Below are 72,089 nucleotides of genomic sequence, written 5' to 3' on the forward strand. Positions count from 1 at the left end.
TAGAGCAATTTGACACGTTTCTGACTCGTGTGCGTGAGCAGGCAAACCGATGCTCATTCAGTGTGCTAAATGATTCAATGGTGAAAGACAGAATAATTTCCGGAACTGTGCATACGAAACTGATTCCTAAGCTGCTGAACGATGATTAAGATCTCCAGAAAACAATCGACATTTGCAGAAATCATGAGCAGTCAGTGAAACAATCACAAGTGATGTTGGAAAAATCTAGTGCTGAAGTGGATCTGCTCGAGAACCGGGATGCTCTAAGTGAAGATGCGTTTCAATGCAACCGGTGTGGATACGAACACAAGAGGAAAGCATGCCCGGCATTCAATAAAGTGTGCGCAAAATGCAAGCGGAAGGGCCATTTCGCAGGCCGGTGTTTCGGTACGGCCGGTAACGAAAAGCGAGCCAATAAATATGTGCGAACGGTATCATGCGAAGAGGATAATGGCAAATCCGAAGAACTGTCAGTGGAAGAGCTTTACATTGGAGCGGTGTATGATGATGATGAAAACAGTGATGATGTATGGTTCGAAACAGTGCAAATCAATGGAATGAACGTTTGTCTGAAACTAGACACCGGTGCGGCGTGTAATGTGTTGCCGTATAATATTTTCTGTAAGCTTGGTGAACCGCTGATGCCATCGACCACGAAGCGGCTAGTGTCGTATAGTAATCACATAATGATGGTGAAAGGGGAAGCAGCTCTTCGAGTGATCATCAAAGGCCACCCGGAAAATGCTGTGTTCAAAGTGGTTGACGGTGATGTTACGCCAATTCTTGGTCGCAAAATGTGCGTGCGCTTCAGATTGGTTGCAAAAGTGGAGGAGTTGTCGATGGAAAAATCGTTGTTCACTGGTCTTGGTTGTGTTAACGGGTTCGAGTACGACATCGATCTAGCTGAAAGTCCAACTTTTCAGTACAACCCGCCAAGGAGGATCCCACATTCACTCCGGGATCAAGTGAAAGCAGAACTGGACGGTATGGAGAAGATGGTTGTGATCGAGAAAATCAGCGAGCCCACACCCGTGCTGAACTCAATGGTAATAGTCCGACAGAAAGGTAAGCTTCGCATTTGCATTGACCCGTCGCAGGTGAACAAGAATATCCTTCGCCGGGTTCATCCACTATCTACCATCGAGGAAATTTCAAGCCGGATATGTAATTCGAAGTGGTTTACCGTACTGGATCTCAAAAAGGGCTTCTGGCAAATACCAGTTTCAGAGCGAACCAAAAAGTACTTGGCTTTTGGTACGCCTTGGGGTCGGTACACATGTAAACGGCTACCATTTGGACTAGCTTCCGCACCGGAAGTTTTCCAGAAATTGATGAACTCAGTCTTGGAAGGTTTGCAAGGGGTTGAAAGTTCTATGGATGATATTTTGATTCACGCTCCAACGAAGGAAAAGTTAGGAGAAATCACGAAACAGGTTCTCCAAAGATTAGAATTAGCGGGATTAAAGCTCAATAAAGAGAAATGTGCGTTTGCCAAGCCATCTCTGAAATTCCTAGGCCATATAGTGTCACAAGAAGGGCTTAAGGCAGACCCTGATAAATTAGCAGCAATTCAGCGTCTTAAACGCCCTGAGAATAAAGTTCAGCTCCAACGCGTCCTCGGAATGATCACCTATCGAGGAAAATTCATTGAAAACCTTTCTGCAATAACAGAGCCCCTCAGAATGTTGCTCATTAAGAATGTACAATGGGAATGGAGTAACGAATAAGAAGAATCGTTCCAAAAGATCAAGCAATTAATGCAGAGTCCTCCGGATTTGGCATATTACGACGTTAATGCCAACGTTACCTTATTAGTGGATGCAAGCTCAAAGGCTTTGGGAGCTGTATTGCTACAGAATGGCAAACCAGTGGCATACGCTTCAAAATCTCTTACGCCCGCTCAGGAAAATTACCCTCAAATTGAGAAACAGGCTGCGGCAATTCGATTTGCTTGTAACAAATTTCATGAATATGTTTACGGCAAAAATTTGATTGTGGAAACGGGCAACAAACCTTTGGAGTCCATTGGCAAGAAAACATTGGATCGTGCACCTCCTCGCTTGAAAAGAATCTTGCTAGACGTGTCACAGTATGCTCCCACTATTGTGTATAAAAAAGGTTCCGATATTCCAATCCCAGACATTTTAAGTAGAGATGTGGACAACCAACACGAAGCGGAATCATTTGACGAGCTGGAAGTACACATCGTTTTGCAAATGTCAAAAACAGCCAAGGCTGAGATCATCGAAGAAACTAGCAAGGAATCTGAGCTAAGTCAGTTGATGTCTACAATCATGTAAGGTTGGCCAGATAATAGATTAGGAATCCCTGCAATAATTAGGAAGTATTGGAATTTTCGGGACGAAATGTCAGTATATGAAGGGATTGTGTTCCGATCACACCAAATTTTGGTCCCGACATCTCTAAAGTCGAAAATGTTGCGTATGATTCATGTGCGACATGCAGGCGTTCAAGGATGCATTAGCCGTGCGAAACAGATGCTCTTTTTAATAGGTATGACCAACGATATCTCGAGGATGGTTGAAGGTTGTCCAGTCTGCGAAAAACATCAACGTGCTATGACAACCCACAACATTTTGAAATCCGAAATTCCAACATTACCATTCGAAATTGTGGGATCAGACTTAGTCCACTTTCAAGGTAACGATTTTATTCTGATTGCTGACAATTATTCTGAGTATTTTGACTTCGTGAAACTCAGAGAACCATCATCCAAATCAGTGATAACGGAGTTAAAGAGATGGTTTTCAACATTTGGAATCCCCAGAATACTGTTTACGGACAATGGCCCACAATATTCATCCTTGGAATTTGCCAACTTCAGCAAGTAATGGACCTTTGATCATGTGACTTCAAGCCCGCACTTTCCGAGGAGTAATGGCTTATCGGAACGATTTGTACAAACAGCTAAAAACTTATTGAAGCGCTGCACAGAAGATAGCTCTGATATTCAGTTAGCTCTTCTGATGCACAGAAATACACCTCGTGATCAGCAATTATTATCTTCCAACCAAAGATTGATGGGTCGAGTTTTGCGAACAACACTACCAGCAACGAAAGAAGTGTTGCAACCAAGATTGGTTGGAAACGTGTCAAACAACTTAAGACATCTTCGAGATAAACAGAAGGTCTATGCGGATCGTGGAACATGCAACGCACCTGAATTCGTTGAAGGTCAACATGTAGTGGTGCAAAATACGAAGTCTCACCTGTGGGAGAAGGGAATTGTAGAACGCAAACTAGAACAGCCGCGTTCGTACATTGTCAAGCTATCTAACGGTCGTCACCTACGCAGGAATGTTCGAGACATGAGGCACTCCAGAACGAAGTCATGTGTACTTGAAGACGACGATCCTGACTCGGTACTTCTACCGACTAAGCGTGAAGAAGCACAACCATCTTCAACACCCGAGGAAGGAGAAAACAGAAACATTCTAGAGCAAGTTCAACCATCAACGGAGGAACCAGTTAGAACGAGAAGTGGTAGAGAAGTTCGAATAAGAAGAGATAATGATTTTGAGTATTATTAAGTTGTTGATGAAAGGGGAGATGTAACATAAAAAGATAGTTATTACATTTGACTTTATTAGTTCTCACTGTTCAGTATCCCCCCGACATTCGTACACACCCACATTTTTTTTTTTTTTTACTTCATCATTTATTTACAAGGCTCATGCGCCTTCAGGCATTACGGAGCCGTATTCTTTGAAATTTATTTTGACAATTTCATGTTTTGTTCTTAATTATAGTGTTAGCTTTGGGGAACCGTAAAACTCGCGGTTTGGTCGAGGTTAGGGGTAACAATAATATACAGGAAGGGATAGGATAACGGGGCGTGACGTTAACAGTCAGCAGCGTGTAGTTTTTGCGTATTTGCTGCCGGACTAACGTAGAGAGGACTGAACAACCTGTAACGATACAAAAAACAGATTTCGAGGGGACACGAGGTGGACGAGTGGAACAACAAGACGGGGGAATCAAACGGCAATTGCGGCTTGTTTAATGAAATCATACACAAGCTTCATGTATTCCAAGTCAAGTTTACCCAACACATCTCTAATGTCCACCTTTTCTGGTTTCCCTTGGGCCCTGAGGGATACATATAAATCAGATCTGGCAACACCGTATTCGGGGCAATCCCAAACCACATGATTGGCGTCTTGATAGCCTTCACCACAGCTGCAGCGATTGCTGTCTGAGAGCCCTATTCTATAGAAATACGAGCCTAAAGAATAGTGGTTGGACATGAGGCGACACATTACTTTAATAAAGTCTCGACTTATGTCCAAACCCTTAAACCAAGGTTTCTTCGATACCTGCGGGAGAATGGAATGTAACCACCTGCCCATGTCTCCTGCATCCCATTTTTGTTGCCAACTGATCAAGGCGTGCTGACGAGCAATTGTAAAAAATTCGTTGAAGGCGATTTGTCGGTCGTAAATATTGCCTTCCATAGCGCCCACCTTGGCGAGCGAGTCCGCTTTCTCATTGCCCGGAATTGAACAATGGGAAGGGACCCATACCAAGGTGATAGTATATGATTGATTCGATAAAGCACTCAGAGTAGATCGTATTTCACTAAGGAAATACGGAGAGTGCTTTACCGGCCTCATTGAACGAATAGCCTCTATAGAACTGAGGCTATCTGTAAAAATGAAGTATTGATCAGAGGGAAGAGAGGCAATTCGCTCTAATGCGTAATGTATAGCCGCCAATTCTGCGACATATACGGAGCAAGGGCTTTGAAGTTTATGGGCGACGCTATGAACCTCATTAAATACACCAAAACCAGTGGAATCATTTATTTTTGACCCGTCGGTGTAAAACTTTTTGTCGCAACTGACATGGCCGAATTTGCTTGCAAACATTTTTGGTATGTGCTCCGAGCGAAGCAGATCTGGAATTCCACGGATATCTTGCCTCATGGACAGATCAAAAACTACAGTGTTATTGGAGAAGACTGGGAAGCAACTACGATTGGGAACATTCGAAGAAGGGTTAACCTCCAGAGTCATGTACGTGTAGTACAGAGTCATGAATCTTGTTTGAGGATTACGTTCGATTAGCTTTTCAAAATTCTCAATCACCAATGAATTCGACACTTCACAGCGTATGAGAAGCCTCAACGACAATTCCGCGAAACGATCTGATAAAGGCAGTACTCCTGCTAATACCTCTAAACTCATAGTATGAGTCGAACTCATGCAGCCTAGCGCGATCCGAATACAGCGATATTGGATACGCTGGAGTTTGATGATGTGTGTTCTCGCGGCGGATTGAAAACAAAAACTACCATATTCGAGGACCGAGAGAATTGTTGTGCGATATAGCTTTATCAGATCTTCCGGATGGGCTCCCCACCACGTTCCTGTGAGCGTACGCATGAAGTTGATTCGTTGCTGGCACTTCTGGTACAGATACTTAATATGCTTTCCCCAGGTGCATTTAGAGTCGAACCAGACCCCTAAGTACATATGTGAAAGGCCTTGAGTGATTTCCTTACCCAAAATTTGAAGCTCAATCTCTGCTGGATTACGCTTCCTAGAAAAGACAACCAACTCAGTTTTCTCCGGAGAGAATTCGATACCCAGCTTCGCAGCCCAAGTGGATAAATTGTCCAGAGTATCTTGCAATGGTCCTTGCAGATCGTCCGCCTCTGGTCCTGTAACAGAAACAACGGCGTCATCCGCAAGCTGTCTTAGCACGCAATTTTCCATGAGACAATCGTCAATATCTCTTACGTAAAAGTTGTAAAGAAGAGGGCTTAAGCACGAGCCCTGGGGGAGACCCATGAAGCTAATTCTTGAAGTTGTTGAGGATCCATGAGCGAAATTCATTTGCTTCTCAGACAACAAATTATACAAGTAGTTATTTAGGATAGGAGAAAATCCACATTGGTGGAGTTTGTCTGAAAGGACATCTATGCAAACTGCATCAAAAGCCCCCTTAATGTCCAAGAAAACTGAACCCATTTGTTCCTTTTGAGCATAGGCCAGTTGAATTTCTGTAGAAAGCAGCGCAAGACAGTCGCTCGTTCCCTTGCCTCTGCGGAAACCAAATTGAGTATCTGAGAGGAGGCCTTTCGATTCAACCCATTTTTCCAGTCGAAAGAGAATCATCTTCTCTAACAACTTTCGAAGACATGACAACATCGCAATAGGACGGTACGAGTTGTGGTCCGATGCAGGCTTTCCTGGCTTTTGGATAGCAATAACTCTCACTTGTCTCCAATCATCCGGAACAATGTTGTTCTCCAAGAAGGCATTGAATAAGTTCAGCAAGCGCCTCTTCGCGACGTCTGGGAGGTTTTTGAGCAAGTTGAACTTAATCCTGTCCATTCCTGGGGCAGAATTATTACATGAAAGAAGAGCAAGTGAGAATTCCACCATCGAAAAGGGTAGGTCCATTTCGTTTCGTTCGAGTGGATGGTCACGACTTATCGTTTGCACTTGGACGGAGTCCGGGCAAACTTTCTTCGCGAAATCGAGAATCCATCGAGAAGAGCTTTCTCGATCCTCATTTACCGATACCGCGTTGCGCATTCTTCTACCGACCGTCCAGAGAGTTCGCATCGACGTTTCTCGTGTTAGCCCGTTGACGAAATTTCTCCAGTAACCGCGTTTCTTCGCTTTCACGAGGTTCTTGAATTTGTGATCAAGAGAAGAATACCGATCGAAATTATCCCGAGTGCCTCGTTTTCTGTATTCTTTAAACGCGACGGATCGTTCACGATAGACTCTGGTGCATTCGTCATCCCACCATGGAGTGGGAGATCGTCTTCGTACCGAAGACCCCGGGACCGGTTTACGCTGAGCTTGTAAAGCACTGTTGATGATCAACGCGGACCAAAACTGGTATTCTTCTCGCGGAGGAAGTGTACATACCGATTGCTCACCTACGGAGATCTTCTCAGCGTATAGTTTCCAGTCGATATGTTTCGTAAGGTCATACGCGACATCGATCTGATGTGTCTGACGCGAGTTATTGGTAACTGAGATTTTGATAGGCAGGTGATCACTACCATGGGGATCTTGGATTACTTTCCACGTGCAATCCAATGATAGTGAATTCGAACAGATTGAGAGGTCTAACATGCTCGGAGGATCTGGAGGTTTAATTCGCGTTGCTTCCCCAGTGTTTAAAATTGCCAAATTGAAGTAGTCACAGAGGTCATAAATAAGGGTTGCGCGGTTGTCGTCTCTCGGTGACCCCCAGGCTGTACCGTGAGAATTGAAATCTCCTAGGATCAACCATGGCGCAGGCATAGCTTCGCATATCACTGCAAGGTCTCTTCGTGACATTCTGGCATTTGGCGGAATGTATATGCTAGCTACACTGAAGCCTTTACCTCGGGCAGTAATATGACATGCAACTACTTCAATACCTGTCATCGGGGGAAGGTCGATTCTATAAAAGGAGTGGAGTTTGTTGATTCCCAAGAGCACCCCTCCATAACCATCCCCTCGATCCAGACGAATAGTATTAAAGTCATGGAAAGTAACATCTTTATCCGAAGTAAGCCATGTTTCACAAAGTGCAAATACATCACAGCGTGTGCTATGAATTAAAAATTTAAACGCATCAATATTTTTAAGAATGCTTCTACAATTCCACTGTAGCACTTCGATCATATCTCCGACCTCATTGGCTAAATTATCCATCGAAAGATATGAAAGATTCAAGAATCGGCCATTTGGAAGCCAGTTGCTTCAAAAAAGGTTTCACCAAAGAAAGTGCCATGGTAATCAGCTGTCTTGTAGCGGGTGAGATTTCCAACGTTTCGAAGATGATATCCACTATCCCAGAAAGAGTCAGTTTTCCGGAAACATTATTTTGTTCCTGCTGACGAGTTTGATGATTTTCTGGGCGAGAAATTGGAACAACTGGGGTTTTAGATGTTCCTGGAAGTGCCGGAAAGTCTCCAGCTGAGAATTTAAAGCCTGGAGGAGCTTTTTTGCTTTTTCCGTCACTTCTTAATTTTACCAGAGGGGATTGAAGAGTTTGTTGACCAGGAACGTTATGTAAAGCGTGCTTTTGCGAGTGCCGTTTTGCAACCGCTCGCTTCCTCTTCGTTCCTGTCTCAATTACGGTATATTCTTCTCCACCCTCAGAGTCAGATCCTTGATCATTATCCGGCAGGGACGTGAAGATATTATTACTAGTATTAGAATGGGCCGATGGAGCAACAGTCGGAGCAATCTTTTTCAGCATATCTGCATAAGATCGCCTAGACCGTTGTTTTAGCGAGTTAATTGTATGTTTCTCCCGCTCTATGTACTTCGGGCAAGCGGTAAGCTCGTGAAAAGCTTGACCACAAGTTGTACATTTTGGTTCCGTCTTGCAGGAACCCTCGGCGTGTTGATCACCGCACTTGCTACAGCGAGGTTTATTGCTGCAGTAGAGTGCAGTGTGGCCCAACTGCCGGCATTTTTCGCAGTGCATTACCGTTGGTACATAGAGACGAACAGGTAACCGAAGACGACCAATCACCAGTGCACTTGGTAGAGCGGATCCAGAGAAGGTCACTCGAAAAGAATTTGACGGCTTTTTGGAGCCATCTGGATAGGCTTTGTTCATTTGGCTGGCGTCAAGCACTGGAACTAGTGGAACGGCACGATTTTTGAATCCACCAGCTCCAGACATGATATCAGCTCGAGATAAGTTATGTTCGGTGACCACTCCGTAGCACTCGACCTCGTGACTAGGAATATAGACTTTGTACTCCATAGAAAAGAGTTCAAAGGCAGCAATCTTGTTCGCCTGGTCGCGATCACTAACAGTGACACGCAACTTGTCCCGGCTAGGTGAGTCTACCTCGAGGATGCCTCGAAACGACTTTGACAGATCTTTTTCGATTTGTAACTTGTTTAGCGGTTTTCCATTAGCTTTGGGCCGAAAGAAAACCAGAAAGGGGCCCTTAGATCCGGGTGGATAAGCTTTTGCACGGGGGGTCGCCGGGTTAGAAGAAAACCTAGAGGATGAGGAACAAGCAGGAGATTGATTCAGACTGGCTTGTGAACCAAAATTGGTATCCATTGGCTTTTGGGATAGGTGCAGTGTATTTTGAACGATTGGGTGAATTGGATTATCTTCGAGTGGAACAGAACTCGTTTGCGCCTCGATTCCAACTCCGGTAAGCAAGGGAGGAGCTTTGTCGTTTTCGGTAATCTCCATTACCTCCATATCATGGGTTTGGTCTGTTAGGACAGTTGTCTGAACCGGAATTGATTCATCATCCGAAGAAAAAATGTATTCCGGCGAACCCCCGCCAGTATCATTCGGTTCCATTGCTGACGGACTATGTTTGTTTTGCCGCAAAAATAAATAAGAAGCAAAAAAATAAAAACGGTAGCAAAGGCAATAGAAAAGTTATCAAAAACAAAACCTTAAGAATTATAACTATAAAGAGAAATAATCTTCACCAATAACAGAACGGTGAGCAGAATTTTTGTTTTTGAGAAAAAAAAATACAAGAAGAAAAAAAAATAAATGCTTACAAAAAAAAAAATATTTACAAAAATATTTCAAAAAAAAAAAATATTTACAAAGTATTTAATAAAAACCAAAAACTAATGAGCTATGAGCCACTGTGATTTGGTTGTAGTGTAGCGACAAAGAGAGAGAGAAGGGGGTAAGCGAAGAGAATAGAAACGACGTTTGTTTACCCACAGCAACGATGCGATGATGTTTGGTGATCTTTGCCGAGATTATCACACCATGTGCTTTTGGTCCACAGCACAGCAGAACAATGCATCGACCGAGTGCCTTGCCTAGGCAACGTGTTTTTCGCACTCCGACGAGATGTGTGGTCGTAGTCAACGTTGATGACGATGATGATGACGATGTTGTTTATGCCGGTTGGCTTCCTATAAAGGCACCAGCAAACGGCGATCAGGATCGATGGTGGCCTTGATTTGTAATCTTCTCCGTTGGCGTTTGGAAAAGAACGTCCCAATTTGATGAATAGTTAACACGTCAGACTAGGCTGGCGGTCAACTACTTCCCGTGGTACACTGCGGGACACACGCGACGACTGGAAAAAAACCAACTTTGTGGTGAAAAAATCCAAAAATTTCGCGATGAACGGAGCAACAAAATAGTGCTGTTGCCGTTAAGAGTGCACGACTAGGAATGGACACCCACATTGTTATGTATACCATGTAGATAGAGAGAACGGAAAATAAACGAGTCAGTTATTGTTAGCCACCCGACCGGACAAGTTGTTTCTTTTACAGAGGAAAGTGCAGTCAAAAATTGTGGAGAATAATTTGATGACAGCCTTGTAAATAACGTTTTGCCCGTTACTTTCTGGTTACATCAGTCCACACTGAAATGAATTTTATTGTAGAAACTACTGAATCCATGGTAAAATTAAGAACTGCACCAACGATTTTCAACCGACTACATTAATCTGTTAACTTTACCAAAACATAGTCAACATCACTACGCAAGAAAATTTCTTCTGTTGATTTAACCAGAGTTGTAGTATTTTTGACTTGAAACATTCTTGATTTGTGAAGTTTAGCATTATACTTTTGACCACACTGTGTTGTACGGTGGGTGTCACGGATTGAAATACAATGCTTTGTAGTGGATGCTACTATGGACATAGTCAAATTTACTGCACTGCTCAGTGATTTTCACCAGATTATAGTAAACTTAACAGATTTTTGTAGTCGGTTGAAAATCGTTGGTGCAGTTCTTAATTCTACCATGGTTTCGGTAGATTATACAACAAAATTTGTTTGCGTGCACTAAATGGTGGAAATATCGAGGGGTGATAAATAAAAACCCCTTACTGATATAATGGGGCGTCCAATATTTCGTTTTGATGTTATAAACATAACGTATATTTTTATGAATAGGAAACATCATTATATGGAACATTAAAAATAAAATAACAAAGCAGAAGCATAGTCTAATACTAAAACGATGTGAGGATGTACGAAAAAAAAGAAAAATAAAATGATAGATAGCAATTTACTGTAAATGAAATTAAAAGGAAAAACTTGAAATGATCGACGTGTCAACATCGTTAGAATATTGAAGGTCATTGGGACATGGTAGGAGATGATGTTTATTATGACATCAAAGATGTTCTGAAGGAACCCATCGGAAACATAACAAATACATGCATTTATGCAGTGAAGTGATGACGTTGATAACAAAAGTAAAAACATGTTTATTTGACAATAAATTCGAAATTGTAAAATAATTTATTAAAATTTGAATTTATATATGTGGCATATAAGATTGTTGCTCTCTGTTCATCGGTGAAACGGTTATCTCTAAAATTACAATATGTGGTCGAACATTTGTGACATCTATTCGAAGAGAGGGAGAGACGACAATTTGCTACCGAGAATGAAAAACGAAAACCGTTTAGTTACACAGGGAGAGTGAAAGTTATAAAAGAATACATCTGAAGTTTTTCGAAAATGTGCACTGCGCTGTGTTAACTTATTCCATAGCACTCAAATCAGTTTCCTATTCAAATGCCTTGCTTTTGAAACTTGTATATGAAATAATAGAAATGTTATTGCCATAACCAAGCCTTTTCGAAAATTGCCGAAGTCAAACGAACATGTAAAATTCTTGACAGACTTATCAAATTATCGGCAATGCAGACTACACTGAGGCAAAAATACTTAGGTTTTCCATAAATCAAGACTTATGAACCAGCCAAATTATGGTTTCATTGCACGCTTAAACATTTCGAAAATGGGATCATAAGTTTCATAAGTGAGAGCTTTGAATTCTTTAACAACAATTACTTGAAATATTTATCATAGCAATCGCTAGAAGAACTACAGTGGGATTCCGTTTTTGGCAACATAGTAGTTTTGAAAGCATCATTACAATGTTAATACATCATTTTTATGGAATCATAAGGCGTTGAGACTTCGAAAAGGTTCACTTCGAAGCATTTTCCCGAAGGGTTATACTATGCTATGAATATAGCTCCGTAATATTAAATCTGGCAAACGATTTTCTGGTCGCGTTTTTACGCCTCAACGTCAACAATTTTTTTTAGAAGTTTTATGCATAATTTTTGTATAAAAGGGCCTTGTAAAACCAATAATCGCATAAGTGACTTTTATTGAAGAACTGGACATTTTCTTGAAACTATGAGAGAAAACGAAAAAAATGTTTTCTTTTAAAGACGTATTTGTGAATCAAAAGCGCTGGGTATTGCAAAACGGCATGACCTTTTTTCTAATTAAATGAACATTTAAAATCAGTTTAACTTTTGGACTTTAGCGTAAAATATGAAAAATTCGGTAAGTTTGGAATTGCTCCTTCAATTTATGTTTCTGTTAAAGTAAAGCATTTTATAATGATTGGTTAACTGTATCAAAAGGGCAAACATGAGCATGAGAAGATGCATAAATGTCTTGTAATTGTGTAGAATTTAATTTTTACTTGAAATTATTTTTAATTCAGCTTGATATATGTTTTACACCTGCCTTATGAAATCAACTGAAATTTGCAGGATCCTGTTATGAAACCTCAAGAACCTTATAGGAATCTTCAGGTTCTCATAAGAAATCTACAGAAAAAACGCTTGAGCTCTGAAGCATCTTGCCAAGCATCTGTAGAATTTCGCATAGAGTTCTCAGGATTTTGCTATGAGTTAACATCTTGGAATTCCGCTGCGATGTTGCCGAAAATTCTCAAGTCTCCGATGAAAAAATTTAAAAGTTTAATATTATTAGGCTACCACTAGCATACCTCAAATTCCTCAAGCTTTCGTCGTAAATATTAAAAATACTACTAGAAATTCACATTATCCCGCTTAAAATTTACAGGACGCCCTAGAGTTTATTAGGAAACACCAGCTTTTGGACATAATACTCCATAACCAGTTATACACTCTAAAGATCCCTCAAGAAGCTCTCAGTGTCCACTTGGAATCTGCATATATCCTCATGAATTCGTTAAAATTTCTGAAAAGTTCCACAAGAACGAAGAATCCCTTAAGGGTTCTCCAGGTTACAGTTCGGAAACTCATAGACTCAGATCGTAAGGAACATTTTGATGATGTTGAGACCCGTATCCTTGATTAACAATCTTGTACAGAATTCTGGATCGTCTCTTAACAAATCTAACGCCTTATAGAGTCTAAAAAAAATGAGAGAACGTAGCTCTAAATAGTTGACGCAGAAAGATCAATATACACACCAATACCACAGACAAAAAGTAAAAACACTCTCAGTCGTATTTATCGCAGCTTCAATGGTATTATTGAAAATAAATTGTAATTTGTATTCGCATTTGTCATGTTATTAAATGAAATTTAAAAAAAAGTTATGATACACGACATTTTGCTGTACATATTTGTATCTATTATTGCGGTGTGTTTTTACTTACGCAATGTATACAAATCCATAATAATAAAGACAGCGAGACAAAATTTATGATTGTAACTCTGTGTAAGTCATAGATTTTTCGTTGCTCTTATGTCGGTGTTGGTGCTTTGTTTGAACAAGCTGTTCAAAATTTGAAGATCAGTGTTTTTTTATTGTATCACCTACTGGCAGACTCAAGTGGGCTGGTGACTCAATATGAATGCCTATGAAAAGAGATTGGTCTTCAGTTGAGATACTGGTGGAAATTATTGGTGTCATGAAACGTTGCCTATATATGACCAATGACCATTCTGAAGTAAATAGGCGCGTACGCGAGTCCTTAGTAGTTGGTGAGATTTGGGGAAACATCGACGAAAAAGGAGATCTGGAATGTAATCGGTGTGGAGTTGACATGCTATTCAAGTGACTAAAGCAACAGACACGATAATATTTACAAAAATTTACAAATTTTAATGGAATTGAAAAATGTTGCCAAAAACGGATCCATTTTGTTGCCAAAATCGGGGGATGCCAAAATCGGAGCATGCCAAAAACGGAGCATGCCAAAAACGGAATCCCACTGTACTCCGCTTTCGATGTTGGCTACAAGTTAATCGAAAACAGATCACATGTTAAGGGGCTGTCCATTAATTACGTAAGGGTTTATGGGGGGAGGGGGGGTCTAAGATTTCTTACGCGCCATACAATTTATTTTTGATTTTCATACAATAAATCTTACCATGGGGGGAGGGGGGTTGAAAAACTCCGAAATTTGTCTTACGTAATTAATGGACCGCCCCTAACAAAACATGTCAATTTTTGAGCACGCCTGAAATAAAAGGCGAACAACATTATCGATTGATAATACGATTTGAGTTAATACCATTGCGTTTATTACCGAATTTCATTGATTGACTTATGAAATTCATTACTGAAATTCTTTACCAAAATCATAAGTAAAACTTACAAATTTCAACAATAATCGTTGTAGTGCCAAATCATAATTATTCCTTAAGAAATTATTAAGTTTTTTTGCCTCAGTGTATAGAGATCTATGAGAAAAAACGAGATGTGCACGGTGGTTTGCGAATACCCTTTAATGGGTAAAAATTCACCCATTTCCGCTAGAAGTGCCTCTCCCCATTTAATGAGTAAACACGGTTTACTCATTAACGGGTAAAGGCAGTTTATGTCAAAGGATGGGTATTTTTTGCCCATTTTGTAAATCACGCTCGCGGCAGAAAAAGGGTGAAAATTTACCCATTTTGTAAATGATGAAAGTAAACAATATTATAACCTCACCTCAAATCAGAATCTTTGAAATGAAACGATCGAAAACAACATTTTTACTATAATAGTCTTTATTTAACATACTCAACCAATTTAATACCTGATGTATTTTGTTTCTGCATAAACGAATTGCTCCTTCACACCGATATTTGCTGAAACCAGATATCAGCGGCAGCCTGCTGAAACAATAGGAAAATCTGAAATATCAGAATGTTTTGCGATCAATAGAAAATCATGTCGACAGTGCTGCAGAACTTACCACTTCTTTGGATGTTGTATACACAAAAAATACAAAAAGTTAAACTAAAACAATTTAATCAAAATATATTCCCTTCGAACAACATCTGCTCTATGCTATTGAATGATTGCCAACTATTTTTTCACCCATAAATGGGTTTAAAAACACCCATTTTTATTCTGCGGTGGCCTTATAATAATGGGTGTTTATTTACCCGTTTTGCAATTCTGAATTTACCCCTTTTATGACAGATCCCTATCCTATTTGAAAAAGAGTAGAGGATACTCGCAAACCACCGTGTGCTGCCCTGCATTATTAACGTAACTCAATTGATATGTTACGCTAGAAAACATGTACAGTGATACCTCCATGAGTCGATGTTCCATGACTCGATATCGACTCATGGAACCATACTAAAAACATAATTTCATGGTTACTATGATGGTCCCTAGAAGCAGCTTTCCAAAGAAATGCTGTTCCATGACTCGATATTTCCATGAGTCGATGGTCCCTTCAATATCGACTCATGGAGGTTTCACTGTATAAACCTTGTCATTGAAATATTACACACCTTGACACTGAGGTTGGAATTAACTCTAAAATGATTAGTTACAGATAAGAGTATTGTATTTGAGTGTGTAACGGATCCAAGTGATGTGTGGACGATGACATCCGAGTGTCCGGAAATTCCGGGATCTCGGTGTTCAGATGAGTGAGCGTGGACCGTAATTGGGAGTACTTGATAATGGGTAAAATTCACTCGTTGATTTGACGTACAGGCCTTTTACTCTTTAATAAGTACAGGCCCCTTACTCTTTTTATGAGTTAAACTAGTTTCTCTCAAAAAGGGTACTTTTTTACCCTTTAAAGAGTACTTTTATCTTACAGTGTAAAGAGAGAGTAGTCAATGCCGTAACGCTTGGAATCCCAGTCCAGTAGATTGCTCGGTGCATGATTGCCTTTAAGTCCAATAAGAATTTTTTGGACAGATGGAATCGAAGCGCTACATTGCGCCCGACAGCTATGCAATACTGTAACTTACAATTATGCATGCACTTTATTTTGTTTCCACTCGATAGTAACACACGCTTATTATTTTTCATTTGTATCATGTATCATGTATCGCGAGCCAAAAATATACTGTAGATGAATTTCTTCAAATAAGGTACCGTGGGGCAAGTGGGTAATGGAATTCGCATAGTTGAGATTCTTCAAATTCTAGAGACTTTAAATTGAAACAAATGAGGTGGTATATATTTTTTAGCTTGACTCCCACCAAATATAAGCAGCATGCTGAAATTGATTTTTATGAAAAATTGTAGAAAAAAATACAGAAAAAGTTTTTGAAAAATGTCTCCTTACTTTTCACTTCACCAAAAGTGGGGCAAGTGAAAAGTTTACCGTTTTGAATAATAAATTCAAAAACAAACAGTTACATTCACGATTTCTATTAGCTTTAACATTTGTTAAGGCTTCCCAATGAACAATAACATAAGTAACATGTAAACAAAGAAAATGTTATTCTTTTCACTTGAATTTTCTTCTGTTCAGTTATGTTAGTTGAAATGATTCGACAAAATTATTATAACTGCAACATTTCCAATGTTAGTTCTTACATCATAGGACAGCAATTGCATTTCTACTTTGTAGAATTTCCACCGCTCGTTATTTGTTTTTGAGAAAGTCGGATATGGCGTTGGATAACTCTTCGGGAGAAATCAAACGGAATCCTTCAATATCGTATTTAGAATCTTTTTTATGTGGATAGACCTATACCCCATTTTTATGTTTTGAACTAGCTTTACATAGACATTCCACGAGATTTCCGTGTGTTCTCTAATATTGTAACTTTTCAGTCAAAGTCTTCCTTTTAATTGGCTGCCCGAAGTAGACATATTAATATTGTAATGTTTGGCAACATATTTTAGAGAAGTTCCATGATTTCTAAAAGCTGTTAACGCTTGAGTAGTGTTTCTTGAATTATCAGCACGTTTTGTTTTTCTATGATAATTGCGAACCATGTTTACTTATGGCTACTTAAAGAGAAAACACAAATTCAATCTCTAATGATAAACTTTTCACTTGCCCCACCTGATAAGAAAATTGACGGTGTTTAAATTTAGTTATTTTTAGGTCTACGTCGAATTAATTCTAAAACTTTTTTTATTGCAGTTTGAAACTGTCACATAGGACAACTAAGAAGTGGTACAGGAAATTATTTTCCGCTACTTTTTTCCACTGAAAATATTAAAATAAGATTGTACGCCGCCAACTTGTTACGGAGTAACAGTTGACAGGTTAACAATTTTTCGCTCTATTATGCAATAATGGCTGAAAAATCTCAAAAATTTCTTTCCTATCGTAATGTTCTCAATTGCCTCGAAGGTTTACGCATGAGTTTAAAACGTTATTTCACATATTCAGTAAAATATATCAATTGTTTTCACTTACCCCATTTACCCACTTGCCCCGCGGTACCTTATCTTAAGTTTCTATGAATGATGCCACAAATCTCCATTGGGAATTTAATCAAATCATTTTTCAGGAGCTAACTAAGAATTACTTCCAGAAATTCCTCTGGCAGTTCTGAATCAGCCAACAACTTCTAGCTAGAGAGTGTGCTGTGGGAGATTTTTAAAAATTGCTCTGGAAATCGTCAAGAAATTCCGCAATCAGTTCATCAATAAATTCCTACCACGTAAGCAACTGTTTTCTCTCCAAAAAAGAGGTCAATCACGTATTTCACCATTTTCCTATGTTCATGCCTTCGACCTGGCTTTCAACAATTTCGATAATTATTAAAATTGGTAATTTTCTAAAACCGGATTTAACTCACATTATTTAAACTATTTCACCTTTAATCAGTTAACCTCAGATCGGAAATATAATTATAAACTGTGCCCTGTGGTTCTGCCGTAGAACAAGTGGTGTGCATAACCGTTAAGTATATATGTAGAATCTATCTATCTCTGCTCTGATAATGGGCATAACGTCGTTAATTAGACTGAAAACGGTTGATTGATGTCCCCCACATGCGGCTTTCGGGTTGGAAAAAGCTTTTCAATTTGAATTCACTCACGGATATCAGCCTCAGCACACAAGGCCATAACAATTTTAATAAACGATGTCGCTAATGAGAATTTAATACGCGGTAACTATTAAGGGATGTTTTTGGAAGTGGTGTCCCAGGAAGCACACGCACCGGACGTGACAGGGAGCTTTTAGGTTACTCCACATGGGGGGTTATGATCATCACGAAGCAACCTGCGCTTCGGATCCAATGGAGGTTTTTCCGGTTGTTGAATCGTCTGTAAATTGAAAAGTTTTAAAATCTCAACCGTTCATTCTATGCATTGATTACTTACACTGGCAACTGTATGAACGACTAAATTTTTGATTGATGTAATATTTGTAGCTTAGAACAGCAACTGATGCCACAACGGAGACGGCCACTACGCAACAAATTAGAATCCAATAGGATGTCGAAGAAGCGCTAGAGAACTTTTCTGATTGTTGGCACTGGCAAACTTCCGGAGCGATGCAACAACCTTCGGTGCAATTGCTGCATATAGGATCACAGTTCATTGTAACGTTCGAGAGCTCATAGCCATCGAAGCACTCACAATCCTCCGGCGCAACGCAATTCCCGTTTTTGCAACCCGCACATATTGGTTGACAAAAGTATGGACTTTCTAGATTACCATAGCCCCCATTGCACACACAATGCAAATCACTACAGGTTCCTTGTTCCACGGTGCAGTTGTTTTCACAGATTGAGACGCACCATGGATCATCAAATACTGCATACCCCGGATGACAAAGGCACTCGTTAGGTGCAACGCAGACTCCTTCGCCACAATCATGCTCACAAACGGGACCACAGGAACCATCATCTCTGGGTTCGTGACCATCAAGACAACGGACTTCTCCGGGAGCTACACAAATAGTGTTTTCCGGAAGTTTTTCGCAAACTGGATTGCACTGTAGTAATTCACCGTTTTGACTAGTTAGCTCATAACCTTCCGAGCACGAACAATTGTTAGGGCCGACACAAGATCCCAGAGTGCAATTCATAAAATTCGGATCACAGAACGGTTCACAATCATATTCGTTAATTTTCGTGTATCCTTCATTACAACTACACTTATTGGGATTGCTGCAGACTCCATTGGAACAAGGTTGGTCACAGCGTGGTTCACAGTACGAGGAGTTGACTTGGTTGAACCCGATCAGACAGACGCACTCATTCGTATCAACGCAGTGTCCATTTGTACAAGGAGGACTGCACAGTGGGGTACACCTTAGAATGGTGTCTTCGCCTTCCGTTAACTCATAGCCATCCGGGCAATCACAAGTGTCCACGTCTGTACAAGTTCCAAGCATACAGTCAACAACTTCTGGATTGCAGTAGAAGGAACAAACATTGGAACTAGCTTCAGTTTTTCGATAGCCATCCTCACAAGAACAAGAATTCGGAGCAACACAATGACCATTCTCACACGGTGGATTGCAAATCGGTTCACATTCGTATGAGCTTCCTGCGACCTGTTGATACTCATCCCAGCATTGACAGGAACCGTCGTCTAAACAACTGGCGTTGATACATCTAGGGCTGCATTTCAGTTCACATACTAGCTTAGATTCATCATTTAGTTGCAATGTGAAGCCCGCATCGCAACGTAGAACATTCGGAGCAATACAGCTTCCGTTGGCCGCATTCGTGAAGCGTGAGTCACACGCCGGTTCACAGTGACTGCCGTTGACTTGCTGATATCCGTTGAGACAGCTGCATTGATGAACGCCCACACAAGTGCCGTTCTCGCACGGAGGATCACACAGGGGAATGCATTTATGCGATTCGTTCGCTTTTTGATAGTCATCCCAACAATTGCATTCCCCTGGACGGATACAATTTCCATTTTCACACTCTGGATCACACTCCGGAACACATTGATTTCCTGCCAGCTTAAAACCGACGTGACAATCGCATTTATTCGGTGCAACGCATTGTCCATTGGAACAGTCAATCCAAGAGCGATCGCAAACTGGACTACAGACGAACTGATTAGTCTCGGACAACTCATATCCGAAAAGGCACTCACACGTATTGCGCCCTGTGCACACTCCATTCTCACAGGGTTCGTCACATTTGGCGGTGCACACCGTATTATTGCGTATTCCGAAATCCAAAAGCTTTTCGTTGAAGAAATACCCTTCACGGCAGACACATTGGTTCAACTCGTTGCAAATTCCATTCACGCACTCATCCTTGCACTTGGGAACGCACAGACCAGCATTGTTCTTGACGAACCCATCTGAGCAAACACATTGATTGGGCGCCACACAGTTTCCATTGTTGCAATTCGCACACTGCGCAATGCATCTATTGTTCACCATCAGATATCCCTGGTTGCACGAGCATACTTCCGGAGCCGTACACCGGCCATTGTCGCAGCCATTTTTGCACACCGGAATGCATTGTTCACCAACCATATGGTATCCGTCGCAGCATACCTGCTTGGTTGTCACTTCGTAGTCCAGCTGAAAATAGTAATTGAACATATGATAAGCTGTTACAAAAAATCGAAGAAATCAATTACATAGCACTCATTTTGGTAACAGGTAGCAGACACCTCTTTGCTGTTCGTGTAACGCGAATTCCAATTGCAATTGTAATAACATACAGCACGTTGATTGTAGCTTGTCGAACGATACTTTGATACAGCGGTTCTACATCAAGAAAATTCGTGTAAATCAGTTCATATTTGTAATAAATCTTAGAGCTTAATGATCAATCATTGAAAGCTTACTTCACATTCTCCGTGCAATATTGAGTGTTTGCGAAGATTCGAAGTCCACATAGGAGTGTTACTAGAATGATAATGAAATTCATCTTAATTGCTCAGCGATTCAAATGGAACTGAGCCTAAGTCTTTGTCATTCATCGTACCCCATTCTATCCTGACGATAAACTGAGTGGTATTGGAGGTTATCCAAAAACCACGAAGTTCAAATTTTGATCATCTAAGACTCCACCCCTTCTTTTCAGAGACTATCAATTTTCCCACGAAATTGCGATATTTTGTAGAAATCAAAGTTGTTAGACCCTCCTGCCCAAAACGAAAAGTTCACGTAATTCACGAACGGACCCACGACAGATGACGAAATGTCCAGCAGCATATGAGTAAGCTCTCCCATATGTGAGATTGTATGTTTCGCAGAGTTAAGAAGCATGATTTCTTATCAGTGGCACTGATGATTGGTTTACAATGTCATGGATCTTGGTTGTGGTGGAATTCAAAGATTTTTGGAATCTCTGATGGCAACTGAGCATGCAAATTCGATCTTTACAACAACAAAAAGGGTATTTTCGGCAACTCTAACTTATCGTCCTTGTTAAAATTTATCTACGGAACAAGGGTTACCTTCAATGTACTCAATATATTCCTTGAACTATAATTTTCCATGTAAATCACATCTTTCACAAAAATATTGAATAACATGGGTTTTATCATTAAATGAAATAAATGCTTATGAAGTTATCGTCATTCGTGAGCTGCCGAATAAAACCACACAAGAACAGCTTAAGAAAACTCACCGCTTTGAAAGGTCCAATTATCCGCTCCAATGCCATTTTTTCACAAAAGCTACGCACCGATCACTTATGCAGTATTGAACTTTTGATTTGTATATAAAGCACTCGAAAATACTTAATTGTTATGCTTCAAATCACAAATAAAAATTAATGCACTTTGATTTCCTCGGCAATCACTTTTTATTACTGGACCAGTAGGCGAATTCCGGCGCGTATTTTCTTCGAAGAAAAGAAAATTTTCTTGCTGGTGGGTTATGGAAGAAAATTTCTTCTCTTCGAAGAAAATGTGCGCCGGAATTCACCTACAGGTTGCCAGAAAACCATATTCAATTGCGGTGTATTTATTATTCACGATTTAAATTCACAGAAAAATCAAACACAACTAATTCATTTATTGGAATTAGGCAGCAAAGAATGCATTGGTAACAATGCAGCCTTTCAATACTTTCCTATTTGAAGATTGTAGTGCATAATCTTCAATATACTGGGAAACATATAATATATACGTCTTTTAATAGGTAAACCATTTTGGCAATACTCCTGCTGCGCATTTGGCAATACACACAGCGCAACTAAAATGCTTGTCTCAAGAATCAAATTATGTGTCTCTAGTAGATTTAGGGTTGCTGAATCTGATGCCGTTCTCAGATATTTCCCAGCACGTCACAATTTTTAGCTACAGGTCGCTAAAGTTGTATAAAACAATGGTTTTATTGATGTTTACCTAAAATTTGAAGTATATTTTATCAAACTTTTTTGTGATCTTATCCACCAAGCATGCAAAGGAGGACTTAAACTTTTGTTTTAGATATATTTTGGTTGAAATTACACGAATTAATTTAGATTAAACCGATTTTTTCAACATGCTTGCAGTCTCCATACCAAATTCTTCGTTTCTCTTATATGGCAAAATACGATACTTTTCTAAACCATCAAAAAATAACTTTTTCGCATCGAAAGTATTATAAACTTCGATGATAAGTATTGTTATAGACGTAAAGTTTGAATGCTGTAGCAAATTAAGCAAATTAATTGCCTTACAAGCTGGCAAACTTGCATGCAAGTTGGCTGAAATAGTCAATTTTTGCATTTTCAACCACCAATATCTCAAAAACTAGACGTGCTACGATATTTCTGTAAATGGCTATGGATTCAGCAACCCTTAATTAAGTAAATAGAGGTATTTTGATGCTGGAGACAAAAACGTGTTCCGCAGTGTAATCAAAGGATGGTGCATTTGTGTCAAGTCGTGAATTGTTTTGCAAAGGGTCTATTCTCATTTTCTCATACACTGATAATAATATGAACGAAAATAAATTTTACTGGCAGAGCTGGGATTTTTATCCGGATGAGCCGATCGAACCATATTTGGAGGATGCTATTCATAAACAAAAAAAAATTGGGGTGGGTAATGTCTATTACATTACCGCGGGGTTGACGTAGAACTACGATGATTAATAATTTGATTTGTTATGTGTATGAGTTTGTAAGTGTACTAGTTTTGTGTTGTTATTGATCGGATGAAGTTTTCAGAAGTTAACTCTTTTTGGACTCATTTTGGTGGTCCTGTGGTTCCGAGAACCAGTGTTTGGTGTTCCAGGAATAATGCCAGATGATTGAATTTGTTTGTTTGGTCGTTGCTTCCTTGTGTTGCTTGGTTGGGTGATCGGTTTCTGGCTCCAGCTGTAGTTCGCCAAACTCCTCCAGTAGATTAGATGTTTGATAGCTCGGGTGCTTCGATTGTTAGAATCGATAGAATCGGTCCAGTGCTTTGGTCTGTAGCAATATCCATTGCATGAGCATTTAGTATTTCACGCAGTTTGTCTCAAAGCGTCACTAATCGATGATTGCCTAAGCGCTGCAGCTCATTCCTTAAGTCAACCCTCTTGGGAGAATTGCTGCCTTTGGCGTGATGGAACTTGAAAAAATTGGTAGAGTTTGTCAAAAATAGTCCTTGCAGTGAAGTAACCCGCGACAAACCAACATACACCAATTGCTGATCCTGGCTTTTGTCATAGTCGTACACGACCTCGGGGAAAGTTCCACCTTGCGACTTATGAACAGTAAAAGCACAGGCACTAGCCATCGGGAACTGAATGCGTTTGCATTTGATTATGCCGCACAGTTTGAAAGTTAAATAAAAATTCTCTATACAGGAGTGAATTTGGAATTTCAAAACCAAGAGCCTTACGTTGGCTTGAAATATTTTGAACTCTTATAACTGTTTGCTGGTTTAACGAAATTCCTTGAATGGCACCTCAATTGAAAGACAAGACATCAAAGGGTCATGTCGTTTACTTACTGAATCCCACATACCTGTCCAAATAGTTTAATTACTGTTTTAAAAGAGAACGTTGATTCAAGCAAATTTATAAATAGGGGTGCTAGAGAAAATTTGACGTCATTTGCTTTCCATTCTCCGCTTGGATCGCATCTCAGCAGGCAAAAGATCGTCTGGCTCTGACCGGGCGTGCTTCTCAGGCACAGACATCGATAGCGAAGGACCTCCCCGTTTGTCTTGCTTCGCTCAAATCAAACTGTCGAGCGAGCGAGAGAAGATGCCGTCCGAAGCCAAAGCCATCAGCGCTGCCACTGCCAAGAAAAAGAAGAAGAAGAGGAAGCAGTCCACAGGAAAATTTGCGGTCGAACTGTGAACACGGTTGGGCAAGTCATTGTGGCTTTGTGCTTCACCGCTTGTTTGCGTTCACCCAGCCAAATTTAAGAGAGAAATATTTCCGACTTTATATATGACTTCTAATATTCCTAAATCAATTTCACAGCTTCATACAAAATTTCATTTGTCATGAATAATTTATGACTAAACATTTCGAGACTGTAATCGTGGACGCTGCTGCAGTGCCGTCGGGGTGAGTGCTCAACATTCCACAACAATCGTAGAATACAGTGGCTTTTCCAACAGCGTCTTTGATTTTCCATGTTTTATGGGAACACTTTGATTAGCAAAATTATCACATGTAACAAAATTGCGACATATTAAGAATGCATTTGAAAAGATATTCTCATTGAACAATTGTAATAATTTTGGATCAGAAATTACCTTCATAATAAAGAAAACTATTGATTATCAATAGCTCGTATTGAATATTTAGTTAATGTCAACCCTTCCAGCAATTCATGTTCGACCAATTTCTCACGCAATAGCATTCTCCGCAATTTTCAAGTAATTCCAAGCCCAACACATTATTGGCACATACCCATTTCCCAGATTGGTCGATCAGAAAGCGAAGAGCACAAAAGGGAGGAGCGTAATCTTCTATTCTGAGGTTATAAAACATGCTTCCTTCGTCGGATTCAGTATCATTCCAATTCCGCTTTCGAGCTGTTGAGAGCTCCTCCGAACTTTCTCAGCGAGAAGTACCTCGCTGCTAGAAATCTGCTGAGCGGTTAATCTTCAAGCTGCCAATCCAGCATCTGGTTTGTGAAATCGCTCAAGATTTCTAGGTTGACCGATCCGCGCTTCTAGATTTCGACTCGTGGTCACAGCATCCAAGCTCAATTGGCCCTTTTCAGGGCCAACATACTTTCATAACAGGGTTTATTGGATTATATTTACTGATTTATCTATAACAATCTAAATATCGCGGTATACTACAATTTGGTTCACATAATTTACCCCACAAAATTACATGAATTTGAGAATTTACCGCTGCAGCGCCGTCGGACCGTAATAACATCATACTACTCAGCATTGTATGATATTTCTAACAGCATCGTTGATTTATCATATAATAGGGGAACACTTCCTAAATTCTCGAGTATGGCAATTGGAAAATGTATTAAAATTACGACAGATTTTAAATACTGTTCAATAAACTGTTTCCTGACCAATTGTAATGAGCAACTATTGATTTGAATTTTTTCTACATGTTAGTCTATTGCAAATGTCATAGTATATAAATCAGAACACATTGAAAATTGATCAGAAATATTTAAAATTTGCACTAAACCAAAACATGCGTGATTTTAATTTATTGTCAGCTACTTAAATAATGTTGATATTTTTACTGTCCATACGAACGCGCATGTGAATTTTCCAAGATATGTAAATCTCTAACCAAGACATCAACTTCATGTATCTTATCCTAGATTGGTCAATCAGAAGAAGGCGAAGAATACGAAAGAAAGGAGCATCGTCTGCAATTCAAGTTATGTAAAACATACTATCTTCGACAGATTCGGTTCATTTAAGGGACGAATGACCTTTGGATTAAAATCCCTCTGTTACAACAACAGGATTCGGTTCATTTCATTTACACTTTCGAGCTAGTAAGAACTTCTCGTGATAAACACAGTATAGCTAGTAATATTTCTTAATGTGCTTACCACATACTTGCTATAATCTCTTAATTCATCTCGTAGCATCATACAATATCTGATTTATCACGAATAATCGACAATACGACAATTTGAGGATGGTCCGAGAACGCTGCTGCAGTGCCGTCGGGATGCAATAACAGCATAATGCTCATCTTGTACATCCCTTGCCAAGACATCAATTTCATATAGCCTATTTCTCAGATTAACGCAATAGACAACATGTAGAAAAATCAATTCAGATCAATAGTTGCTCATTACAATTGGTCAAGAAACAGTTTATTGAACCGTATTTAAAATCTGTCGCAATTTTAAAACATTTTCCAATTTCCGTACTCGAGAATTTTGGAAGCGGGCCATGACTGGTCCTGGCTGGAAATATTCGTGGGGAGAAACTCGACCCTTTGCTGCAGGAATTTCATTAACAACTCTTTGGCAAAGCATAAATTTTCCGAGGAAAGTTTTTCAAAACAACTCTTTTTGATTGGAATTTTTATCAACAACTCTTTGTCAAGTAAAATCATCCTAAATAACTCTTTGCTCCATCGCCAAACCAAACCATTTCATTGAATTCATCAAGTACAACAAAATGAATGGTAAGGAGAGGCAGATGGTGTGTATTTCGCTGGCGTTAGTTTCCAACAGGTCGCCGGTTGACGCTGACTACTAATCCGTCCACTAAATGATTTTCAGTTGTTGCTTTCGCTTCGTTGCTCTCTGGTTCCGTTCGCTACTCGCACACTGCTGTGGCTTTCACGCGCTCTTCTTTGCTGCTCCGCTGCTTGATCCGTTCGTTATTCCGTTCGAAGCAGTAAACGTTGAAAGCGAAGCGTTGAAAAGCTGTAACGGTTTGACTTAAGTGAATTTTTTGACGTTTTTTTTATAATTGACATAACTAAACATATTGAAGGAAAAGCTTCATGGTATCTTCAGCAAAGTTGTAGATTTTTGACGAGATGAATAAGTTTGCTGAAGACAGTTTTTGTGTAAGGCTATCAGATTTTAAATATTTCATGGGTGCACAACAGCAACAGGGTAGCGGATCACAGGGATTTAGTTGAAATCTGGAAACGTAGCTCAATCTTGAAATCTTGAGCGATTTCACAAACCAGATTCTGGATTAACAGCTCAGCAGGCTTCTAGCAGCGAGGTACTTCTCGCTAAGCAAGTTCGGAGGAGCTCTTACCAGCTCGAAAGCGGAAATGGAATGAAACTGAATCCCTCGAAGGCAGCATGTTTTATAACCTTGGAATAGCAGATGATGCTCCTCCCTTTTGTGCTCTTCGTTTTCTGATCGACCAATCCGGGAAAAGGGTATGTGCTAATAATGTGTTGGGCTTGGAATTACTTGAAAATTGTGGAGAATACTAATACGTGAAAAATTGGTCGAACATGAATTGTTGGAATGATTGGCATTCCCTAAATATTCAATACGAGCTATTGATAATCAATAGTTTTCTTTATTATGACGGTAAATTTCTGATCCATGGGTGCCAAAATTATTGCAATTGTTCAATGAGAATGTCTTATCAAAAGCATTCTTAATATGTCGCAATTTTGTTACATGGGATAATTTTCCTAATCAAAGTGTTCCCATAAAATATGGAACATAAAAGGCGCTGTTGGAAAAGCCACTCTGTTTTACAATCGTTGTGAAATGTTGAGCACTCACCCCGACGGCATTGCAGCAGCGTCCGCGAGTACAATCTCAAATGGTTGAGTCATAAATCATTCATGACAAATGAAATTTTGTATGAAGCCGTGAAATTGATTTAGGAATATTAGAAGTTATAAATAAAGTCGGAAATATTTCTCTTTTAACTCTTTTCCACAAATTTAATGGCTCTGAAAAGAACCGATGGCTTTGTTAGCTTCGATGTTGTTACGGATAAACAACACTGCTCGGACCAGCAAAACTCAGGGGGCTTCTGGTATTTGCTCCTATCGGGATTGCTTCTTGACCACCAATGATGATTTCATCACGAGTTGAAATTTTGAAGCGCGGGTCAACAGCTCCTCGGCCGATGAAATTTGCGGCGGCGATGACGATGGCTGGGTGAACGCAAACAAGCGGTGAACCACAAAGCGAGAATGACTCGCCCGACCGTGTTCACAGCTCGACCGCAAATTCACCTGTGAACTGCTTCCTCTTCTTCTTCTAGGCGGCGGCAGCGGTGATGGCTTTAGCTTCGGACGGCATCTTCTCTCGCTCGCTCGACAGTTTGATTTGAGCGAAGCAAGGCAAACGGGGGGGCCCTCGCTATCGATGTCTGTGCCTGAGAAGCACGCCCGGTCAGAGCAAGCCGATCTGTCGCCTGCTGAGATGCGAGCCAATCGGAGAGTGAAAAGCAAATGACGTCAAATTTTCTCTAGCCACCCCTATTTATAGATTTGCTTGAAATCAACGTTCTATTTTAAAACAGTTATTAAACTATTTGGACAGGTATGTGGGATTCAGTAAGTAAACGACATGAAGCTTTGATGTCTTATCTTTCGATTGAGGTGCTAATCAAGAAATTTCGTTAAGCCAGCGAAAAGTTATAAACGTTTAAAATATTTCATGCCAGCGTAACGCTCTTGGTTTTGAAATTCCAATTTCACTCCTGTATAGAGAAGAAAGACGTACTTCTACGTCAAAAATCGTGGGACATCGCAATCGGATTTTTTTTATGTTACCATTTATTCTCTCGGTAATAACTTGGTGATGCGGAGCGTTCAAGGGTTTATTCATAAGTTTCATAACACCAAAAATGGTCATTTTTGGCACCCACCCCCTGGTAAGCTTTTTTGTATGAATATTCTACAAATTTTGTATGAGCTTCAACACCTCAAGGACACTCACCCACTAGAGCTTTATGAAATTTGTGAAAAGGCTCCAAGAGCAGCAACCTTTACAGACCACAACCATATCGAGCCATTCAGCGTATCAGCGAATAGTTCAATTCACGGCGAAATTATTTACTTTTCGCATTTAACGAAATTTGAAAACAACTGTGCAACTACCGTTGGGGATGAGATTTGGCCAAAAATGCGTAAGTCCTCATTTATTTTTGAACAACTTTCGCAATTTGACTTGATATGTTCAGGTTAATACGTTGCAAATGCTGAACAAGTAATTGAAATTTGATTATTTTCCTTTTCCGTATGAAAATTGGCCCAAATTCACCCCTTCGAGGGGATGACATTGGGCCAAACAAACCACAATCAGGAAAATGGAATATCGATAAACATAAAAACCCTTTTATGAAAATTCGCCACAAGAAATCGGATTTTAATTCATAAATTTACATTATGAAACCGAAATTTGAAAACAAAAATAGATTTCGCGGCTACCTGGAATCGAACCAAGGACCTTGCGATCGTTAGGCTCGTGCGCACACCCCTCGTCTATCACCGCACTGATGTAAGGTAATGCTAAAACGATGCATAAAGTGTTCGTATTGCAACAATCGTAAGGCAAAATGTGTGAATTTCGATAGTCCAGTTCGCTGCGGGTAAAATTGGCACGTAAAATCAAGAGAATCGTGTTCCTTTCAAGGGTTCTAGAGCTTTCCAACAAAAATTGATGTGATGAACATAAAAGTGAGATTTCAAAATAGCATTCGTCCACGTCGATTTTCTATGAAACCTCAAAAGTGACAATTTAAATAAGACTTATTTCAAGCTTTTTCCATTATTTATGAATCTAATGAATCTAATATTTTGATGGTACAGTCAACTTTCGTTCGTTGCACTAAGCCTATAGCCCATTTAGTGGAAGACTTTCACTAAACGGGCTGAGTTTCGAGCTGTCCAATAACAAAAGAAAAGCAAAGCTACCAACATTGATAAATTTCGTCTTATGTCAAAAAATGACATTCGCCTTAGTTTGAGGTGGGCTATAGCACAACTAACGGGAGCTTACTTAAAGATAGTGCAACGAACGAAATTCGACTGTAGTTGTAGATAACTTCAAGGAATACTATTAATACATTAAAGTTTTATATCAATACTAGTGGTCCCGGAAAACTTCGTCTTGCTATCAAGTAGGCTGTTGGAAAACGTCAAGAATTCCACCATACAAAATGAACCTTAGTTTTTTTTTCGTTTTCCCAATTATTTCGGAGACTTTCCCGAACTTTTTCCTCGCACAAACACGTCGTATCCCTTGTGGAGTGTAACGGTGAAAAACTTGCATCAATCCGTTGAGCCGATCTCAAGTCATTTCGTGACATACAAACACCATTCCATTTTTATTTATATAGATTCCCAATGCTTGCTGAGATATTTCAGGTTATAATTTGGCCTAATGTCACCCCCGACGACATTACCGTAAACTTTGACAGGCATTGGCGCCGTTGTTTTCGATTCTTTCAAAGAAGAGGAAACCACTGTGTAACAAGTGGTGACTTGCAGTCAAGTTTATAATTATGACATGATAATTTTTACAGCCGAAATGCTGCCATTATAAGATTTAATGCAAAAATTATTCGATGAAATAAATGAAAACGAAATTAGGCAGCATCCGTTCATTACGTAACGCAAAAATGTTCAATTTTCGACCCCTTTCGTAACGGGTTCTGTATGAAAAACAAATTGTGAGCCGCAACGTTTGAGCCTTCTCCACCCTATGCTATTCTATTTATAACTGCAATTCTGTTCTCCGTGTAGTCTGTATGGCCCTTTCAACGAGTAAGACATAATGAGTGACGTTTGATTTCAGGCATTGTCAACAGATACGAAAAATTATCAATACTCGCGTAACTTTTCAAAACGGCCTATCTAACAATTCACACATTTCGAGTAAATCGAGCTTGAAGGTTGTGAAAATATATTTTGAAACTGTATCAAACTGAAACAATTTTTCCCCACTGTGTTGCTTGTAGAGGGAAGCAGTGTAATAGAGCTCAACGCAAGAAATAAAATTTTGACAATTTATTTGGAAATTACACTGAAATCTATAAAAACATCAGATAGGACGTTTTGACCAAAACTATGTACATAGGATAAATCACATAGGTCGTTCTGTTTCAACAATTGTTACATTGGACATTCACTTCGGTCATTTTGTTTCAGTTATAGTTACATCGGACATTTTGATTTGAGCACACAGCAAGCATGTTTTATTTCATTTTGTATCCACGTGCGTTAAACTGCTTCAACATTCAAATTGAACTGCTCATTTTGTTGCGGTGTATTAATCGCAGGCACCAGCTGTGCTTTGTTTTGATTCATTCAATGCAACGACGTCACTTTTTCCCCTCCGTCTGTGTGTCCTATGTAACAACAGAAGGAGGGGAAACGTTGAGCTGTATATAGGAAATTTTGCTTTCTTGCTGTTCCTCTCTCAATCTTCCCCCCGTTTCAATGCTGGTTTCGCCCACACTTGTTCGTGTGTGAGTTACCCACTGCACGACGGGTGGTGACGACTGCGTTGCATTCGGCATCAGCCGTCGGCGCAAACGAAATAGCGGTGGGAAATGATGACGATGACGGCGCCGTCAATTGTGTTGAAGGCGTTGAAGGAAACCAACGCCAAACAAATACATACAGTTTCTCCTCTCTTCGGTGATTGTTTGCTCTGCAAATATGTGTGCGCAAGTCGCGCATGCACGTTGCTCGTGTTGCTGCCGTGAAGCATATGTATTTGCTTCATCGACCATGGATCTGAATCGGATTGATACAATAAGATCATGATGCTCAATCTCGTGCTCAATATCATTCCCCTACATGCACTGAATACGCTGATAATATGAAAAGAGAAGTGGCAGCTGAGAGAATGCTGATCGAATCCAGCGAAAGCATAAAACATGATTTGGCAAAAAGACCAAAATACAGTTTTTTGTACCTCGTTCTCTTTTTGTTACTTGAGCGTATTCAATATTGCGAGACAGAGCGACTCTGAAAATATCGGCTAAAATGATTGCGAAATAGTCATTGTGGCATTCTATACTTCTAAGCAGTGTCTCAGACACGCTTTTACTAATCATTCCGCCGTTTGAACTATATTCCAAAGCTATAGTCACGATTGTCCTATGTAACATTAGAATCGTGTTCATTCATAAACGTTACATAGGACATGTGGTAGGTTCTCTGATCAAAGGTCCGCGTAGTAGTAAGCACCAAACAAATACATATATCTAGCTTCTCTCTAGCCAAAGAGAGGAGTTTGGTGATCAATCGCTCTGTAAATGCGAGTGCAAGCCGCGCGTAAGCATTGCTCGTGCTGCTACCGGGAATCACATGCTTGGTCATCTCTGGATCTGGATTGGATCGATGCAATGACATCAGTTTGTACAATTTCATTCCCCTAGTTTGCACTCAATACGTAAAGTATGTGAAGAGAAGAGTGGAAGCTGAGAAAATGTCGATCCCATCAGTAAAACACGGAAAACATTATTTTGGCAAAACGACCATTATACAGTTTTACGTACTTCATTCTCCTTTGGTTACTTGAGCGTTTACAATTTTGGGATGCAGTGCTGCTCTGAGAATATCGAATAAGTTAATTGATAAACTGTCAATGTGATCTTTTATACCTATAACATGGTCGTAGACACGCTTGTACACATAATTCTGGCATTTGAAGTATATTCCAAAGCTATTCGAGGAATGTCTTAAGTAACATGTTTTATCATGGTGTTACTTAGGACGTATGGTTGGTTCTCTGATCAAAGGTCCAAAGTAACAATTGGTAAAAAGCTATGCATATTTGAACTTTGGTCATTTTTTCAAGCTTCAAATAGAATATTTTATAGTATATGTATCAATATGAGTGTTCTAATGTGATGTTAGGTGGTGCCAAACGAATGCTTTTCAATGAAAATCTCGATTTGTTTATATTTGTTACTTAGGACGTTTTGAAAAGTTACGCGAGAATACATAACCTAGTTTTTGCACAGTTTTGGATTGCCGAAGAGAACATTTTAGTTGCCGACAATAGTAATTGCATTGCCGATAAAAGAACAAGTGCCACGTGACTGGTGAGGAAAAATAGATTATTTAGAGAATAAAATAGTGTTTTGTGTATAATAACCAATAAATGAAGAATGGTCAAGTGTGTTTCAGGTGTCTGCTGCTATTTGTTGTGCTATATTGTTGTGTACAGTGAATAAAATTGTCATCAAAGGAGTCGAAAAACAAACGACAAAGCAACCTCGCTCACAACCCGTTTATCTATACTGTTACGGATTGGGATACAATCAAAAGAAAAAATTGTCATGACAATCACAGGGCACAACATTGTTACAACCTTTTCAACATGCGATTTATCAGTTATTACAAACACAAAACAAAATTTGTTGTATGCATACTGTTCGGTAATGTGCCAATGTTTACCAACGCAGAGAAAGTTCTCGAAATTTGCAATGCGAAGCCCAAAACATTACTGAGCACGTGGTGATCGATCTTTGTCATATTCTGTTCAAGTGGTGATAAACTGATGTTGCGGAACAAAATTGTTGCAACAGGAATAGGAGATGACAATGTCTTTGTTGCTGCGTGTTGGGTGACAATTTATTCACTGGTTGTGTATAATTGCCTTCCTAAAAGTTTAGGTGCTTAGATTGCCGAGAATGCGTAAGTTCCCCGAGATTTACTTCAATTGCTGCAGTTGATTTGGCACACATCTTTCCAGTATTTGGTTCCGAATCTCTTTGCCTTGTGGATAAAAATGTATACTATTATTTATCATCCTTTCTTCTTGGCATTACGTCCTCACTAGAACAGAGCCTGCTTCTCAGCTTACTGTTCTTCCGTAATTATGAACTGAGAGCTTTCTTCGTCAAAGTTGCCATTTTCGCATTCGTATATCGTGTGGCAGGTACGCCGCCTACAAAGTGGTATCCCAGATTCTCTTCCGTCGTCTATCACCTATAGCAAACGAGTTCGTGGGAAGTTATCAAGCAGGTTTCATCGACGGCCGCGCGACAACGGACCAGATCTTTTCCGTGTGGCAAATCCTCCAGAAATGCCGTGAGTATTAGGTCCCTACGCACCATTTGTTCATCGATTTCAAGGTGGCATACGACAGTATTTACCGTGTAGTGCTATGGAAGATCATGGACGAGAACAGCTTTCCCGGAAACTCACAAGATTGATTAGAGCAACGATGGACGGTGTGCAAAACTGCGTGAAGATCTCGAACACTCCAGTTCATTCGAGTCTTGGCGGGGACTACAGGGCCCGCCTAGGAACCAGTGTCACGATAGACAAGGATACCTTCGAGGTGGTGGACGAGTTCATCTACTTCGGATCCTTGTTGATGGCTGACAACAATGTTAGTTGGGAAATACAAAGCCTCATCATCAACCGAAGTCGTGCCTACTATGGGCTCCAGAAGAAACTGCGGTCAGGAAAGATTCACCCCCGCACCAAATGCACGATGTACAAAACGCTCATAAGACCGGTAGTTCTCTATGGGCATGAGGCGTGGACTATGCTCGAGGAGGACTTGCAAGCTCTTGGGGTTTTCGAACGCCGAGTGCTTAGGACGATCTTCGGCTGCGTGCAGGAGAACGGCGTGTGGCGGCGAAGGATGAACCACGAACACGCTCAACTCTACGGCTCTTTGACCATTAGGTACCATTAACATACATGCGATCATATTAATCAGCAATCAAGTTCCAGGGAACTAGATCCACACTAAATGTGAACTTCTGAATTCGATTGTTGAGTCAAATCAGAACTTTTGGTTGCTTAGATAATTTCTGAAGCATTCTCTGGCGGAATTCTGCAAGAGATTATTTAAGCAATCCGATAGAGATTCTTCAAGAAAGTCGGGGAATGATTTTCCATGGGAAACCAAGGACGAAACTGATTTCCTTGGGAAACCCAGTGAAAACTGGTAAAGGAGTTCTTGTAGAAAGCACTGAAAAGTATGAAAATAATTCATGGAGAAATTCCCGTATGAATTCTCAGAGGAATCTCTACATATAACACCTGAAAAAAACGGTGGAAGAATCACAAAGGACATTCCTTGTGATTTGTGTTTTGCTAGAACTCTTGAAGGATTACATGGTATGGGTAAGTAAAATGCTGTTTTTTTTATTAAAAATCTCATCACCGAAAACGATTCCGTTGTCAAAATTTACATAAGGATGTATATTTTGAAAAATTTACGAATTATTATGAAGAATGAAAAATTTCTTTAGGGAATTGCCTATCTTTGGGCATGTTCCGTGGTTCATTTCGAAATAACTAAACTTGTAAAGGGCAAATTTTAAGTTTGGCTTGAGGGGCCAAGATTTCAACGTAAGTTCACATATTTTCAACATTACCGAGCATTGTATAAATGGGTTCTCAATATTACCCTATATCAGCGAAATAGAACAAAACCTTTTTTTAAAATGCTTATAACTTCCGGAAAACCAAATACTGTATACAATCACAAGCGATAGGTGCCCGTACTTGCGACACTTACATTTTTAAACGAATTTGTGCAGAAACTTCCAGAAAAAAGCGGATAGATGTTACCCCGGATTAAGTTATCTGTTTTCATTGATCACAGTAGTATCACTTTATCGCAACATAAAGAAAAATGGTTAATTTCAAAAAGCAATTATCATACTCACAAAACAATTGTTGGTTTGGAAATCGACTGGAACTCTCATGGTCTTTGTTCCGAAACAATAGTATTCAGCTGTAACGTACTTCGAACCTGTCACCGGTATTGCCTTTGCAAAAGGTTTTCTGCATTGTGATACGAAAGATTTAAAAATCAATTCCAAAACCAGTTTCAATCAACGAATCTTTGCCTTACAGATCTTTGGTTTCGCAGTGCTGTGAGACAACTGCATCCAACGAAAATAACCAAACCAGAACGATGAACATGATGGAACGAGTAAACATACATCCACAATATATTATCCGAACGGTATTCGAAACAGCGAGAGTTTCAGTTATCACCACACGCGGCTTGCCTAATGGAGACTTCTGCCCTGACGAGTGCACTCTTGCGTTTTCTTTTCTTCAATGCTGCAGATTCACATACGTGATAACGTGACACTATTAAATGCCTTTAAATAGAGAAATCTTAACTTTAGTGACGTCACAGGGACTGGGACAACCACAATTATATATAATATAATTTTATCAGAAATGATGTCATGACTACATAATTACACGCATGTCTGGAGGCTGAAGAAAAAAAAACAGAAGCTGATAAAGACTGTTGAATCAAAACATATATAGCTTATTACTCATACAAAGTTTAGCGGCTTCGAGTGAGTAATAAATTAAATCTGTTTGAAATCAACGGTCTTTGTCAGCTTCGGTTGACAACACTGCTACCAAAAGTTTCAAATTGATACGGAATAATTTTGGAACGCAATATTTTGAATATAGAATCGTTAACAAATCCGAACTCACCGTGCAATTGTTGGCTTGATAATGAACACGAACATTCATCGTTTTCGGAAAGACACACGTGTAATCCACTTCGACTAATTTGGAGCTGTTTACTGCAATAGATTTGGCAAATGGTTGAAGTGTCTCTTGCTCACACATTTGGGCACTTAGGACTCGGAAACTCATGGTAAAGAGTACAATTATACTAAGATACATCTCTTCGACGACGGTGATCGACAGCCTCTAGGTTGAACGATGTACTAAATGTTAATAATCCACTCTGCTAGGAGATTCGAGCTTAGCTACACGCCATCCGTTTTTCGGTCGATTAAATTCGGAAACACGTATGCATTGGTAACGGAGCGATTATATGACAAAAGTGAGTCGAGACTTTAAAAACGTGTCGAACTTGAAACTTTGATGGCGTTTGTTAGAATCAGCATCCGAGAAGACGGTCTGGTCTACGAATCATTGTCATACAATTTCGCATTTTTGTGCTGTAATTCTGATTTTTGCGTAATTCAAGCCCGTGAAATTCATTTTGTAATAAATTCCTTAAATAAATATCAGATAGACTACAAACAAGATTTGTTTGGTAAAGCCTGTGTAAAGCTTTGTCAGCTATATGCTAATTTGCCTTGGTGATGATCTAGGTCAGTCAAGAAATCCGTGGGATGATTTATTTATTTGGTTTCACATCAATTATATTGCTAAAACCTCGCCAACAATGTTTCGCCAATTCACTCAGTTCATGGCCGCTTTTCTCCATCATCGACTGCGACCCACGCTCTCCAGGTTCTGGTGCACCTGGTCAATCCACCTAGCTCGCAGCGCCCCACGCCTTTTTGTTCCGATCGGATTCGAGGCGAACACCATCTTTACAGGGCTGTTGCCCGGCATTCTTGCAACATGTCCTGCCCATCGTATCCTTCCAGCTTTGGCCACCTTCTGGATACTGGGTTCGCCGTAGAGTTGAGCGAGCTCGTGGTTTATCCTTCGCCGCCAAGAGCTTGCACGTCCTCCTCGAGCATAGTTCATGTCTCATGCCCGTAGAGGACTACCGTGCATTTGGTGCGGGGGTGAATCTTTCTCGACCGCAGTTTCTTCTGGAGCCCATAGTAGGCACGACTTCCACTGATGATGAGCCTTCGTATTTCTCGACTAACATTGTTGTCAGCCGTCACCAAGGATCCGAAGTAGACGAACTCGTCCACCACCTCAAAGGTATTTCCGTCTATCGTGACACTACTTCCTAGGCGGGCCCTGTCGCGCTCAGTTTCGCCTACCAGCATGTACTTTGTTTTCAACGCATTCACCATTAACCCGACATTTGTTGCTTCGCGTTTAAGGCGGGTGAACAAACAAACTGTTAAGTCTGGCTCTCCGCATGACACTTTCAAGCGCAAAATTGAACAACAGGCACGAAAGTCCGTCGCCCTGTCGTAGTCCCCGCCGAGACTCGAATGAATTGCAGTGTTCGCCCGAGATCTTCACACAATTTTGCACACCGTCCATCGTTGCTCTGATCAATCTTGTGAGCTTCCCGGGAAAGCTGTTCTCGTCCATGATCTTCCATAGCTCTACACGGTCAATACTGTCGTATGCCTTGAAATCTATGAACAGATAGTGCGATAGTGCGAGGATTTGCCGCACGGAAAAGATCTGGTCCGTTGTCGAGCGGCCGTCGTCGATGAAACCTGCTTGATAACTTCCCACAAACTCGTTTTCTGTAGGTAATAGACGACGAAAGGGAATCTGTGATAGCACTGTATAGGCGACGGTGGTTGCACGATAATTATCACACTTCAGTTAGTCGCCCTTTTTTGTAGATAGGGCATTTAACGCCTTGCTTCCACTCCTCCGGTAGCTGTTCCGTTTCTCAGATTCTGGCTATCAGCCGATGCAGACAAGTGGCCAACCTGGCCGGGTCCATCTTGATGAATTCGGCTCCGATACCATCCTTGCCAGTGGCCTTGTTGTTCTTGAGCTGTTGAATGGCATTCTTAACTTCTCCCATCGTGGGAGCTAATTGATTTTAACTATCCGCTGTGCTGACGTAGCCATCGCCTTCACTGTCCTGACCTTCTGTGCCTGTGTTCTCTGCGCCATTCAGGTGTTCATCGTAGAGCTGCTTCCACCTTTCGATCACCTCGCGTCCGTCCGTCAAGATGCTCCCATCCTTATCCTTATCAATTGTATAAGAAACCTTTGCGGGATCTGTTGAGCTTCTGATAGAACTTCCGCGTTTCTTGAGAACGGAGATCACTGGATACGTTTGTTGATTTGAGGTCATGTACTCTACGGAGTACTTATAAAACCCTAGTAAGACGATAGACTTCAACTTTGGTATCACATGTTTGTTAGAATCTGCTTGGGTGTGAAGCTTATTCATAAATCTTCGAAAGATCTTTCGTTACGCCTGTAAATTCCAAAGCCTTCACTTACAAAAGTGTTTCGATAACTATGAGCAATCCTTGATTTAGATACTTGGTAGGACATATTTTATTGAGCCCGTTTTACTAGCCTTTTTATTAACGTCAGAAAGGATACAAGTAACGCTTGTAGATCTGAAAGCAACAAAAGAGATAAATGAGCCCACACGAGTTTGAACCATGTTGATTTATCGTCAAGAGATAACTGATTACGCTTGTTGATCTGAAGACCTAGGCTCAGCGAAGCTTTTGGATAACCTTAGAAAGCCTTTGCACTCTAAACTTGATAGAATATGTTTGTTTGAGTCTGCGTGGAAAAAATATATGCAAGTAAAAACCTTGCATAAAAGTCTTGCTAATCCTTGGCATTGGAGCACATTATTCTATTTGTTTTAATAGTATTCCGCACGTCTAGCAACCTAACCTGGCTATCTGGGGAGCTCATGGGGTTGCGGATGCACGTCTCGATTGTGGTAACAGAAAAAAAAGAGAGAACAACTCTGTACCACACCATTTTTCTTTAGCTTTGGCTACAATCCGATGTCCCCCTGGAACTGCCTCATGGCAGTACTTCACGGGGCTGAGGGCTTGTTGATGCCTCTACGCCTTTCCGTTACCTCTTGCGCTATTCGATCTGGCTGCAATTTGTCTCTTCCACGTCACTCACTTTTCGGAGCCGACCACACGCCTGGGCCATGTGAGACGTTTTTCGATAGATGCTACTGTGTTTGTTGGTGCGCTTGACTCCATTACTCTTGGGCGGACTGGTTGGAACCCGAGGTTGGTCTTGCGATTCCGGTTGAGGAATACTATTTGACGTAGTTCCTGACGGTGAAGCTAGCCTACTCCGATGGAAAGTACCCCGACGGAGGAAAATCTCCCGAAACATTATAGATTTTCTACAAATCAACGATTAGGCCAGGTCCGTCACACTCGGGCTCAGATTGTGTACCACTTCTAGTACTGCATTTGGTCCCTCAGTAGTACAAAAGGTACCCAAGTTTGACAGATCGCAGTACACTTTTCACGGCATTCTAGATTACCTTATGAGACATAAAATTTTGGGCAACTACAAGGGACATCGGGGTCTTTAATTTGTCTTTGATTAGGCCGTACTACTTACTATTAAGCAACAAACTATGTTCAAAGTATTTAGCTTCGATTTTAGTAATAAGTATAAGAATAAGAATTCAATCAATCTATGCACTGCAGTATCTTCGATCAGGATGATGAAGTGGTTTTGATTATCATTCAGTGACAACCCGATCCTCACAGAACGTCACTGTCAGCAGATGTGTCGATGAACGATGCGCCACGATAGACAGCGTTGCTGCGACGAGGGGTCCCATACCTTGAGGTTCGTACCAATGTCTGGCGAATTCGGCCTTATGTTCCAGGAAACACTTCTTCGATACGTCCTCTTATCCACTGGTTCCTAGTCGCACCGCCAACAATCAAGACCAAATCTCCAACGTCCAGCTCGTACAGGTCCTTCGTCTCTTGAAACCACTTACACCTACGGGTGATAGCCGGAAGATATTCCTTTATCCACCTACGCCAAAACTTGTTGGTGATAAAGCTGACCAGCTTCCAGCTTTTTCTTAAGGTTGATGAGTTGTCTATCGGTCCCGTAGGAAGGAATTTCGTGCCGGACGAGTTGCGCAGCAATAAGTTGTTTGGCGTAAAAGCTTCTTCGTCTGCCGACTCTAGTGGAATGTACGTAAGAGGCCTTGAATTTATCATGACCTCAGCCTCTACTAGGACCGTTTCTAGGGCCTCATCGTTCGGTTTGCGGGATTCGTCCAATACAGTACCGATTGTCTGTTTGACTGAAAGAACGAGCCTCTCCCAAGTTCCACCCATGTGAGGCATTGCGGGTGGAATGAACTTCCACGCTGTTTGTGCGGTGGTGAATTTTTGAGGTGATGCTTACTACACTGAAAACATTCTACAAGCTCGATTAATGTGTTTCACACGTGAATTTTCACTAATTGTAAAACACATCAAACGATGATGCAAAACCAGTCGCTATCGGCAATCAAAATTCACATGTAAAACACGTTAATTATAACGCGTTGCAAGAAACATTTTGATTGCTGGAAAATCGAACGACTTCGATTGGTAAATTTTCCAGGCTTCCAATCAAAGTCAGCTATGCGCGTCTTTAGGTGCAATGGACCGATGCACGAGTTCACTATTTGACTTTTGAGCGGTTCCGTGTTATTTACGTGACCATGGCAACAAGTGAATTCGGCACCGCTCAAACGTCAAATTAGTGAACCCGTGCATTGATCCATAGTCTGTTTGGAATGGTTTGACGTTTCCTAATTTGCTCAATGGACCACCATGGATGGTACACAAATTATGTCACGCTAAATTTCAACTTTTTCGACTCCCTCCCCCCCCCTTTGTCACATTTTTTGTATGAGTCCTCCGAAAATTTTGTAAGGCTTGTTACGCTTGACTCAACCCCCTCCCTCCCCTTGAAGCGTGACGTAATTTGTGCATGACCCCATATAAGATATGTTCATATCTTCTTCTACACTGAGGCAAAAAAACTTAATAATTTCTTAAGGAATAATTATGATTTGGCGCCACAACGATTATTGTTGAAATTTGTAAGTTTTACTTATGATTTTGGTGAAAAATTTCAGTAATGAATTTCATAAGTCAATCAATGAAATTCGGTAATAAACGTAATGGTATTAACTCAAATTGTATTATCAATCGATAATGTTGTTCGCCTTTTATTTCAGGCGTGCACAAAAATTGACATGTTTTGATAACATGTGACCTGTTCTCGATTAACTTGTAGCCAACATCGAAAGCGGAGTAGTTCTTCTAGCGATTGCTATGATCAATATTTCAAGTAATTGTTGTTAAAGAATTCAAAGCTCTCACTTATGAAACTCATGATCCCATTTTCGAAATGTTTAAGCGTGCAATGAAACCATAATTTGGCTGGTTCATAAGTCTTGATGTATGGAAAACCTAAGTATTTTTGCCTCAGTGTACCATTAATAGTTCTTTTGCTACAAAAAGGTACTATTCGGGCCAAAAAATAATTACATATTTCATGTCCTTCCAACTACAGCGCTCCGATGTATGATGATACGCTGTAAATACTGGTGAACTCAATGAGCTACAGAACAGGTGGCGCAGTTCCGTATAATAGTGTGTGTGACAACTGTATAAAGTTAAAAATGACACCTAACACCAATGGACCAATGCACGAGTTCACTAATTTGACGTTTGAGCGGTGCCAAATTCACTGGTTTCCATGGTCACATAAATAACATGGCACCGCTAAAACGCCAAATACCGAACCTGTGCATAGGTCCATACATCGCTGATCTTGCCTACGTCACTATTTGTGTTTACAATTTAAAATCCCTTTATTGCGAATCTTTATTTAAATCCGCAGACTGTCCAACAAGTTGCGCGCCGGTGGCCCATGCGCCGAGTTGTGCGTCAGCCAAAAAGTAAATAATGAAGTGTCAAAATATCTCGCCGAGTAAGTGAATCACTTTTGGGGCTCGAGTCCTAAACTGGAGAGTGAGCATAATTTTTTAATAGATAAAAAACGTGTGGAATAAATTGTTTGCTTTCAACTTGTAAGCGATTTAAATCGTTTTCATAACCCACAACTCGGCGCATAACCGATCGGCACGCAACTTATTTGGTGGTCTGCGGTTTTGAGAAAAGATTCGCAAAGTGCCCAACTAGTACCAGACCGTGGCGCGTAACACACGAAGTATAGAGGAAGTGATCAAAATGCTAAAAATTCTCGAGAAGCGTAATATACGAAAGCAAAAGTGCGCGAGTTCGGAAGTTTTTTTTCGCTTTATTTCGTATAGTTTTAACAATTTCTGGTAAATTTTGATAGAATGCCGCAGTGTGCAGTCAATGTGTGCAAAATAACGACACAGTAAACAAAGAACAGTGATATTTGCATAAGTTTTCACATTTTCCCCAAAGAGCCTAGCAAGCGATCGAAATGGGTGTAATTTTGTGGGCTCACCAAAGATCCGGGTACATCGCTTTATGTATGCTCCCAGCATTTCACATCTGATGATTTTGTGCTCAATGCTTCGATCCGGAAATCGTTTAAAGGTGCACGTCGAAATAGTCTGGTCCGAGGCGGTAAGATTTCTTTGTCCAGTACTAAGAAACGTAATGCCAATTACAGCTTTTCCCACCATTCGTACTCCGGAATTGTCATGCGTTGAGAGTAGTGGTCGTTCCCAACGTTATCAACGGAACTTGCGGCTAACCTTTTGCAAAATCACTGGTGGCGGAGAAATCAAAAAACGTTGTAAAGAGTCAAACCACAGCCAGTTCGCTCAAGGCGCCAATAGTTGAAAATTGATCTTTTTGCGATGTTTCACCGTTCCAAAAGGAACAGAACATACGCCACAAAGTTCAGATGTTGATATCATGAATGATTCCGGTTGGACAGAGTTCGTCAGTCATGATGGGCTCAATTCTACTCATGTCAAAGGAAGTGGTAAGGGATCATTCACAAATTTCATAACACTAAAGGGGATGGGTGGCTGTCCTCATGATGTTATGACTAACACAAGATGTGTAGAATATTCATACGAAAGGCGTTACGAGGGGGTGGGTGGGTGTTGAAATTGTCCATTTTCGGCGTTATGAAATAAATGAATGAACCCTAAGATTGATAATGCTGAGAACACTACGAACGCTGATCAAACGAAAGTGAGATATAAAATCCAGTCAATGACAACCAAGTATGTACTCTACTGTTTCTGAGCATTGTTTCACCACAGTGTTGTTGAATAACGTGTTAATCATATGCTCAAAAACAGCAAGCTACACACTTGGTTACTAATAGTTTTTACGGCGTCATCAAAAAGTATACATTATTTATTTATACAGATGGAATATATGATTGTTTTGAATATTGTTATGTCTATTGTGTAGAAATAGTCCAACGAATAAATATAATAGGGGTATTCACTTAACGGCATAAATCCCTGCGTATATCGTGATAAACTGTTTATCTCAAATGTTTCACAAAATTGCGTAAACCGCGTAGGAAACATTTCAAACAATTCAACAGTCAACCAATCCAAAAATGCGTCAGTCATCATAGCAACTTGAGTACGTTATTTACAAACAAACAACAAATCATGAAAAACAACTGGAAAACTTAGATGAGAGTAGGATTGTCGATCGGTAAATCTGGTAAAGACTGGGAAAAAGTTAGATGAATAAATGAGTATGATCATAGAACGAGTTGTTTCAAGTGAAAGAGGTTCTGTTCTTATCGGATATTGAATCGTCACATGAGGAATAAAATGAACTAGGTGGCAGAGTGTAATGTCTGAGTCTAATCAATATTGGGGCTATTCATTTATCACGTAAGGGGTTATGATGGAAGGGATGGGAGTTTGAGTTTTCTTACGCGCTATGCTAATAACTTTTCATTTTCTTTCAAAAATCTTTTGGGGGGGGGAGGTTGTCTAAGGTAATTAATGGACAGCCCCTATGTCTTAACCAAACTGAACGCAAGGCACATCGACTACCATTTCTTCCCATCGATTTGAATTCTAGTCAAAAGAGGTGTTTGGATATTTGAGTAGGTTTAAAGGCTGCGTTGTTTTCCGTTAATGAATCATAAGCAAAGTTTCCCTTGGGATCACTTGAATGATATTGAAAAATTATTAAAAGCGGTGGTAACAGTTTTGACAATAATAAGTTGAATAAAATGTTCTTGTAGCAACAGAGCAAAGGTTGGTTTTCGTTGACGAACTGGTAGGAGTTCTGGGTGCTGTGAATAATACAGTCGAAGTTTCGTCAACTAAGGTGAACCTTAGCTGAAACGATTCGAACAAAAGTTCGTAATTTATATAAACAAACTGTTGACAAGTTTTGTTGGGTAACTAGATTATAGATTTTTTGTTTTTATCGCCTGGAGCCAGAACAGGAATATTTCATTTGAAACGTTTCATCGCCAATATCTCAATTTACGCTACTTTAAGTGAATACCCCTAATAATCAAAAATCATCTAGCTTGAATTAAATTTCATGGTATTCATCACAATTTTTTTATGTTACATTCAATTTGTTTCGTGCTTGAAACCAAATAGTGACGTCACCACTTTTTGGTTACCAATCCATATGCAAATTATGGTCTTCTTCACCTGTACTGTAGCTCATTGAAGTGCGTCGAGGTTCTTAGGGAATGTTGACCGGAAGTATCATCATGGTACAGTCAGTGACATAAGTTAGTAACCAAATGCTGTTTTTCAATACAAAATGTCCAAGATTGGGGTGCTGTATCTCAGCTTCTGGTAGTCCGAATTGGCTGAAATTTGGATGACGAACTACAAATAACTTGAAGTTTTGCCTGTAAGGGAATTATTACATTGCAGTCATTTTACATTGAGTTTCAGAAGGTTGTTCAAAGACACAAGTAAGTAACCGAGAAACTGTTTTATTTAATTCGAAAACGGTAAGTCGTGGAAAGTTGGTGTGTTCTGCAAATTTGTGTGACTTCTGAAATTGAACAACTTTGTGGAACAGACCAACAACCCATCCTTCAAGTCCGGTTTGCTATAGAGCCTTCGCTCCAGCCCTTCGAGACGACGCACAGTGGGACGGAATCAAAAAAAGTGGGACATGTGGGTTTGCGCCAAAACTATCGGTTTTAGCGTTTTGGTGTCTTCTGCAATGTTTCTTCTTTTTAAGAGTACTTTATTATAGAAATAAAAAAAAAATCGTTTTCAATTGTATACACTGAGAAAAAAAATTAACTTTTTTTTTTCTCAAAATTGAAAACTACCTAAGGAAGTATTGTAGGTAACGTCATTTGAAGAAACTTTGTCGAAGACGAAAAAATTCTAGCTCTCATACTTACTAAGTTATATGGTAAAAATGATGTTAACCCCCTTAAAAATGATTTTTTTACAATATCTTTTTTATATGATTTTTTAAATTTTTACAATGTTCTACAATGTTGTAGAAACTTCAAAAATACACATTTTTGCTGAAGAGACTAAAGCGCTATCTCTTATTTTGAAAGAGCTATGAACTATTTCTTCTTTTTTATACGTCACCTTTAAGGGTTAACAGCTTGCAAAGTTGCAGGTATTAGCAGTTAATTTTGACGTTATACTGTTCAGTAACTTACACACTTTCAAAACATATATGAACCAGAGCGGGATCCAATGGGATCAATAATGTTTTTTAAGTTTAACGATCTTGATGTTATAACATAATATTGCAGTTTTCAACAATTATGATGGACATATTATGCTTCTGAATAATTTTATATTGCTTTTGAGGTTCATATGTATTGCAAAACAATAGTAAGCAATTGGTTTCAATATTGGAGTACCTTTTTCAACTCATGTTAGAATATTGATTTATTTTCGGAGATGTTTCCTTCATCCAAATTTAGTTCATATTTGTTCAACAAATTCATCGAATTCTAATATTTTCTTCTGCTGGAGTTATAATTAAAGCTCATTTAAATCATTTTCTTCCCAATCTTCATCGTCGGAGGAATTTGACCAATCGTTGTGAGAAACATCTGGTTCTTTCAAACATTCCAATACTTCTTTTCGAAACGGAATACTTTTCCTCTTTGGAATTTTTCGCATGGATGAAATCAGCGGATCCGACGATACCATGAGGCGGTTGAAAATGTCCTGATTGGTTGCTACACTGTTAAAAAGAAAAGTATGCTTTATTATTTGAGAAGACATAAATATTTGAAAAGTTTACCGTGAGCATTTCCTTGATCGATTTTCGCGAAAACTTTTGATGTCCTTATTTCGACATTCTTGAGGTTCTTCAGATAAAGTTCCGACTGGAACGATGCAATGTCTGACTATTTCAGCGCCATGAATCAGAACACGGTGAACACTTGATGGCATTTTGTACCAGTCGTAATGCTTTACATATAGCTGAGCAGATGTTTCTCACAACGATTGGTCAAATTCCTCCGACGATGAAGATTGGGAAGAAAATGATTTAAATGAGCTTTAATTATAACTCCAGCAGAAGAAAATATTAGAATTCGATGAATTTGTTGAACAAATATGAACTAAATTTGGATGAAGGAAACATCTCCGAAAATAAATCAATATTCTAACATGAGTTAAAAAAGGTACTCCAATATTGAAACCAATTGCTTACTATTGTTTTGCAATACATATGAACCTCAAAAGCAATATAAAATTATTCAGAAGCATAATATGTCCATCATAATTGTTGAAAACTGCAATATTATGTTATAACATCAAGATCGTTAAACTTAAAAAACATTATTGATCCCATTGGATCCCGCTCTGGTTCATATATGTTTTGAAAGTGTGTAAGTTACTGAACAGTATAACGTCAAAATTAACTGCTACTACCTGCAACTTTGCAAGCTGTTAACCCTTAAAGGTGACGTATAAAAAAGAAGAAATAGTTCATAGCTCTTTCAAAATAAGAGATAGCGCTTCAGTCTCTTCAGCAAAAATGTGTATTTTTGGAGTATCTACAACATTGTAGAACATTGTAAAAATTAAAAAAATCATATAAAAAAGATATTGTAAAAAAATCATTTTTAAGGGGGTTAATATCATTTTTACCATATAACTTAGTAAGTATGAGAGCTAGAATTTTTTCGTCTTCGACAAAGTTTCTTCAAATGACGTTACCTACAATACTTCCTTAGGTAGTTTTCAATTTTGAGAAAAAATAAAAAAGTTAATTTTTTTTTCTCAGTGTATACAATTGAAAACGATTTTTTTTTATTTCTATAATAAAGTACTTTTAAAAAGAAGAAACATTGCAGAAGACACCAAAACGCTAAAACCGATAGTTTTGGCGCAAACCCACATGTCCCACTTTTTTTGATTCCGTCCCACTGTGCGACGCCTCGAGTCCATGTGAAACACGTCGTGTTGTGCTCGTCAGCAGCTCTTTAGCATGCTTTTCGTCACTGGATTCAGGAACCTCGCCTAACCCCGAAATTCCAGCACACTCTAGGGTGAAAAAATCACAGTAGTGTTCAGTTCGTTCGGGTCTCGATCTGGGTCACAAACTGCAGCTACGTGTAGATTGACGATCGTCTTCTGGGACGATTGACCAGGAATTCATCCGTGAATGCTCCATCCCAGTTGACATTTGCCGCCTATCGGTTCTGATGGCCTTCCTTCCCGCAGCTTCAGTGGAACGCACAATCTCAGGTTATCGAGCCCTTTAAGAAGTTTGGGCTAGTTCGTAGTCTTGTAGTGGAAGACCACGTAGATAAGGGAAGCGTTGTGCCAGAGCTCCATACTGCAGGGATTGTGACGACAGTACCAGCCGACTGACGGTACGGCCGTGCATCAGTTTACATTGAGTGTCACAGTCCTTGCCAGCAATGTTAACCTGTACACATTGAGATTTCAATTTGACTCGCTTGACGTTACCGGTCCACTGGAGTGTAAGTAGTTCCGGCTGTCCAATGACTCCTAGTTGCGATGCCACAGATTCTTCCAACAGGGTGTACGATGAACTCGTATGCTCGTATACGAACGTACTCATCGATGAAGGCAAAAATAGTTTAGAAGTTGTTGCTACTTCGGGGGAATTGTTTGAAGTATGCAAGAGTGTATGATGTCTCTGACGACAACCATCGATTCCACGGCCGTTCCATGGCCATCTTTCGTGGTTATTGAGACATGGTGAACTAATTCCCAGCGCTCAACCATGTTCGCGCCTTTATACTGATGGCATTCTGCCACTCGATGACCAACGCGACCACATGCCATGCATGGTTCACCCGCCTTTGTATTGAGCGAAGTCCCGACCGCCACAGAGGGCGGTTATTCCTCGGAGTGCGTATGAACAACGTCAAAACCACTAGGTCTCCTTTTTTCGTTCCTCTGAGTATAGTCAATTCAGGAAACTCAAAAGATACCTTGCTTGCAGCGTCTACGAGACCAGCAATGGATTCTCCAAATTATTCGAGAGTTGCTGGTTGATTCTTATTTTTGTAAATGGCCCAGTCAAGTCGCATCGACCCTGGTAGTTTTACTACCAGCTCCTGCATTAAAGCTGACTAGCTGCCTTAAGGTGGTCCACTAGGTTTTGTACGGAGAGCTCGTAATTAATCAATGTTTCATCCAGTCGGGCTTTGGGCCGGAACTTGATGGATTTTATTCATCAGCGATCGAATAATGAGCTCCGGTCTTCCGTAGAGCTTGCGAAGCGTTTTAATGACGTGGGGTACACTTGCGGGAAGAAGCGGACGGCTTCTTACCGATTCCAATGCTTGGCCCTTCAAGCACCGTTGGAGGCGTGCTAGATTATCCGCATCCGAATACCCGCAGGTGGCCGTTGATGACTCGGAATTGCTAATGAAAACTGGCCACTCCTCTGGGTTTCCGTTAAATATCGGCCCCAGACAACCAGAAGTCGCATAGCAGTATACGAACAAAGTCACTTATTTGTACAAACTGCATCACTCCCGCACTACTTGGTGGATGAAATCGTTTTATCGATGAGTTTCCTCGCATGAAACGCTTTTTTATGTGTTCATATGTACATTCCATTTCGTATACTTTGTACAAAGTAAGTCGGATCAACCCGTAGCAGCTGTCAAATCAATTTTGTTACCATAAATTAAGTCGCATAAGAGTTCAGACTAATTCGCAAGAAAATCTACACACTCGCATGGCATGTTATGTTCCATCATATAAAATATGCACGTACATCGCCTCCACGTATAAGGCCTTTTCGCGACATCTTATACGTGAAACTTCGCTCATATAAGCATCCCATAACGCAAAAGGTGATTTGGTTATACGCACATTCTGGTTGTCTGGGACAGGTCTTTCCCCAGCACGTCTGATGGTTGAATGGAGAAACGTCTTGAGTTTGAAAATCAATATTTTGAGGTCGTGTTGGCTTCGATGTGCCCATAAGTTCCGTGGCATTTGGATGGATCACTGCTGGCACATTAGAAAGGACTCCGAGGTGTGAGTCGATGGATTGATGGTCATTAGGGTGCGGCTTATTTTTCAAAAGTTCTCAAAACCAAAAATTCGTGTGGTCTACTGAATTCAAATCACATTAAAAGAGAAACCTTAAAATCTGAGCCAAAACTATAAACATTCAGAGGTGGCGCAAGCGTCTTGAAGTTGAATTTTCAGGTTATAAAAAATGACGCTCAGTGAAGTACACATAACTTTGTTATTTTTCAACCGATTTTAAAACTTTTAGCATCAAAACCTTCAAAATTAAATTTGTAAAAACTTTGTTGAACACCAAATTTGTCTAAAACCAAAACACGTTTTAGTTAAAAGTAATTTATTCCAAATTTTTCCTCATTTTACTAAAAATTTCAACTTTGTTTGACCATAACTTCATGATTCCTCAACCGATTTCAAATCTTTTTACATGCTTTTGAAGCTAATTTAATTGTTTTCAAACCTTTTATATATCACATTTCACTTAAAAATGTATTGACCAAGTTATTCAGCAAAAACTGCACAAAAACATTATTTTTTAACGAAAAATGCCAGTTTTGTCATATCTTTGGCAGTTAAATATTGTATTTTAAGCTGAAACTGATTTTTCTCATTTGTTAAACCTTTGGGAAGGAATTTGCAACAATTTTTAAATAATTTTGAAACAAAATTTTGTTTGCATATATTGAAAAATATATGCACTATTCAACTCGTAATTAAGGCAAGATGCTTTAATTATTTAAGTTTTATAGAAAAAATGCTATTTTCGGCAAAAAAAACTTAAATAATCCAAAGAAATTTGATGTTTTCATTGAAAAATCATGTTTTTGGGTAGTTTTTGTTAAATACCTAAGTCAAAAATATTTTTTAGAAAAAAATGTTGTATGTACAGTTTGAAAACAAATAAATTTGCTTCAAAAGTATGTCAAAAGATTTGGAATCGATTGAGTTTTAATGAAGTTCTGGTCAAACAAAAATTATTTTTATAGCAAAATGAGGAAAAATTTGGATAAAAGTATTTTTAACCAAGACAAGTTTTGATTTTAGACAAATTCGATGTTCTACAAAATTTTTATAAATTTAACTTGAAAGAAAATGGTGCTAAAAGTTTTGAAATAACAAAGTTATGTTTACTCAGCTGCAGGTAATTTTTTATAACTTGAAAATTCACCTTCAACACGCTTGCGCCACCTCTAAATGTTAATATTTTTGGCTCAGATTTCGAGGTTTCTCTTTTAATGTGATTTGAATTTAGTAGAGCACACGAATTTTCGGTTTTGAGAACTTTTGAAAAATAAGCCGCACCCTAATGGTCATGACAGGCCTTGTCTGGAACACCTTCCAATCTCCAATCTCCCACTCTCTGGCCAACATCTGGAATTGAACCACCTCTGGTACTCATTTTTGTTTGCTGCCGGATGATTTGCTGCCGCTTTTCCAAGGACCCTCTTTGTATCTGCTGCTGTTTCTTTTCAACGCAAACTCGTCCTGAAGCTTACGCTCATGAAAATTACGCTCCTCTTTCGCAAGTTTTCTATTTTCTTCTAGTTGACGTTATTCTACTTTCAGTTGCCGCTGCTTCATCTCATCCTGTTCAAGAAGCTCCTGTCCAGACAACCAAAATGTACGTATAACGAAATCATCTGTAGGCATTTCACTTATAAGATGTCGCGAAAAGGCCTTCTACGCACAAAAGTAGAGGCGATATACGTGCATATATATTATGTGATGAATGATAGCATACGATGCGAGTGTACAACTTTTCTACCGAACTAACCTGTGCTCTTATGCGACTTAACTTATGATAACAAATGTTGATTTGACGGCTGCTACGGATTGATTCAACTTACTCTGTACGAGTGTACGGGAAGAAACAAAATGTACAAACGAACTCAGAATAAAGGAAGGAGGAAACTCATCAATCTGACGATTTTATCCACCGTGTTTTGCGGGTTTGATGTGATTTGCATGAATAAACATAATTACAAGTTTTACACGTTATTTCACCCTGCCATTTGACACGACAGATCCACGTTGAAAAGAATATAGATCGAACGTGTGGATTATTTTCAGTGTAATTTTTTGATCCGATCTCCTAAGTGCAAGTATTTTACGTTTTTGTTTTATTTCCCAAGTGTTTGGACAGTTCTCGACTACCACTCTTCCATGCACTTGTGTTAGAAGTTTGAGAAATTTGAGAATCCAGCGTAGCGCGATCAGGGAATGGAATACAAACATCAGTGTCGCCGCTCGGCGACTAGTGAGAGAAACTAAATCTCGCGGAACATTACTAAAGGACCTATGTACAAATGAGAGATTCTCTCCTCTCTCGTTCTCTTTCGATTATAACAGTGGAATGCTTAAGATTTTGGGAAGTTTTTCAATATAGATCGAAAGTCAATTTCCTTGACTAGCGTTTCATTCAAAAAGCGCAACAGTAGAGGTTAATGTGACTCAGTTATTAATGAAAGAGAAAGTAAACAAAAAGAGCCTCTCAATGTTAGATAGGTCCTTAAGTAATGTTCCGCGAGAAATGTTCGAAAGGTTGTTGTCTGTACTTTTTGCAGCTATTGTGTAAACTGTTAGCGTTTAAGAACGAATTAAACAGTCGTTACCCTATTCTTCAAACTCTTCTGAGTATGTACTGAACTCATTTTTTTTTTCTTAAATTATGCCCATATATTTCAAGACTCATCATTCAGGAAGTTCTTGGAAGACCAAAATTGTACATCACCTCAATTTACGAACTTCGTCAATAAACTGTATGTAAATTAAAAAAAAAGACCCTATAGAACAAGGGTTTAGTGCACATAGATAGCCAGCATATGAAAGACAAGTAAATTTTTTGGCAAGTCAAAGCATACTTTAAATGGCTACCAACATTAAGACTTTTAGGATGATCTTTTTCGACACAAGAAAGAAAACACCCTAACCCAAATGTTAAATCCTTTTCTCCCACTTCTTCCACCACATACAAAAGCCTCACTAGTGGTGTCGTTTTACCTACCAGCTGAGAGAAAATCTCCTCTGTTAATGTTCGCGTTCCATGGCAATGAAATCCGCACATTCAGAACAGAGCACCCAAAGTCCCTACCGAAAAAAAAAAAACCGCCGGAAAAGCAGCTCCATAAGTATTTAATCCAATCTTCAAATAAAGAAATCTCCGTCTTCATCCCGGGGTTGGCACGCGAAACTTTTCCTCAACCCCCCTCAACCAACCGACGTTCCATGCTCGTATAGGGTTGGTGTGCGGAAGACTGCGGGAATTAAATGCGGGCTGATGATTTCGTTTCTCCCAAGGCGAATGTGTGCGGGAAGAAAATCCCAGCACAGAAAGAAAAAGAAAACGGTAAAAGGTTTTTGCGACTATATGACAATGGAAAAACTCAACAGAAAATCGAAAACTGCTCCATGATAAATTAAGCTATTTACCTTCATAATAGAATAATTCAAGGGTATCTGTCAAACTGTACCCTTCAGGTTATTTATCAGAACTCCAAGTCTTAAAGACTTCCTGAAGATACTGGTGTTCCTTAAGGCAGCATTTTGTGGCCAATTCTATACAATATTTTTACATCTGAATTACCTCAGGGATGTCAAAAATCCTTTTTTGCGGATAACCCAGGCCACCCAGCCTAAGGACGAAGCCTGCGTGTCATCTTAGTCGATTGCATTAAAGTTTGGACATTTTTTCTTCATATTTGCAAAAATGGAAGATTTTCTCTTATAATGCTTCGAAAACTCGACTTATAATATTCCCACATAAACCAAAAAACTATTTTTTGTCTTATGGTAAAATCAACTTACCTGTAAAAATTCTGAACTGTTATGGCATTTGAAATGTAATATGTTATCAACGAATGTTAGGTAAAGCTAAATTCACTTTTACCAATTTAGGATGATAGTGTTGTATAACACACCTGATAACACATAACGCCTAGATATAAGAAATTAATGTATTGTTTGAAAAAATACAAATAAATCAATCTTTTTCAATTCTTCTATAGGTGCATTAAAAAGTCTGCCAAAAAATTGCGACTGAAAGTGAAAGTCCGCAGTGGGAAAATGGGTGCGCCAGAAGGAAATGCGAACAAACGGAACGTAATTAAAAAAGTCTGTTTCTTATATTAATCTTTTTGGTTCGGTCGTCCGAGGGCGCGCTGATGGGAAACTGCGGGGGTTAACTCTTGGCTGGCTGGTCGATTCAGATCCAAGTCCAACCACCGAAAGGATAGGATTTTAAGCAACTTGGTGCTTGGTTCTTCCTTTTTCTTCTCGGGGTTGCATTTCGGTTGGAGCTCGATTTTCACGCTCACTGATAACGATAAACTTTTTGATTGTGTTTTGGCTTTGTGTTACGATCTTTTTCCTCAGCTTTTTAACAGATGCTGGGTCCAAGAGTTGGACTTTGGGGTTTCTCGGGATGGAGTTGCATGCGGGGAAGCAGTATTTTAGCGCCATATTATTAGCCTCCGCTATGGTGGCAACGGCTGGTGGTGGCTGCTGGAAGAAAGCTATGGCTTTTGAGTTCCTTCAGATCTTATACTTTGAACATAGTAGATTGGATGGGATAAATTATCGCAACTTAAAAGAAAATTCGTGTTGATGAAGCGGAAAGTGGAAACAATGTGAGTTAGGCGAAGTTTAGAAATTATCTTAAACAGAACCTTAACCTAAATTTTAATTATTTTTTTTTAACGAATCTACATCATACAAAGAAACCCTTTTTTTCATGTGCATTCAAAAGATATACTATTGATTTGATAACGACTTGGGACGCACTGAAAATTGATCAATTCCCACGTGTGTCTAATTCAAGTCCAAACCCCATTCCAGGAAGATGTGCCCACACCTTATTACCTTGTTGGTTAGGCAATTTCGAAAACCCGCTTCCAGACCAATAAATAACTGCCCATTTTCAATTTGGACGCATATTTTATTACCTGTGTTATTTATATGCGTGTCGAACGGACGTTTGCCACAATTCGGCGCGCCGTGATGGAATTATTATTTCGGAAAATTGCCCGCTTTCCAAATCGTATCATTACACACTGCTTCCAGGACCGACCGTCTGACTGGGACGTTCGCCGCAGTGATTGGCGCACATCCAATTGGGAGAAAATTCGTCCTCCAATTTGAATATTTTCCCGGCACCAGGTTGGCCCCGGGAGCCGATCCATATCGGCGCTGTTTGTTTCGATATGATAATGCCACTCAATTACGAGCCTTATCGATTCCCGCGGTGCTGGACGTGCAGCTCACGTTTGTATTTCACTATGCAAATCGAGCGGTAACAACGTGCGCTAGATTGCTCCACGGTGTCCCGCTAAACTGATATTATTCCGAAAAAAATCATTACAGGGCTCGATTTCTGAGGTCATTCTGTATCTCTTGGTCGATTTTAAGCTTTTTTTTTTTGGTTTTACTTCAATTATCTTGATAAAACCTCGCCAACAATATTTCGCCAATTCACTCGGTTCATGGAAGCTTCTCTCCATCGTCGACTGCGGCCCACGCTCTCCAGGTCCTGCAGTCCTGCATGGTGCACCAGGTCAATCCACCTAGCTCGTTGCGCCCATGCCTTCTTGTTCCGACGAAATTTGTAGCGAACACCATCTTTACAGGGTTGTTGTCCGGCATTCTTGCAACATGTCCTGCCCAGCGTATCCTTCCAGCTTAAGCAACCTTCACGATACTGGGTTCGCCGTAGAGTTGAGCTAGCTCGTGGTTCATCTTTCGCCGCCACACGCCGCCGAAGATCTTTCTTAGCACCTTAGCACTTGACGTTCGAAAACCTCAATAGCTTGCAAGTCCTCCTCGAGCATAGTCCACGTCTCATGCCCGTAGAGGACTACCGGTTTTAGGAGCGTTTTGTACATCGCGCATTTGGAGCGGGGGTGAATCTTTCTTGACCGCAGTTTCTTCTGGAGCCCATAGTAGGCACGACTTCCACTGATGATGAGCCTTCGTATTTTTCGACTAACATTGTTGTCAGCCGTCAACAAGGATCCGAGGTAGACGAACTCGACCACCACCTCGAAGGTATCTCCGTCTATCGTAACACTGCTTCCTAGGCGGGTCCTGTCGCGCTCAGTTCCGCCAACCAGCATGTACTTTGTTTTCGACGCATTCACCATTAGCCCGACTCTTCTTGCTTCGCGTTTAAGGCGGGTGAGCAAATCTGCCACAGTTTCAAATTTTCTTCCAATAATATCCATGTCGTCCGCGAAGCAAACAAATTGTCCGGATCTCGTGAAAATCGTGCATCGACTGTTAAGTCCGGCTCTCCGCATGACACCTTCGAGCGCAATATTGAACAACAGGCACGAAAGTCCGTCGCCCTGTCGTAGTCTTCACCGAGACTCGAACGAACTGGAGTGTTCGCCCGAGATCTTCACGCAGTTTTGCACACCGTCCAACGTTGCTCTGATCAATCTTGTGCGCTTCCCGGGAAAACTGTTCTCGTCCATGATCTTCCATAGCTCTACACGGTCAATACTGTCGTATGCTGTCTTGAAATCGATGAACAGATGATGCGTAGGGACCTGATACTCACGGCATTTCTGGAGGATTTGCCGCATGGAAAAGATATGATCCGTTGTCGAGCGGCCGTCGATGAAACCTGCTTGATAACTTCCCACGAACTCGTTTGCTATAGGTGATAGGCAAAGGAAGAGAATCTGGGATAGCACTTTGTAGGCGGCGTTTAGGATAGTGATTGCACAATAGTTTTCGCACTCTAGTTAGTCACCTTTTTTTGTAGATAGAGCATATAACGCCTTGCATCAACTCCTCCGGTAGCTGTACCGTTTCCCAGATTCTGACTAACAGCCGATGCAGACAAGCGGCCAACCTGTCCGGGTCCATCTTGATGAGTTCGGCTCCGATACCATCCATACTGTCCGCTGTACTGATGTAGCTATCGCCTTTGCTGTCCTGACCTTCTGTGCCTGTGTTCTCTGTGCCATTCAGGTGTTCAACATAGTGCTGCTTCCACTTTTTGATCACCTCGCGTCCGTCCGTCAAGATGCTCCCATCCTTATCCTAATCAATTGTATAAGAAACCTTTGCGGGATCTGTTGAGCTTCTGATAGAACTTCCGCGTTTTTGAGAACGGTACAGCAACTCCATTTCTTGGCATTCCACCTCTTCCAGGCAGCCTTTTTGCTGTTTCCGCTTCAGTCTGTATCGTTCCACGTTATGTCGCGTACCATGCTGCAGCATTGCAGCCCGCACTGCATTTTTCTCTTACAAAACCTCCTGGCACTCTTCGTCAAACGAATCATTTCTTAAGCTCCGTTCCACATATCCGACAATGCTTTCGGCAGCGTCGTTAATGGCTGCTTTGACTGTCCTCCAGCAGTCCTAAAAAGAGGCCCTATCGCTCGAGCTCACCCTCATTCGGCAACGCTGCCTAAAGATGCTGCGCGTGCGCATTGGTTGTTTCAGCCGCTCGAGATTGTACCGAGGCGGGCGTCGGTACCGTACATCGTTGATGGTGAATAGTTTTGGACGCAGTTTCACCATCACCAGGTAGTGGTCGAAGTCAATGTTAGCGCCACGATAGGTTCTGACGTTGGGTATGTCGAAGAAGTGGCGTCCATCGATCAAAACGTGGTCGATTTGCGATTCTGTCTGCTGAGGTGATCTCCAGGTGTACCGATACGGGAGGATGTGCTGGAAATAGGTGCTACGAATGATCATATTCTTGGAGGCGGCAATATCTATCGATCGTGGGCCGTTCTCGTTCGTCAGCCGGTGGGCGCTGAACTTTCCAATCGTCGGTCTGAACTCCTCCTCCTGGCCAACCAGAGCATTCAAATCTTCTTGACGTCGTGGCTTGGGCAGCGGTCGTACTCGCGTTCGAGCTGCGCGTAAAATGTCATCATCAGTGCTTCCGGAATGAGGGCTATGCACGTTGATTATGCTGAAGTTAGAGAATCGGCCTTTGATTCTTAACTTGCACATTCGTTCATTGATAACGCACCTCTGCATATCACCCATCACTATAAAAGCAATTCCCAGCTCACGTGTGTTCTGGTAGATGGTATGATAACCTCTAAACGTTCGAACCATCGAACCTGTCCAGTACACCTCTTGCAGTGCTACGATGTCGAAACCGCGGATCTTCAGTACATAGGAGAGTATGCGTGTGCTTCCGATGAAGTTGAGAGGTTTACAGTTCCACGTACCGAGTTTCCAATCGCTAGTCCATTTCCGTTGCTGAGGTCTTTGCCGATTGTTCCGGTCCGTATTCTCTTGTTAACATTCCTGTGCTGATATGTTTTTACGGTTGGCTTGCAGGGCCTGACACCAAGATTTCCGGAGGACCATTCCCCCTAAATGTTCGGAGGACCATAGTGCGCAGTTTAGCTTAGAGTCCTTCTCTGGCACTCGGACGATGCTCAGCCGCCCCTGAAATGGGGAACAGACGCTGTTGTGAGCCGCTCCTAACATGTAGTACAGACGCTCCAGGTTTGCAGAAGTAAAGGTAAACCCCCCTTCCCTGTCAGCATACGACCAAAGTTCCCACCGGGGTTGGTTACCCGATCTTCCCTAAGGTTACTCGTACGCCGGCCAGTACCACGAGGAGGTAGGGTAGGTAGGTAGGCTGCTGGGCAGGAGGCTAAGGACCGCACATAGGGGTCTATTTTATTCCGAAGTACCAATGGTACGCCATGCCCAGCCATTTACCGTACCACTTTTAAGCTTGAATTAGCTGAAAATTTCAGTGTACTGTAGTAATCTTGCAGATTGACGTAGGCGCCATTCAAATTTTAACACTTTTATGACTTAAGATGTCAACAGCCTGTGGGACCCTATATCCATAGGATTCAGTCAAAAGAAATGAGCTGTGACAGATAATGTCTGAACATGGTTTTCCTGCGAAATTAATTAGGCTTAAACGTACAACGCTTAATGCTTCGAATTCAGATGTTCGGATTGCATATAAGGTGTCGCTTTGTATAAAAGATTGATTCTTCCAGCGGATCTCTACGGTCACGAAGCGTGGACGTTGAAAGAAGCATACTCGACTAGTTCCGAACTATTGTCCCACTGGTGAATCGAAAACCGAGTCATGTACTTAGTTCTGATGGATTTTTTTTGTAAATTAACTGTCCAACGAGGCACCGTGCTTTGCTCGCTAGGTTCCAGGAAGCTCCGGCTAAAAAGCGCATCGTTAATTAGATTGACTGGGCTGGGACATGACCTTTCGCAGAAACGGCAATGTAATCACCAAGCCAGTCCAAGCCATCCTTTCACTTATCGCGCTCGTTCGGAAAATTGAAAACTCGGTCTCGGACTTCTGGGACGGAAAAGCGCCGAGGTGGAAAAAAAAGTGTCGCCAAATCGTGCCATCGTGGCAAAAGCCAGCACAAACACTGTCAACGACATCATGAGCACCACATTTAAATGATAAATTAGGAAATACCGACCGACACTGACCGGCAGAACCGTGGTAATGAACCTGAGCCACTTGGCAGGCACTGAATGGTACTGGTATGATGTAGACCTGTGCACCACCTCCGGTTGTCTCCAAGAATTTCTTCATGGATTTCTAAAAGGAATTCTCCAAAAATCCTTCTAAGAATTTCTTAGAAACCTCTTCAAGTGATTTTCTCAAAATTTCTCCATGAATTTTTCCAATAATTTCTCCAGGATTTTATCTTGAAATACCTTCAAGACTTCTCCATAAACTCATCCAGCAGTTCTTGCTAAAATTCCTTTGAACTTTGCATTCGGAACCTTCAGGAATTATTATAGTATTTTCTTTGGGGATTGTCCAAAATGAGCAAATATACTACAACAATTCAAATCGCAGTATTAGGTATATGGTAATTGAAATAAATGTTCAATTTTCTTCTTGTCGCCGCCAATTAAAAGTATTCCGGCGCACAGGTCTAGACTGGTATATGGAATGTTCAGAAGAAAAAGATTCCTAAAACGTTGAAGCTTTTCCAAGGACTCCGGGGGAAAATGGCAGGGCCAACGCCGGACCACACATAAAAACGCAATTAAAATAATGTAAACATTAATTATTCTATGGAAATGAAGTTTATTTCTCTCCTCCGGATGGTGCAAAACGCAAGCAAGGAGCTCACCATGGTCAGGACTCAGACAGTCGGTGTGGCGGTAATGGAAATGGTCGATTAAGATAATTTATGACGGTACGACAAAGTATGTGTGGAGACCGGATACTGACATGTACGAAGTGAACAGTATATTATGCACAGGAGTTGATTTCTGAGTGAGGTGTTAGTGGAAGGACCATTGTGTGATATCTCAGTTTGGCACCGTACCTGAGATTTGTGGGCGGTTTTCAAAGATTAATGTACTGGTGTGTATTTAAATTTCTAATTCTTCATGATATTATTATTTTCTTTAAGGGAAGTATTTTGGAGAAAATTTAGCATTGAAACAGCATTGGTTACTCCTCTAGGATTACTTTTTCTAGGACTTTTTTATGAATGCTTCAGGAGAACCATTCAGATTTTCCTCGAAGAAGTTTTTTACCGATTTAACAATCGCCTGACTACATATCTGGCCCATAGTCTTTCAATTCTAAATATTTTAACAATAAAAGCGTTTAAGCTGATTTCCCAAAGCACCTTAGTGATAACTTCACAAATCACCACATTCCAATTATCCATCTTCTTGAGAAACCTAATCCACTCCGCCCAAATCTGGCTGAGTGAAAAGAAACCCATTAACTCCTCCAACTTTGGCGCCTGGTACATCAAAAACTTTTCCACAACCCCTAAGGAAATCATGTTTGCAAAGATTGAATAACATCACTAATTGATTTAATCCTCAGCCCCTCATTTGCAATGCTGACGAATTTGTTCGTCTTCTTCTAGAGCAGCAACTACCATTCGTTTAGCTACGACGGTAAAGATAATGCACTGCATCGAATTACTACAACATCCGCCGGGAAGAAAACTTCCAATGTACGTGATTTGTTTGCTAGAACTAATGTGATTTTGCGCGCGAAAGTTAAAGCGAATCTCATCCATCTTTAAGGTGCTTCTTGATTCTACAACAACTCCCCTCGATGTAATTCCGCCATCTGGAGATATCAATTTCAAGCCGAATGAAGAACGTTGTGCACCTTTAAGGCACACAGTCTACTCTACGAAGAGAACGCATTACAGTCGATAAATTAACTGCCCGTCAAAGTTACGCCGACTAATGGGAATTGATAGATTTTGGGTGGTTCCGTTGTTTGCTGTTGTCCCAAGGGGGACTTGACTCTGTCTTGCCGGCTGGTTTATTCTATGGTGGTGATACAACATTCTTTTCAAAGTTCGGTGAGAAAATAATTTCGAAAACGTTTGAAACTTCACCAAGGTGGTATCGTTTTGCAGCGCACTAACAAGTTAAAAGAGTGGAACAACCTTTGAAATTGAAGTTTCCTTCGTCCTACGCAGGCAATAAATTCTTTAAAGTAGATGGAGTACCGTGTACCTTTTAATTCCGCTCCTAAATGCTTATCTTTGACAGATACGCGTATTTCGACTACCACTTGCAGTCTTCTTCAGTGTCAGTTACTCGTATCCACTGAAGAAATCGTCGCATCTCTCTACCTTAAATACTAACACCAGATAAGTACCTACACAATCAAACTACCTACACTGAGGCAAAAATACTTAGGTTTTCCATCGACATTTGGTCGAATTGCTTTGGAACATTTATTTTGGTCGAATGACGGTTAGTTGAACGGAAAAATGGTTGAAATGGTTTTGAACTGCTTCGTTGGAAGATAATTTGGTAAAATTGATTATTGTTTTCTAAGTTTTGAGAAGTGGGCAAGATAACGTGTTCTTTGGAATAATCTGAATCATTAACTGTTTTCGAATAACATTTTATGTAGTCTTAATTTTAAATGTCATACATCTTTTGATTTGTAATTTGAAGTTATGCCAAAATCTAGCATTTCGATGATTATTCAAATGAAGTTTTAAGACGTAGTTTTTTTTTAGATTGACTGAAATATTTAGCTCTAGTGATTTTATTATTCTTTGAAAATATCATCATTCTTCGGCTGCTCATTAAGTTTTTATTTTATTACTCAATGATGTGAATATAATGCTTTCATTATTTATTATTCTTTTGAAATGTCGTCGTTCTTCGAAATTAACTGCTGATCTTCATCTGATGGACGAATTCAGAGAAATGAATTGCAGCTTACGGACGTAGGTAAGATTGTTGAATGCGGTAATCAGAATTAAAACGGCAGGAAAAAATTCCTTTAGAAAATACTTCAGGACGAAGTGAATATTAGGTGTCGGTAACTCTACTTATGGTCAATTTGCTTATTATGACTTCCAGCTTAATAACATTCCAAAAACAAACATATGGCTTTGCTGGCAATATTTATGACATCGGGTGAAAAACAGAGTTTGTTGTAGAAAATTAAAAATTATGCTAATTCTATGTATCGGGTAAGTTAAAACGAACTGAGACTTCCATCTATGATCAGCTTATCTCGAATCGCAGAACATATGATCAATATGTTGGGAGAGCATCCATCAAATGGAATAACAAAATGTTGCTAATCGCAAAGAGATTATTGGTAAAATGGATAATGCTTTTTCGATTATTCAACCACTCTTGTATAAGCGACAAAATGCTACTCTCGAAATATGCTATGCTTTCTGTTGCAAATGTCTTTCGACCAAATGTCATAGATTCGTGCCCAAGAAAGTCAAGACTCTTTCCTTTACGAAAAGATCCGGTAATCGTCATACAAATCTCGAGCTCTACTTCTTTTTTGCAATCGTGCAACACGACTATCCGTATAAAGGCGTCACTACTGTACTGTCACAGACAAACAGACGTAACACTCTTGAGAAGCTCATGGTACATGCGTTTAACGATGAATTTTAATTTCATTTGACCGACGTGATCGTTCCACCAGAGGCGCTTTGACTTTTGATAGTGTACACGTTGCTGAATGATACGAACAAAACTTACAAGCAATTCGTGTAGTAGTGTGCGTGTTAGGCAAACGTCAACTAAAAATCCATCATGACAGACAGTGCTTCGCGCGGTTCTTGCAACAGATGGCAGTCCATAAGGAAATGCCCGCACCTTGGCCTTAACCCCGGCCATGAGATTCTGCACAACCTGTGAATCAACCGTTTTTTTGCATGTGAACCCATACTTTCTTCAGTTCCTCGACTGACTGTCTTCACTACCTTAGGTCGTTTACACACTTAATTTCCGAAATCGACTTCGGTAAAACTGATTGCCGAGAATCCAACAGCCGAATCTCGGTAAAATATTTGCTGAATCTCGGCAAAACTTTTACCGAGATTTCGGTAAACCATTACCAAATCTCGGTAACGTTTGCCGAAATCTCGATAAAAATTTGGTTTGCCGAGATTCGGTAAAATTTTAACGATATTTCGGTAAAAAGTTTACCGAGATTCGACAATTTTTTTAACCGAAATCTCAGCTGTTGGATTCTCGGCAATCCGTTTGCTGAGGTCGGCAAAATAATTTAAGTGTGCTGCTTCATAATCGCCCAGTACTTCTCGATGGAGCGGAGCTCCGGAGTGTTGGAAGGGTTGAACATTTTCGGCACGAAATTGACTTTATTATCCGCATACCACTTCAGCACATCCTTGGAGTAGTGGCATGAGGCCAAATCCGGCCAGAAGATTGTTGGGACGTTGTGGGCCTTCAGGAGAGGGAGCAGCCGCTTCTGGAGGCACTCTTTCATGTACACTTGTCCGTTCATCGTGTCCTAGGTCACGAAAGGTGCACTCCGCTTCCCGCACGTGCAGATGGCTTGCCAAACCAGGAATTTCTTCGCAAATTTGGACCTCTTCTGAGTGCGGACATGCTCCGGAACGCTGAACTTATCCTTGGCCGTGAAAAACAGGTTGCCGGGGATCTGTTTGAAGTCGGCCTTCACATACACTCCCGTGCAAAAGTTTGGGTTCACCCCCTCAAAAACATACAAAAGTGATCTGTTCATATCTCTGTGATTACACGTCCAATTGAAACTTTCTAAACCGCATTCGAAAGGCAAAGAGTTATTCTGACTTCGTATGTATTTTTTCAAAAACATTTTTTTAATTTCGTTTACTAAATTTTTACTTAAAGTTGTGATATTTTTCAAAAAACACACTGAAAAATCATATCTAATTTCCTCAGCATAAGGTGGACCAAAATTTTAAATCAAAGTGTCATTAGAATCGTAATCTTATATTCTTTGAGGAGACCCCACGAAATTTTGGCGGAAAAATCTAGAAAGTATTCAAAATCAATGAAACAGTCAGTCAAGTCATCGTGCAAAAGTTTGGGTTCACCCCTCATAATGATGCAAATCGTGCAAAAGTTTGGGTTCACCTGAGCCGCTCACACAACAATTTTGTCAATATCTTCGCCATTTTTCAACCGATTTTAATAGTTTAAAGCTTTTTTGAGCGCAAATAATGGCGCGTACATGATTGTTTGAGATTTCACAGATTTGAGTAAGTTTAGGTGAACCCAAACTTTTGCACGATACACCATACTATGGGGTGAACCCAAACTTTTGCACGATAACTTGACTGACTGTTTCATTGATTTTGAATACTTTTCAGATTTTTCCGCCAAAATTTCGTAGGGTTACCTCAAAGAATATAAGATTACGATTCTAATGACACCCTATTTTAAAATTTTGGTCGATCCAATGCTGAGGAAATTAGCTATGTTTTTTCAGTGTGTTTTTTGAAAAATGTCATAACTTTAAGTAAAAATTTAGTATACAAAGTTCAAAGAATGTTTTTGGAAAAATACATACGAAGTCAGAATAACTCTTTGTCTTTCGTATGCGGCTTAGAGAGTTTTAATTGGACGTGTAATCACAGAGATATGGACTGAACACTTTTGCATGTTTTTGAGGGGGTGAACCCAAACTTATGCACGGGAGTGTATGTTTCGTTGTCCATGAAAGTATGGGTTTCCATGCAAAAAACGGTTGATTCACAGGTTGTGCAGAATCTCATGGCCGGGGTTGAGGCCAAGGTGCGGGCATTTACGTATGGACTGTAAATAAAATACGAGTTAAATGGTAAAATGAAGTTTAATAGTTATTTCTCAATCCCTGAAGTTTTGATGGCAATCGGATGAAAACTCGAATTTTGCGAATCAATTTTGTATGTGGCAATTTCATCGTGGACACCCTTTACTCTATGCCCAAGGCAGTCAAGAATATTTTCATTACGAAAAGATCCTGGGCCGACCGGGAATCGAACCCGGAACCCTCAGCATGGTCATGATGAATACCCGCGTCTTTACAGCTTCGGATATGGGTGTCCTATATAACCTGGTAGATTATATAACTGAACTCTATTTAGCGAAAAAAAAACACTGCCACAAGGGCAGATTTGAAGTTCTGAGCTCCAGGATAGTTTGGAAAAGCTTTTGAGATTCTCAGAGGTCAATAGATTCCGTTTGAGTTGAAAATATTATTATTTGCAGCGTTGCCAGATCTACGGAAATTTCCGTAGATCTACGGAATTGAGCACTTTCTACGGATCCGTAAGATAATTCTACGAAAAATGTATATTTTCTACAGAAAGCTACGGAAATTCTCATTATTCTACGGTAATTTACGGATTTTTCATTTTTCCAACGGAAATCTACGGAATTGCAATGCCGGGGATCTCTCCCCCCGCCTGGAATACTCCAAACGTTCCTTGAAATATCTTTTTGATTCGTGAGAAAGCTCAGTGAACATTTAATAACTTCATCGTTTAGTAAGAAAAATTACTAGAACAATTGTAGATCTGAATTTCTGAACTCCGGGGTAATCTGGGTGGCTCGGAATACCCCAAACGTTCCTTGAAACAGCTAATTGATCCGTGAGAAAATTCAGTGAACATGTTAGATTTTATAACTTTACTCAGTTTAGCGAGATAAATTACTTGAATAAGTGCAGACCTGAAGTTCTGAACTCCAGGGTAATTTGGAGGGCCTGGAATATCCCAAACGTTCCTTGAAATAGATCTTGAGATTCTCAGAGGTTGGTAGATTCTATTTGAATTTGTAATGTTATTGTTTTTAACCCAAACAATTACTGTTACGGTTGTAGATTTCAAAGAGTGTGCTTCAGGACAGTTTGGACGTCCTAGAACATCCCAGGACATAGCAAAGCAAGTGAAATAGTGTTTTCGTTAAGAGTAATTCTGTATTATCTAGCCTGAACATCATTTATGTTCACAAACAGCATTTCACACTTCGTATGTACTTATAGTTCAATTTTCCAAACTTCAGGATGTTCAGGATGTTCTAGGTTGTCAATTAGGTCATAAAGGCATATACTTCATATTTTTCTCTGATAAAAGAGTATATTAGGGACAATTTGCCGAAGACAGTATATACATTTATTCATTGGTTCTTTTTTTACAGCCTTTTTTGTACTGCGGTCATATATGACCGCGCCGGCCCCAAAGGGTTAGAGCTCTACTACTATGTGTTACTCTACGTGTCGAATGTTCAGCTAAATCGATAAAGACCTGAACGACTGACCATTTTTCCTTTTGGAAAAAGCCACAACGTATGGCCGAATGTTAAAAGTGAACAAATTTTTTGAAAATTAAGACTGAGATAGCCGAACACTAAGGGGCCTTCCTTAGCCGAGTGGTTAGAGTTCGTGGCTACAAAGCAAAGTCATGCTGAGGGTGTCAAAGATAAATGACCAACTATTCAAAACAACATCAAATAGTGATCGAAGTACAGATTGTTTATAAGCGTTTCGAAAATGCTAGAACCAATTTTCAATATTCGATTTTAAGCCTCAAATGTTCTGGATTCAAATGAAAATAGCTCTTACATGAAGTGTCATACTAATATTCTTTAGTTTTGCACTCGTGTTACTTAGCCGATTAACAGAAATTATGATATTTCGTTTTGTATGTGGTGGGTAACGCACTATCAAAGATACCCCGTTTTACGGTACTTCGTCTTTGTGCTGTTGATCGTGAGTCGCTGTCTCCCTCTTGAAAGGCACGAACGCCTCTTCCACTGTCCGACGGTCAATCCCGATGATTTCGATATCGTCCGCAAAGCCCAGGAGCATATCAGAACGTGTAATAATGGTACCGCTCATTCTAATCTGCTTTGCCGGAAAACCATGTTCAGACATAATTTGCCACATCTCGTTTCTCTTCACTGAATCGTACGCTGCTTTGAAATCAACAAACAGATGCAACCCTGCAGAAATTTCTAGAGTAATTCTTGGATAAATTTCTGGAGTAAAAGTGAAAAAAATCATGATCAGCGTTTCGAAAATCTCAACTTCTCTTATCTCATGCATGAGATTTTTCACGCTTGAGTTGTATCTCACTCAACTCAACAGCCAAAACATCATGCAGGAGTTGGCGGATGACGTTTGTATCTTCACAGGTTTTTCTTGGCAAAGCATTTATGCTAGAAATATAAAAAACCTTTCTCATGTAAACAAAAACATCTAACGCGTGAATGTTACGAAGCAGATTACACGGGAGAAATCAATGATTGAGTTTTGAGTGTGAGTCTACCAACAGTGTTCCTGGTGAAAACTTTGTAGAAATTCCTGGAGAGTTTCCTGTAGTAATTCCTTGAGGTTTCCTAAACGAATGCATGGAGTATTTCTGAGGGGAATCCCTGAAGAATCTTCGGGAGGAATAGCTGGAAGAATCCCTGGACAGATTTCTTAAGGAAAAATCCCTAGGCTTTGGGAATCTCTGGGGTTATCAATGAAAGAATTCTTGGAGGAATCCTTGTAAAAATCCGTGAAAAAAGTCGAAGAGAAATTCCTAAAGAGGAAGAATTTTTGAAGGATTGCCTGGATCAATCTTTGAAGTAACTTGGAAGAATTCCTGCAAGTGAACCTCGAGTCATCCCTCCAGAAATCCTTGGAGGAAGCCCTGAAGGAAACCCTGGAGGAAGCCCTCGAGTTATACATAAAGGAATAATTGAAAGAATCTCTAGAGGAATCTCTTATGGAATAGCCGGAGGAATTCACGGAGGAACAATTGAAATTAATTTAATATCAAGATAATTAATAATTTAATCAAGATAATAATCAGTTGCTTTGGTTTAGCATACAGTCTCATCAAATCGTAGGAAAAAAGCTATTTTCTATTTTCCGACGATTCGGCGCAATGTATTTGTCCATAAGCTATATGGTCCGTTTTTAAACAATTTAAAGAGTATTCGATTCTCGCTCCCGAGGGTTTCGTTGGATTTGAAATTGAGAATTATATACATCTTCACTTTTATTTATGTATCCTAACTTGCCATGAAATATTAAACACAGGTTATATTCCACAAATCGTGTTTCTTTGATTCCCGAGAATGTTTCATGACATTATTTTAGTATTGATTTGCCCCTTCATTGTATCATGATGAATTTATTTGACAAATATTTGAAGATAACCCTAATATCTGAGAACTTCAACTAAAGTTTTTATAGTTTCAGCTGTGTAACAACCTATACTATCATACAGAATTTCTTTAGTTTCTATATGAAAAAAAAAATTATACGTATAGATAAGGAGATTCTAAATATTAATCGACCTCCTAGAACCCTGTAGGAATCTTCATTTGTGCGCTCTTTTCTAACCACTACATAAGATTCCTTCAGATACTACCCCTTTTGAGTAGCAGATAAGTGAAATTATTGGACGAAATTGGAAATTGGAAGATAATCCAATCAGAAAATTTATGTTTAATTTAAAAACAATTAGGGATTTAACAATTCCATATCTGATCAGTGGTTTTTAGGTAGTCAGCACAGACTATGGCACACTTCATAACTGTCATAACTGAATCGCATTGGTAATAATTTCATTGGCGCCATTATTTTTCACCTCTAGATAGCCCTCAATTTGCTGAATATCTTTGTCGAATACACCAACCTTCTAGCTGATAAGGGTCTCGAGATACTGATGATTGGAGATTTCTTTTAACTAGCGCCATCTAGGGGATGAATCCCCAATCAAACTCTATATCGCCAGATAGCTCTTGATCTGCTGAACAGCTTTGTCAAAAACACCACACTGAAAACATTCTACAAGCTGGATCAATGTGTTTCACACGTGAATTTTCACTAATTGTAAAACACATCGATCGATGGTGTAAAACCAGTCGCTATCGGCAATCGAAATTAAAATGTAAAACACGTTAATTTACAAATTATCGAAAACTTTGCAGTAGGATTTATTAGCGATTGCTTGATTTTCTGATTCCAGGCACCCTTTGCGTGCACCCGGTTTCTTCAAAAATAACATGTCATTTAACATGTTACGCGTGGACGGCAAATGTGAGTCCTTGTCATGATAGGCAAACTAGTTCTACTAGTGATGGATATCGCCATTGTAAAACACGTTCAAGTCATGTGTAAAAAACTTTGCTATTCGTGATCAAACGTCAACATCCCACCGCAAAATCGCTAGTGTTTGGAGGTGATTTTAACCTCCAAAATGCGAAATCATCACCTCCAACTTAGTTCTAATACCCACCGCTATATGAATTATGGAGGAGCGTCGATCGTCGCAAGTTTCTCGTTAAACAGTCAATCGAACCAAAGTCAATCCTTCACAGAATCACAAGTTTTACACGTCATTTCACCTTGCAATTCGACACGACAGATCCACGTTGAAAAGAATTAGGATCGAACGTGTAGATTATTTTCAGTGTAGGTACCGTAATCCGGCAAGAAAGCTTCTCGTCTTCACAGGGATGGTAGCGACTAAGTGCCTTAAAAGAGGAAATTAAAGAGCTCTTGTCTGGAAGAATGAGACAAAAAAAGAGACCTAAAAGGAACAAAAAGGGGAAAGAGACCAAACAAGAACATACAAAACAAAACGAAACCTCGAGTCTAGTACATGACACTGAAGACGGGTTTACAGTTGTGGTATCTGTCAAAGGATACAAACTCTAGTGGAATTTAATGGTATAGTACTAAATTCGGTTTTTCATCTCCTTATAGGTATTCCACTAAACAACTTTTTCATTATTTTACTTGGAAATAAATCACAAATTTATTCAGGTATTTGCCCAAATGTTCAGATATTACTCAAAAAAACTAAAAGTAGTTAATTTTGTGATTATTTCCCAATAAATTTCTCCACAAATTTTCCTAATGATTTTCTCTGAGTATTTTGTTTAGGATACCTCATGGATTCAACACGGATTTTTTTCAAAGAGAAAAAACATCTGAATTCCTCCAAAAATTGTTTGAGACTCTTTTCAAGAAAATCCTAACTCCTCCAAGATTTTATTCAGTGATTCATCCATCGATTTCCCTGGGACATCCTCCAAGATTCCCGATCAAAACGTCTTCTAAAATTCAATCAATAACTTCTCTAGAAATGCCTCCAGGAATTTCTAGGGATTTCCTTTTAAATTGTCTATCAGGATTCATACAAGATTTCAACTAGGGATTTCCAGAGTTTCCTTCTATGATTTCCACAGAAATTCCACCAGGAATTCTTTGAAATTTTCTCAAGTAAGTCTTGATTTTTTTTATACAGAAATTCTTCCAGGAATGTATTTATGGCAACGACAAAGAAATTTTTCTGAAAAATATACCCTTGAGGTATTTTTAAAGAAAATCCAAGAGTAAACTCTCATAAAACTTATGTAAGTTTCAAAGTCACCCTTAACGAACTAGGTTTTTTAAAATAACTCATGCACTCTTGAGGAAGTTTTAGAAAGTTTCCTAAGACATTTGCTAAGATAATCGAACAAAAATTAAAAAATAAAGATTTCATGGGCGTATTTTGAGAATTTTTTTTAGAAAATATTAAAACAAAACTGTAGGAATTGGATTAAATGCTGTAAAAAAATCATGGAAATTAGATTTGTTCTATTCCAAGAGCCCATCAAAGAATTTTGCATGTCATCTTTATCATAAAAATAGTGTTCTGTGGATTGTATTTTCGAACTTTTTCAAATTTGAATTGCCCTAGTCTTCCATTCACCAAAGGAATAAGTACGACGTTGATCGAGTTTGTATGTATGTATTGTGGTACACTGAGGCAAAAAAACTTAATAATTTCTTAAGGAATAATTATGATTTGGCGCCACAACGATTATTGTTGAAATTTGTATGTTTTACTTATGATTTTGGTGAAGAATTTCAGTAATGATTTTCATAAGTCAATCAATGAAATTCGGTAATGAATGCATCTGTATTAACTCAAATCGTATTCAATCGATAATATTTTTCGCCTTTTATCTAAGGCGTGCTCAAAAATTGACATGTTTTCATAACATGTGATCAAATATCGATCAACTTGCAGCCAACATCGAAAGCGGAGTAGTTCTTCTAGCCATTGCTATGATAATTATTTCAAGTAATTGTTGTTGAACAATTCAAAGCACTCACTTATGAAACTTATGATCCCATTTTCGAAATGTTTAAGCGTACAATGAAACCATAATTTGGCTGGTTCATAAGTCTTGATTTATGGAAAACCTAAGTATTTTTGCCTCAGTGTAGGTGTAGTATCCGATCATTATATTAATTTGCTTTCGGCCGATTCCAACATCGGCCAAACAGTTTAAAAACAAAACACCGGAATCAAACCGGCACATCTGTTCGCTACAAAAATCTTCACAAAACTGACTCTTTGGTATCCCGTTACAGGCATCATTCCGTTCGACCCATTCTGCTGTCAGTCAAACACTCTGAACTGAATATAGTAAATATAAGGTTATCGCTGGCATAACACAGACACTCTCAAAAATTTACAAGCACCACTTATCGATGCATACGTAAATCATGACAAATAACATAGTATATATTTAAAACAAATCCGAATCTTAATCTACCAACTCTAGCTACCACATGTATGTATATTGAACAGATGATAAATAGCTTAATTGATTTTTCAAACTTTCTGCCGATCTTTTTTCTTTTTTGACTGTCAACCTTTGAAGTAACTTGGAGGCATCTCTGCAAGTAAACCATATGTCAACCCATCTGATCCCTCCCCTTTTTATAGGTTACGGAAAAAGCGTGGACACGAGGAGTCTGGCCTCAGACGGATATCTCAACATCCAAATGAGCTAGAAAGGCTATCTGGCAATGAGAATTTATCTGCTATGTGGCGCTAGTAAAAAACTTTCTATAATTGTCTGCAGCTCAAGATCCTTATCAACTAAAAGTTTGGTGTTTTCTGCAAAACTGTTCAGCAGATCAAGAGCAATCTGGCGATGGAGATTCTGATTGGAAATTAATCCGCTAGGTGGCGCTAGTTAAAAGAAAATTTTAATCTTCAAGATTGGTGTCTTTGGCAAAGGTATTCAACAGATTGAGGGCTATCTGGAGGTGGAAAATATTGACGCCAATGTATGGTCGACCAGAAATTATTACTAATGCGTTACTCGAACAGTTATGAAGTGAGGTAAACATACATTAAAAACACTAAACCAATGCAACTGCACTTAAAGACTATAAAGGAAGCCATAGAAACCCTCTATGAATATGGTTCTTTAACTCAGTATAAAAATTCTGTATATGAAGTCATGAAGAGATGACTG

General features: G+C 39.8%; 1 protein-coding gene across 3 annotated transcripts; it reads right to left on the bottom strand.

The window, feature by feature from the left end:
- Window positions 1-17,968: 17,968 nt before the first annotated feature.
- On the bottom strand, window positions 17,969-36,425 carry LOC5565435 (tenascin). Of its 3 annotated transcripts, none has more exons than XM_021854471.1 (4): window positions 35,568-35,821; window positions 35,380-35,497; window positions 18,264-20,439; window positions 17,969-18,206 (listed from the first exon to the last, which is right to left on the bottom strand). In XM_021854471.1, the coding sequence occupies exons 1-4, from the start codon at window positions 35,654-35,656 to the stop codon at window positions 18,151-18,153; spliced, it is 2,439 nt and encodes an 812-aa protein (XP_021710163.1). In that variant the 5' UTR covers window positions 35,657-35,821; the 3' UTR covers window positions 17,969-18,150. The 3 variants fall into 3 exon arrangements, with proteins under 3 accessions (XP_021710163.1, XP_021710162.1, XP_001649810.2); XM_021854470.1 differs by lacking the exons at window positions 35,380-35,497; window positions 35,568-35,821 and adding exons at window positions 20,499-20,628; window positions 20,709-20,818; XM_001649760.2 differs by lacking the exons at window positions 35,380-35,497; window positions 35,568-35,821 and adding an exon at window positions 36,176-36,425.
- Between the last annotated feature and the right edge of the window lie 35,664 nt (window positions 36,426-72,089).

Source organism: Aedes aegypti, chromosome 3 (assembly GCF_002204515.2).
Source record: "Aedes aegypti strain LVP_AGWG chromosome 3, AaegL5.0 Primary Assembly, whole genome shotgun sequence".
NCBI lineage: Eukaryota > Metazoa > Arthropoda > Insecta > Diptera > Culicidae > Aedes > Aedes aegypti.

What these genes read in the sequence shown, in the direction of transcription:
- LOC5565435 (XM_021854470.1), bottom strand. Translation starts at nt 20,791, where the DNA reads ATGAATTTCATTATCATTCTAGTAACACTCCTATGTGGACTTCGAATC. An exon ending in GTTACCAAAATGAGTGCTAT is followed by an intron (nt 20,440 to 20,498) that starts GTAATTGATTTC and finishes TACTATTTTCAG; the next exon opens with CTGGACTACGAAGTGACAAC. An exon ending in TCGTTCATACAGTTGCCAGT is followed by an intron (nt 18,207 to 18,263) that starts GTAAGTAATCAA and finishes TTCAATTTACAG; the next exon opens with ACGATTCAACAACCGGAAAA.